This window comes from Mercurialis annua, linkage group LG5, assembly GCF_937616625.2.
Source record: "Mercurialis annua linkage group LG5, ddMerAnnu1.2, whole genome shotgun sequence".
Taxonomy (NCBI): domain Eukaryota; kingdom Viridiplantae; phylum Streptophyta; class Magnoliopsida; order Malpighiales; family Euphorbiaceae; genus Mercurialis; species Mercurialis annua.
The window spans coordinates 44440859-44512947 of NC_065574.1; the positions used below are offsets into that span (position 1 = coordinate 44440859).

Here is a 72089-nt window from a genome sequence, read left to right on the forward strand (position 1 = left end):
ACTAAACAAGTAAAACCCAAACTGAAACAACAACCAATGACAAACTAGAAACAAAATACCCGCAAAAAACAACATCCCATAAAAAATCAACCCCAAAATTCAAAATAATCAAAAAAAAAATAACAGAGACCAGAAAAATCATACCTTTTCGTTTCTTCCCTTCTCTTTCTTCTTTTCCCAATTTCGTCGTTTTTTGGACCCCATTTTTTGAAAATTAACAGAGACAGACAAGACACAAATTTAAAACACTTCGGTAAATGACAAACAATGTTGAACAATGGAGGAAGAATGAGGAACAATGCAAGGAAAATGAGAAAGAATGAACGAAAAATGGGAAAGGAGCAAACCCTAGGTCAGTGTCAGCGAAGAAAATGAACGAAGAAGACGAAAAGTGGAGAAAATATTTGCAACGAAAATAAAATGAAACAAAAGTGAGGGGAAGTGAGGGGGGGGGGGAGCGAGTGGGGAAAAGGAAAAGTAGGAGAGAGAAAATAAAAATTTACCGCGGTCACTTTTCATTTAATTTTTTGGAAAAAGTCAACTGACACATTCTTACACAAGCAGCAGATGTCAGACATGCATGCAGGGGGGACAGGCGCGGCCAGTTGGTGTCCGGACGAGAAATTGGATGCCACGTCGACAAAAAACGAAAAAAAACGACGATTTTTGGTCTTAGGGGGTTTTGTAAGCGCCGCCTCAAAGATCAGGGGGTTTAGCGCCTGTTTTTAAACATCAGGGGTTTTAGCGCCCATACCCCCCAAAGTTGAGGTGCCATGGGTGATTATTAGCCCAAATAAGCTCGCTTGACTCTTTTGGACCACCTCTATTTTTTGGCCAGTGTAAACAATGCCCCCAATAAGCTAATATGATAATTTTAGGCTTGTTCCCTTCAGCCTTAATAATTTGGGCTTTTTTCAGGAATAACCAGCATTCTATTTTGGATTACTTTTAGATAAAATTACACCAAATCACTCAAAAATTGAAAAGTTTATATTAATGACTCAGGATTTTTTTTATTGCAACAATCTCTCATTTTTTTCAAATCTGTTTAGATGGTGTACCTCAATATAATTTTAAGTCTAATTTACCCTTCATTTAAAAGTTAACATATAGGAATTAGATTTTGGAAGGTGATGGTTCAGCAGATGATGTTCCAGCCTTCAGCTGACGGTGGCCCGATCAATGGTGGCCGTCGATACCAACATCGGCGGTGGTCGGGCAGAAAAATCGGAGAGAGACATTAAAAAAACAAATTAGATAGAAGATGAAGATAAAGTAGATCGATAGATCCGTCGATACCAACAGCGGCGGTAGTCGGGCAGAAAAATCGGAGAAAGACATTAAAAAAAATAGATAAAAGATGAAGATAAAGTAGATCGATAGATGGTGGTTGTCAATATCAACGGCGGCGATGCTTCCGGCGGTGGTCACGCCTTTCTTGGTTAGTATCACTGCTTGATTGTCTAATAAGTACCAATTAATTCGTTCTCAATTTTAAGGTGACAATAGACTCCAATTGATTTTAATTTATAGAATTTTTGCGGTGCTATAAATTGAAAGACAGGAAGCTTCAATAGAAGATTATGAGATGTTGATAAGAGAAAGTCTTGTAGACGAGAAAGTGGGCAGTGTCTTGTTTGAGGACTTTTAGAGGTCTTGTTTGGTTCAGATGATGATGAAATTCTAGAATTAATTGGCAATATCGATTCTTACAGAGTTCCTATCAAAGTATGATACTAATAGACTGATAATTCTGAAGTTCAATCCACTACTTGAAATTCTTATAAGATTATTGAAAAGTAGCAATGTGTTTATTGAAGTTACTGCTCTGCTTTGTCAGCTGAAGCCAAAGGCCAAAAGGATGATATCAGTGAACTGGGTTGCGATAGCTCTTCGAGTTTTAGAATTTGAAGATCAGGTGCAAATCTTATTCAGTGTAAGATGCATGCCTCAAAATGCAACACTTTATTTTCTGAGTGAACTATTAACCGATTTTAGTGAAGGAAAGAACTGGAGAATGCTGGTCAAGTGGTGGCACTTTCCGGTTTGATATTTCTTGTTAAGATTATAGAAAAAGTAGATATTGATGAGAGGAATAACAGTGCGATGCTTATGTTCTGCTGCATTCTTGCCAATAGGAGTTGTAGCAACTACTTGGCTGGAAATGTTAACAATACTTGTTTTCTTGATCTTATTGCTCTTGCAATGCTAAAAAAGCCTAATGTATCTACTTTCACATTACTTGTAATTTGACATGAATGTATGGTGCTTTTTTTGTAAATGAAAAGAAACATGAGCAAGTTTTACAGCTGATGGAACAAGTTTGCAAGATATTTCATATATCTATTATCTCAAGATTTGTTTGTTTACCAAGATATTGTAACACCTTATATACCCTACTAATGACACTAAAATGGAATTGAATTTATTGATGATTATATGGTAATTAGTTTCAGGTGGAAGTGGAAGATCATCTACACTTTAAAAAAATTAAAGAGTGTAACATTGCTTTCATCTTTCAAGATTTAATAAAATGAATCAAAAGTTAAAGAAATTTCAAATAACTTATTTTAATTAAGTTAAATATTTATGTAATTTTTTTTTATTGGTGTCTCAAAAATATGTTACTTATTATTAGTATTCTTATTTGTCCATAATGCAGTTAGAATCCTTGGTAGACATTTTATGAAGAAAATGATGTTTATTTGGTTATAATATTAAAAATAAATTTATACAACTGAAAATACAAATTGAATATCTTTTTTAAGTGAAATGTATTTGATAGCTTTTAAAACCGAAAATCAACCTGATATTAACCGGATATGAACCTATATCAACTGAAATACCGTAATTCAATTTTTAATAAAATTTGTCTTGCTGCTCTTAACAATCTTAATATGATATTTTATATGGAGGGAATTTTTGAGATTTAGTGTAATATACAAATTGAATATCTCTTTTAAGTGAAATATATTTGATTGTCTATAAAACCAAAAATTAACCTGATGTTAACCGGATGTGAACCTCTATATCAACTGAACTATTTTAATTTAATTTTTAATTAAATTAATCTTGCTGCTCTTTACAATCATAAATGCCATTTTATATAGAGAGAATTTTGAGATTTAGTGTAATCATAAATTAAATATGTCTTTTAACTGAAATATATTTAACAGTCTATAAAACCACAAATTAACCTGATGTGAACCGAATGTGAACCTATATCAATTGAACTATCTTAAATCAATTTTAAATAAATTTTTTTTTTGGTAAATGATCAATAAATTAGCACATCCATAAGAGTGCGCAAAAGAGAGTCAAAAACAAGGCAAGAAACTAAAAAAAGTTACAAAAGAACTCAACGCATCTAAAAACATTGTTGCCCGAATATGAAAATCCTTGATCCTTAATCTTGTGAAATTCAACTGCTTTGCAGACAGTCAGAAAAAGCAAAGAAATAGCATCAGAAGACTCCCCTTCAAAGACCCGTCTGTTTCTAGCCTTCCAAAGGTGCCAAACTCCATAGAACCAAAAAAGCTTCCATAGCTTGCGATGTCTACCGGATGAGATGGAAACCCATTGATTAAAGAAATCATCAAGAGTACCCGGCGCGACCCAGCTTACATTGCATCTAGATAAAAGAATAGACAAAAAACGCCAAGCAAAAGGACAATGAAGGACGATATGAATACCCGTTTCTTCCTCCGAGCAAGCCCCACAAGAAATCAAGTCAGGATGGAGAACTCGTCTTCTAACCAAAGTAGCGTTAGAAGATACTCTATCCCTCGCTAATAACCAGACAAATAACTGAATCCGTGGCGGAAGAAATTCCTTCCAAATCTGCCGCAACATAAAAGATGAAGACCTGCTAATAATCTTCTGGTTCAGCAGTTCCGCCATAGACGCAGAGGAATACTGATCATGCTTGCCCCACGTTGGTCTGTCCGGCGTGTCACGAAGAAGTAAACTGTTGGGAAGCTGCTGCAGAAGATCGTCGAGGCGTTGCTGCTCTCCTAGTCGAAGACGGCGTGACCAAGTGAAGCTCGAAAACTGCTGCAACTCCGAGTCAAAAAAATCTGAAACTGAGGCATCTTTGTTGCGTGAAAGAAGAAACAAGTCTGGGAAAGAAGAACTCAGCAAAACCGAAGCCCAGTTATCCTTCCAGAATCGAGTAGAATGCCCATCACCCATAACCATAGCTGCTGAATTTTTAAAACAGGTCCATAATTCACTATTTTTAACACAAGCATTGAAGATACCTCTCCAAATTGGAGATAAATGTAAGACATTTGCTGTTTCAATGTCAAACCAAGAGAAAATGGAGGAGCTACTAGAAATCACAGCAAACCAAATCGAAGTCCAATCCGAAATCATCAATTTCCAAATCCATTTCAGCAGTAAACAAAAATTCTTAATAATCAAAGGAACAATATTAAGACCACCTGCAGAATAAGGAACACAAACATCCGACCATGCCACTTTACTGAAACCTTTATTATTTGAATTCCCAGTCCACAAAAACCGCCTCATAATCCGCTCCAGAGCTAAAACCACAGATTGAGGAATACGAAAAGAACAAAGGAAATAAACAGGAAGACTAGACAGGACGGATTTAATCAAAGTTAACCGACCTGCAGGCGACAAAAGATTACCTCTCCAAGTAGACAGTCGACTTGAAAAATTAGAAACAACTGGATCCCACAACTTAGGACCAACTGCTCTATCCGAAAGTGGAAGCCCTAGGTAAGTGATCGGTAATTCCTCGATTTTGCACTTTAGAATTTCAGAAGCTTCAGAAAGAGTTACTGAATCAATATTAATCCCAATAATAGAAGACTTCTGGTAATTAATTTTGAGACCAGAAATCAATTCAAAGCAGCGCAAGATACAAAGCAAATTCTTAATCAAAGTCAAATCTCCAGGAACAAATAAAAGAGTATCATCCGCGAATTGCAGAATAGAAAGGTCCTCCACCAAGCCATCAACCCGAATGCCAGAAAGCAGCCCCAACGCGCAAGCTTTTGCAAAAATAGCTCTCAAACTTTCTACCCCAAGACAAAAAGCATAGGGGAAATAGGGTCCCCTTGACGAACTCCTCTTTCCATGAAAAAATTATCAGTAGGGCAGCCATTTAAGAGCACAGATAGCTGAGCAGAATCAAAGCACGAAGAAATCCAACTGATCCATTTTTTTTATCAAAGTTCATCTTCTGAAGCACCTGTAAAATAAATTGCCAAGAGATAGAATCAAAAGCCTTTCTGAAGTCAAGCTTTATAAGAAAAACTTTTTCTTTCCGCCGTTTAACCAGATGAATAATTTCCAAAGCAATCATATGACAATCGTGTATACTCCTTCCTTTAATAAACCCAAATTGATTATCAGAGATAACCAGAGGAAGAACCGGAGACAACCTATTGGCCAGAACCTTGGAGAGAAGCTTGAATACTCCATTGATCAAGCTAATCGGTCGAAAATCCTTTAAATCCGTAGCACCTTGAAATTTAGAAATCAACACAAGAAAAGCAGTATTAAGACCTATTGGAAAGGCTGCCGATTTGAAGAATTCGCCAAAAAGGGAGATAAAATCATTCTTGAACGTCTTCCTGGCTTTCCTGTAGAAAAAATAGTTGAAGCCATCCGGTCCCGGCGCTTTATTTTCATCACAGCTCATGAGAGTTGAAAAAATCTCCTCCTCCGAAAAAGGGGCCGAAATAGCTGCAGCTTGCGAGTCAGAGAGAGACTTGATAGGAAGATCATCCAAGGAGAAGTGAACACTAGCAGGCTTTTTAAACAAATTCTTATAAAAAGAATGAACTCTTTGTTTAATATCAGCAGGAGAAGAATAGCAGACACCATCAATAATAACTTCAGAAATCAAATTGCTCTTTGAGTGAATAGAAGCCATAGCATGAAAATACTTAGTATTTCTGTCTCCATTTAAATTCCAGTTCAGCCTAGATTTTTGATGCCATAGAGACTCAATATGCTTGGATAGTTGATTGAACTCGGAATGCAGGGATGAGAGCCTAGAACCATCGGCTTCAGTAAGAGTAAGAAAATCCGAGCTTGCTTCCAAATCTGAAATGGAGGATTGCACTGCAGCTAACCGGTTGTTTAAATTGCCAAAGATTTCCCTGTTCCAAGCTTTGATCAAAAACCTTAGCTCTTTCAATCTAACGACCATATTTGCATTCGGAAGCCTAAGAGCAATAGAAGACCAAGAATCCGCAACAAACGAACTAAAATCATTGTGACTCCACCAGGCATTGATAGACTTAAAAGGCTTAGGACCCCAATCTGTAATCACCTCTGAACTGAAAAGAATGGGGACGTGATCCGAGTAAGATCTAGGCAAAGCTTTCAAAAAAAAATTCGGCCAAGAAGCACACACAATAGGAGATAGAAAACATCTGTCAATTTTCGATCTAGCAATACTGTTCTTCCAAGTAAAGAATCTGCCTTGTAAGGAGGCTTCAACTAAATTAGAACTAGAGATAAAGGCCGAAAACTCTAGCATAGAAGAAGAGAACCCATTAATCTCTCTGAAGGGTCTAGAATCTCATTAAAATCTCCCACAAGAATACAAATAAAATCCGGACTAAGCTCAGGAAGAATATCAATCCACATAGAAGCTCTTTCCCTCGGACAATTACTAGCATACACCAAAATGAATCTCACATTTAATCCACCCCAGACAAAATCCAAACTAATCCATCTATTAGTTTTATAAATTCTAGAAGGATTTATAAGTTTAGAATTCCAAACACACAATAAGCCTCCCGAAGCACTAGTGGATGGAACAAAGCAATAATCAAAGTCCAAACGAGGCCACAAAAAACGAACACTGAAATCATCAAACACTTCTTTTTTCGTCTCAATCAAACCCAAAAGAGAAAGGTTATGAGAAGACACCAAAAAACGAATAAAGCGATGCTTACGAGTAAAAGACAAACCCCCACGGCAATTCCAAGAAACAAAATTGAAGTTGTAAGACATATAAAATGCTATAACCTGGACAAAAGAAGCTGCAACCAGAAAACTAAGTCTCTGAAGCGATCCTCTGCGAAAGAAGTTGGACAATACCTTCTTCTTTATCCGGCGCAAATAGACCCAGCTCTAACCCAATGCTCCATGTTTGTTTAGCTTCAGATTCCTTCTTCTGATTATCATCATTCGCAGAATTAAGGACGTTCATATTCCTGATGTTGCCATCTGAGAGGGAGTTTCCATGGCTTCCAGAATTTGATACCGTTGAGCAAACACGACCAGCGATGTCAACATGTTTGAATTTACGCCTGTGTTCGATAAATCCTTTAAATGAAATTGGAGTCTTGCCCGAGGATGCTGCAATCTCTGCATTAGAACTAACAAAAACTGGACCTGCTGTGCTGTCAAAATTCTGCTGCAATTGTGGACTAAGAAGGAAGACCAGAGATGTAACTGCAGTCGGTGAAACTGTAGGGTGAGCATAAGCCTCACTAGACAAAGCTGTTTTGACATCAAACTGCACCTTACTGCAATCTTTAACTGAAAAGGAACCTTCTTGCTACTCTTTACAATTTCCAATGACATTTTATAAATAGAGAATTTTAAGGTTTACTGTAATCACAAATTGTAGATCTTTTTTAAGCAAAATATATTTGACATTTTATAAAACCGAAAATCAACCTGATGTGAACTGGATGTGAACCTATATCAACTAAACTATCTTAAATCAATTTTAAATAAAATTTATATTGTTGCTCTCTACAATCTCAAATGACATTTTATATAGAGAGAATTTTGAGATTAAGTATAATATACAAATTGAATATCTCTTTTAAGTGAAATATATTTGGCAGTCTATAAAACCAAAAATCAACCTGATATGAATCGGATGTGAACCTATATCAACTGAACTACTTTAATTCAGTTTTTAATAAAATGTAAAACGAATTGTTTATAGTATATACAAGCCAGAAATAGTGTTAAAAATTGTATCATAAAATCACAGATAACGACATGAAAATACTTTCAAGTATATAATTTCAAATATGTTATAGTTACAACAGAAACAATATTTTCATGGATAAAAAATAAAACAAAATCACATTTATAAACTCAAATAAATAGAAAGCACTCAAATCAGAAACACCCATCAAAAAACACCGTCAAGTATACAACGGAAAATTCATCCAAGGATCGAAGACATGCCCGTTCTCACAAATAAAAGCACAAACAACAGGCTACGCATCGTCATGATATCCAAAAACTCTCCTCAAATATAATGCAGAGCACATCCATGTCTATTTTTGAATCACAGTGCTTCAAGACCAATTAACAAGTTTATTCAACAACCACTTCCAATCAAATTCCTTGCAACAAATAGGGCTTCACTATATCGTTTTGAATTGAAAAACATATAAATCAAAATACAAGAAGGTTTAATTGAATTTAAAACAATTTTCAATCTATTTTTTATTTTCATTTACAAAATATTTGTTTATTTTCTCACTTCACCACTACAGTCATTGTTTCCATGGCTACCATCTTCGATTTAAATCAGTCAAATTTTAGAATCCGATCAGCACTCCGTTTCATCCGAGCCGCTGCCGACAAATCCTTCTCCTCCGCTGTACCAACAACCTTCTTTGCTGGAGCAACGACCAATTCCTCTTCCTCCGATGAGAAGTTTCAGCGATTGTACTCAATTTAATGGTCATCTTCATTATACTTCGTCGTTGTTTTTGAAGATCAGAGTTAGGAGATTAAGAACTAAGGGTTTTTTTTTCTCTGTAATATCGTACATGTGTTTTGAAATAGAAAGGGGTAGAACTGTCCTATTTTATAACAAACTCAACTTATTTTGGGGTATGAGTGATTTACTTAAACTTTTTTATCTTTTTGAGTGATTTCTATAAATTTTTATTTTGTGAGGTAAAAATAGTAGAGAGTTGCTCTTTTGAGGGATTTGTGTAAAAAACCCTTACTTTTATACGATATCCACTTTTAGTTTTCTAAACTACTGTACGCGCGTCCAATTATTTCTTTTATACCATCTTTTTGAGATGCATATGTGAATTGTTATTTACTATTCTATTACTGACTCTGGAAATATCATTCTCCTCTACCGCTTTCTCTTCCCGCTGTCCTATTTCCACCGCCGTTCACCTCATCGTTGCCACTATTATAAAATTTGTTTCTTCATAGTCAAAATCTGATCTCTAATTTCAACATCGCTATCTGCACTGGAGGTGTTTTCGACCCAATCGCTCCCCTATCTATCAAATCCAAGCATAAACCCATCCGCCGGAACTCCTCCGCAAGAAGCGGGAGATAAGGTGAAGATTGTACAGTGGCGGTGAGTCGGAAGACAGATGAGAGGGTTTTGGATTTTTGCGGCAGCTATGGTGATGGTGATGGTTCTTTTGGCGGTGGCAGTGGTGGAAATTGGAATGGCGGTTGTAGAAGATGGAAGTTTGATAAATTTGAAGGGCAAAATTAGGATAATTATGAGATGGTGTTATTTCTTCAAAACTTTCTTGTGTTGGGTTCTTGATAATGATTTTGATCCGATTTACTAACTTGGATCTTGCCCATTTGTTGATTATTCTTTCAACTGAGAGGTTCATTCTCGAGAAATCGAACGAGCTTATGAAGAAACATAGAAGTACAAAGAAGGAAAATTCATTCTCGAGAAATCGAAAATCGTCAAAGAGAACTGTAACATGATTCTGCCTTTTTATTGTTGCTTTGGTGTTATAGATGCCGCTGCTGTTATATGTTCATCTTGCATTTTTGTAGTGTAACTTGTGGGTATTGTATTTCAGATCGTTCAGTTCGTCAGTAAATTGTGAATAATTCACTTTGTCGTATAAAAAAACTATTTATCTTTTGATTTAATACATTTTTTTTGTTAAATCTAGATTGATATTTGGTTGATATTATATTGATATTTTGTTAATTTTAGTATTGGTGAAAAATACAAATAATGATATTGAATGATTGAAATGTTACAGTGTTGATTTTTGATTGATTTTAGTACTGGTGAATAACATAATAATAATGCTAAATTATTGTAATATTACAGTGTTGATATTGTATTGACATTTGGTTGATATTGTGTTGATATACGATTAATATTTAGGTGATTTTAACATTAGTAAAAAGAACGTTATTGTACGTGAAATAAATAAATAAAATAAAAATTAAATTAAAAAATGCTGAAAAAATAAAAATTAGTATAAAAAAGATTTAAAAATTTAGATTAACTCATTTATTACATGTTGGTATTGGTTGATTTTGTGTTGATATTATGTTGATAAATATAAAAAATTAAATATGTGATAAATAACAAATACTAATTAAAAATGAGCAAAAAATAAAAAATAAAAAATAAAAAATATTTAAAAGTAAAAATCATTATAAAAAAAATTTAAAATTTAATATTAATCAATTTATTAAATGTTGTTGATATTGTGTTTATATTATTTTGATAAAAATTGACGAAAAATGTTAACAGTAAAAAAAAGTCAAAAAAGTCAAAAAAGTCAAAAAAATAAAAAAATCTAAAAATTAAATATATTATAAATATTAAGTGCAGAAATACAATTGTGAAAAAAAAATAATGAAAGAAAAGAGATTATTTTCCAAATACCTATTTTGGGTAAAATATTTACACCATTTTAACTCATCTTTTCCTCTTATGCTACATTACCTAATAAGCTAATTTATTTACCAAAAATACCCACTATATAAAGAAGTTTTATCTCTTTTTAAATTTTTACATAACCACCTTTTTTTTCTCTCTTCTCTCTTCTTCTCTCTTCTTTTCTTCTCCTTTTCTTCTTTTTTTTCATTTGATTTTCAGTTTATCTCCTCCGATTACTTTTCTGTTCGTCTTTTCCGTTTGTCTTTCTGGTCGCGCTTCCGTTCGTCTACTTCCGATGGATTTTTTGTCGTTTCTGGTCGTTTTTTCGTTCGTCTTTTCTGTTCGCGTTATGGATTTCTCGACTCGTTTTTAGATTTGTGTAATTTTTTAGGTTTTTTAATGATTTAATTATTTTGTAAATAAATTATTGTAGATCTATAATTTTTTGTTTATAAAATTGTTCTATTATTCATATAATTATTTATTTTGTCTTCTCTTATTAATAGATTTGTTTATTACTACTGATTTTGTAAAGAAAATATTGATTTATGGTGCATTTGTAATAATTTTATAATATCTTTACGTTTTAGTGTATTTTTGGTGTATTAATGGTGTATTTATGCCGTTTTTTAGTATACTAGTTTCGCATTACGTGCTATGCACGTGGCCAGTAACGTAATTCGTCAATGAACATATTAGTAAATTTATTATAATTATATCAATTTTTTATTTATAATTAATATTAAATTAGTAAAAAAATATTTGTATAAGTAAATATAATATATTCGGTTATTAAATTTTTTTCCATACTGAATTTATTCTTGTTTTGGTTTTATAATAACAATAATTAAATAAATAACTTAATTTTATTAATAATATCTTTAAAAATAATAAGATAGAAATTTAAATAATAATATATATTGACCAAATACAATATTTTAATTTTGTAGTTCAATCAAACTAAAAAATAGGTATTCTTACTAATTTGCAGACAATTTAGTTATTTTTTACATACTAAAAACTAAATTGGAGATAATTTAGTTACATATTCTAATTAGGATTTTAATTACAATAGTGATTAATTAAATAACTAATTAGTTAATGATTATAAAACTTTTATTTAGTAGTAAACTCAAAAGGATTATTCAGTGAATTTGCCTATCCCCCCCATCCGTGCTTTTATATATAGTATAGATTTATGGTGCATTTACAGTGTTTATGGTGCATTTACAGTGTTTATGGTGTATTTGCAGTGTTTATGGTGTATTTGCAGTGTTTTATGGTTAAACTACAAAAAACACTACAAAATGCCATAAATATACTACTTATACACTACTTATACACTATTTATACACTATTTATACACTACTTATACACTATATATACACTAATTTTACACTATATAAACACCATAAAAACACTATATATACACTACTGTTACACTTTAAAAAATAAAATAAAAAATTTCAGGAAAAAAATCTATAAAAAATAAAAATTAACACTATATATACACTAATCTTACACTATATAAAAAAACTGCTGGCCGGTTCGGTCGGTTCGGTCGGTTCGGTCGGTTCGCTCAGTTCGGTTGACCTAACCAAAAAAACCGAAAACTGAAAACCGAAATTGAAAACCGAAAAAGGTATTTATGAAATTAAAAAAAAAAGGTATATTTCGTAAATGAAAAAAGTCAAAAAAGAAAAGTCAAAACTTGCAATGTAAAGTTGTAAATAAAATGGCAAAACATGTATTTTGGGAAATTGCCACGAAAAAAAATGGTGGAAAACTGAAAGTTAGTATAGAAAGTAATTTTTTTTAAAAAAAAGTATAAAAGAAAAGAAAGTTGGTGTGAAATGTAAAGATTTAGAAAGGATGGTATAAAAGTAAACGTTGTAAAAAAAACATTATTTTGTATAAAAAGCCGTAATAATTTGGACTCATCAATTGAATCATGCCTGGTACCCACGCGCTTACTATCTCTTCGGTACTCCACATTGCCATGTCATCCAAGTATGAACTCTTCGGTTACCCAGTTTTACCTTATTAGGAAAGTTCAACACATTTTCTAATTATCCTAGTTTTTTTAATTTCAAAAAACCTTTCTCTTTCTTTAGCTTCCTGCAACTCCAACTTGTTTAGTACGTAATCACATTTTCTGTATCATCCTCTTTCTTCATATCATTTCGCCTAACGTGTAATTTTTCTTTTCTTGAAGCTATAATGGATGCTCAAAACGCTGACCTCGCCGCCCGAGTTATAACTAAGACTGATGAAAATCGCTCTGCTGCTCCATCTACCGAATTTCAGGTAATAACCGATGCCGGCAACAATTAAGTCTGTATTGGACTTATCCTAACTTCGTCCAGCCAAATATGCAAACAACCTCCCCTTTTCATGATGAAGCTCCACCACGTTTTACCACATCCCACCATTCGTCCATCTAGGTCTGACACTACTTTTAAAAATTAGATGATTGAACACACTGTATATCAAGACTGGGTAATCAGACTTCCGCCCCATTTTGGCAATATTTTATTATCCCGTACTTTTAAAAGTACTAAGTGTCGTGCCACGTGTCTTAATTTGGATAATTAAAGTGAGAAAGCGCAATTAAGTTAAATTAATAAGGACCTAGACCGAAATGAGTCTATTTTAGTGATCGCAAAATAATAATAATTATGGAGAATTATTATTTGTTAAAGAGAGTTTAAACGGGATTAAGGAAAGACCATAAATTTAAATAAAATAATTTGTAAGTCCCAAACTAATCAATTTTACGTCAAGGTACGTAAAATAATTTTATTAAGCTATGGTTAAAATTTCATAGAAATTGGACGTAGATAATTTTATCAAGTGGGAGTGAGCGGTGCCTCAATTATCAATAAGGAAATAAAATATAGGTCTCGCAGTGATAAATATTATGCAAAAGTGCATTAAATATTTATCGGAAATTATCGTCCAAATTTCGTAAATTTACGAAACTGTGTTAAAAATTGGTTTCGGACAATAATTAAAGAATTTGGATAAAGTACGTGATTGAGGCGCTTGAGTCAAAAGAGACTTTAGCCACCACTATATATACATGCATATGAATCAAAGTTAGGGTTTCAGAATCATTTTCTTATCAGCAGTTCATCATCGCCATTTCTTTCCTTCATTGCGCGACGCTTACGACAGCGTCAATATCTTCGTGTTCCAACGACCGATTTCAATGATTCAAGCTTGGTTCTCTAGCTAACTCACATAAGAACTAGGTGAGATGCTCCGTTTTGATTTCAGTTAAATATTTATTCCGTTATGTCAAGATTAAGTGCGGTTTATCGTTTTAAACGTTTTAAACGATAAAACCTATGGATTTAAATGTTTGATTTTGGATTAAACGTGAACATCTCGGAATAAGGACCGAGGAGCTTGGACAGCTCGGTTCTGCTCAAAAGAGCAGAACCAAAATCTGCTCAACGAGCAGAAATCAATTCTGCTCGAAGAGCAAAATCGCTCTGCTCAGAGAACAGAGTTGTTCTGCTCGGCAAGCAGAAGCATTATGCTCTAAGAGCAGAGTTGTCTATGCTCGGAGAGCAGAGACAAGGGCTGCAGAATGCACCCCAAATCAGCCTGGGGCTGATTCGTTTCAACTCAAACAGAACCTAACACGACGACGTGATTTTAACTCGGGCCTAATTAAAACAAATCGACGGAATTGATTTAGTTTGGTTTTAAGGGTTTAAAGGAATTAAAGTTTTAAACGTGATTAAATACGTATGAAACGTATTATGATTTATTAGATAATTGAACCGAGTAATGGTTTAGTCGTAAAACATTATTTATAGAAAGGTTTGAGTTAGAATAAAAGATTAAGTTAGTCATATTACGATATTAATATTTAGTTTAATGTTTAGTTTCAACGAGCTATAGAGCAACGAATTTGACCATCCAAAGAAGTTCGACGAGGATAGACGTTATATTTATTATTTATTATTACTGGATTATTTGCAATCCAGGTGAGTAACACGTTACTCTTGCGTGCTATTACACTATAGTTATTTTACAATATTATATCCATAAATATTAAAATGCATCGCATGATAAATTATTTTTCCAATGTATATATGTGTATTTTGTGTATCGAATTATCGATTATATTGATTTGTGAAAACTAGTATATGATCCGGAGAAACGAGCTACCTATTGGGCGTCAATAGGCTGTGTGATCACCAGTGTCCGGGTAAGTCATATACTTAGTCTCGATAGCCTTGTAGAGTACTCTCATCGTTTGTTTCGATACGAGGTCAGCTTGGTGGAACTATCCCTTGGCCTGTATCTAACGAGTCACCTCGGTTAAATTATGTCAGGGCTCATATCGATTGTTGGATTTGAGTGATGGTACGAGTCACCTTGGTTGAACTATCCCGGGACTGTACCAGATGGTAGTGGTTGACTTGGTTGAACTATCTCATAACCTACCATCAGGATTAAGAAATCGTATTTGCTCGTTCTGATTAGGAATTCTACCCTAGTCCAGGTTGGTTTGGGATTAGGGTTTCGATCAGATCATATGCTTGAATTATAATATATGTTCATATATACGTTTTGTTTTTAAATGCGATGTTATTTTTTAGTAGTACCATTAGTAATGTGTACTCACTCAGCATTGTCTGACACCGTTGATATTTTCCCCTTTTAGGTGGCTATTGTCGGATCAGACAGTCAATCTCCTTTGTGCCGGAAGTCTTTGACTTGCACAAAGTACGAGTTCCCTTAGCGTTGCAGTAGTATACGAATAACGAATTGTAGCCTAGTATAGTAAGGTTTATATGTTATGAGCATGTCTGGTTAGGCTACGCTATATGATCATGTGATGCTGTTTATGCTAATAACTTTTATATAGATCGATAGATGGGCTAGTACGTACAAGTTACGGAAGTGAAACGCCCGTATGAATTGTATAGATCGAAGGGTATACATATACATATACATTGATATGTTTGCTTCCGTATGTATGTAATAATATGTTTGATTATTTGCGAAAAATTTATAGTGACTTCTAGGCTTGCTACGGGTTTCAGAGCTACCACTCCCATTCCCTAGCGCCGGTCTCGGCTCAATAATTTGGATCGTGACAAATATTTGGACTGATACAAGCATTTTTGATTTAATCGCCCTTTATTAAGCAAGAAGACCCATCGCCAAACATTACATCATGGGCGAATCTCTATACTGGTCTTAGGCCATCAATTTCTTCTGCTTCAAGTTTGTTCCTTTGACGATTACATTACTCGATCTCGCTCTATTGCTCATCATTCCAATCAATGGCGACAGAATCTCCCCAAACATCGATGCCGATATACCCGTACTTACCTTGACTAAAGCACAACGAAGTTATGGCCCTTTTGTAAAGTTGTTCAAGGGTGAAGATGGAAGTACCCTTGATTACATGTCGCCTTTCTCACCTTCTTTGTGGCAAAATACATCTTGTTCACTGCTTCCTTTCCGGTGACCCAAGGCTGCTTTCTACTCGCCTCTATGTTAGCCGAAGGAAGTCGATGCAATCGAGGAGGATTCATGATGGCAAATATTTACAACACATTGAATGACATCGCCCATTTTGGCTCGCCTTCTACTTCCTGAAGTTATTTGAGCTCGACCCTCCCATCAAAGCTGAATACTATAGTTTTTCGCTCATTTCAAAAGAAAAAGCCCTTCCTTATATTCTATAAAAAAATCTTTGAGATCGCCTGAACTACTTTGTTAGGGGTTGAGAATGAAATTGTAATACCCTGCAATTTTAAAAAGTTAAGTTATGCAACATGTCCTAATTTGGAAAATTAAAGTCGAGAAAATTCAATAGTTGGTTAAAATATTAACAAATATGTTTAAAATGAGTTTGGACATGGTCAGTTTCATTCCGTCAAACTTCAATATTGGCCCATAAACTTCTAAGTTATTGCTATTAGTCCAATTTCTAGACTTTAGCTATAATTTATTTAGATTGTTTTATAGGCTATTTACGACTAATTACACTTTAACCCCTCAAGTTCGCAGCTATGCACTGATCGCGTGTCACGACCCAAAATATCGTGCCGAGACCGACGCTAGTGAATGGGAATGGTAGTTTCAAAACCCGCAAGCCTAAAAATAACACAATAATTTTTTCGCAATCGATCACTATATAAAAACGCTTTCGTAAACAAAACTATTTAAAGCGTTGTCATTACAAGCTTTTACTTGTTCTCTAAAAACAATTTACAAAAACTAGGGTCTTACGTCGCGATATCTCATATCTAGCATAGCCTTGTTTCGTAGAAAAAACAGTTTAAGCGCAGTTTTTATACGGAATAGGACTTTAAATAATTGCAGCACTACTGACAGGAACTTCATCTATACATACTTCCCAAAACAAGATCTTCCTCTTTATTTTGCTCGACCGTATTAGTGTGATCGGCCCCAACGTTCTCCTCAGAATGATTAATATCTGATGTCTCCTCACCGTCAACATACACCTCCTCATCCATGTTTTGGGAATCCTCCACACACGACATTGTTCCACCGAGAAGAAAAAACAACTAAATACAAATCACTCAAGCCAACTACACAAACCTAAATGCAAACAAAAATCCAAGAACACAAAGAACAAATGGAAAAAAGAAAACAAGAAAAAAGATCAAAACACAAGAAAAATAAGAACTTATTGATGAATCTTCGAATTAGAAAATGAAATCTCTCGAGGTAGCAAAGAAAAGAAGAGAGCAAAGAAAGAAAAAATTGAGCAAATGAAGAAAGGAAGGTTTATATAGAAACCGAAACGGGGCAACTGAAACGACTCCTCAATAAATGTGCTAGTGAGAAACAGGTGTCAAAAGGCGATAGTAAATAAGGGACACGTGTCATAAAACATATAAAGCAAACAAGCAATTCAAAAGCCACGAACATCAAAACCGATCAAGAAACACCGACGAAAAAACGATTAAACAAAAAACCGAACAAAAACAAGAAACCGAGCATGGACATAAATATCCGCAAAATTGGGGAGGAAGACTTGTGATAATAATATAGATGGAACAATATCAAAAATAACAGAATCAAGTATCCTCACCTTTAAAAACAATATTACCCAAGATGGTAAACAAGGCAAACATCAAGGAACTGATCGGCCAGCCGAGCAAGACTTACCCATGAACAAGATGCCACCTCGGCAGACCGAGCAAACCCCAGAAATGAAAGACTCGCTCGTTCAACCGAGCAGGATCTCTCAAAGGACAATGACCATCTCATTCAACCGAGCAGGACCCTTAAAAGCACAACGACCATCTCGTCCAACCGAGCAGGATTTGCCCTGATTACAAAGACATAGTCTAACAGAAGGTACTCTGACATCTTCAACATTCTCTGCACAAACAAAGAGAATTACATCAAACCTGTCGGCCCAGACAAAGAGGCAACAAAAGGCATAGTATAAAAGAATTAGGAAAAGTAGGTAAAAAAGGTTAATACTCTTTTTCTCTCAACTCTTAACTCCTTTCACTTCCCATTTTTTTCTCTCACAAAAACATCTATTGACTTGACAGTTAGAGAGGTGTGCCGAATCCCCTTCCGGCGCCCTTCTAAAGGTTGTGCTGTGGTTATCAAGTACTCTCCTGAAGGCATTTCCGGACCTGAGACAGCCATCCCTTCCGCAAGTTATCACATATTATTATTTATAAATCGGTTAACCGGTTAACCACGGTTTTAAAACTTCAAATCATAAACCTAAACCATTAACCATAAAAAATTAAAAATTAAAATCTAAACCTGAATTTTTGGGCTGATTAACCATATCTTGCAGCTCGACTGTCTAATTTGATCGGTTTATTTTACCAACTCTAGTAACGAGGGACATCAAAGTTGGTATGAATAAGTGGGTTTAAAAGCATTTCATTCCATTAAAGCATTTTAAATATTTATCTAATAAATTATTTTTTAAAAATAACGTTTAAAATAAAAACAAGCCTCTCTTTCCTGTGTAATTTACTAACAGGTAAATAAAATTTTAAAATCAGAGTTTTCTGATGAAAACAAAATGCGTTCTATAATCTAAAACGTTTAAAAGTAAAAAAAAGACTTATTGTTGATTTATGAGAAAATTACATGAAGCCCCCACATATACCATAAATTCACGATTTGCTATACCTCCTGTTTGAAAATCAAATGACTTGATACCTCATTTTTAATTTCGTTAACAGTTAGGGGCTTTTAAGTTTCGCTAACTATTTGGTACGTACTCACTTTCAAATGATTTAGTACCTCACATTAGTTATATTAACGATTTGCTACCTCATTTTCAAACAATTTGGTACCTAATTTTTAATTCCATTAACAATTTGGTACCTAAATTTGAAAGAAGGTTGTAATCGTTTGTATAATTAAAAGCGAGATACCTAATCGTTTAATTTTCAAACATGAGGTACCAAACTATGAGTTATGGCATATGTGGGGGGACCTTATAGTAATTTCTTTTTGATTTATTAATAGTAAAATCTAACTGATATAAAAGTATTAAATTTAATTGTATTTACTTATTCAAAAAAATTTGATAACAACAAAAGCTAGACATAATTACTTAACAAGGGAGCGTTTGGTTCAACTTTTCAGTAAATTTTTTAACTCATGCTTTAAAAAAAAATAAGTTACGGTTATTAAACAAAAAACAAAAACAATTGCTGGTCGCTTTTTAAACTTTCAACAGCTATTGTTGAAAACAATTTTTTTTATTTTTTTACCAATTAGTTGTTTTAATGTTATTAATTAGGATTAATCCAAGAAATACCAATCGTTTATTGGTTTTGTTAGTTATAACTAAAACTTTGAAAATCTGCTAGTTTATCCCATTTTATGATATTTGAAACCTTTTCTAGCCATTCATGAACCAAACCGAAAATTTTGTCATTTATGAATAGACTAAACTAATCGATTTTGATTGATTTCGCTAAAAAAAGTTTCAAATATAATTCAAAATCGGTTACTTTAACCCATCACGAATGGAAATTTTTTCCATTTGAACGAATGGCTAGAAAAGGTTTCAAATATCACAAAATGGGCTAAATTAGCCGATTTTGAAAGATTTGGTTATAACTGACAAAACCGGCAATTTTGGTATTTTATTGAAATTAACCCTATTAATTATTTAGACAAAATTACTCCTATTTAATTTTTTACAATAAATAAATTCATTTAAATTATTTATAAATTAGATAAAATTATCTTTTTTGAAAGAAAGATGATCTTATTTATATTATAATAGTAATAATTGAATAAATTTTTAAGTAAATTAGAAGTTTATGAAATTTTTATATAATTTTTTAAAATTAAATGTTATTTATTATAAGTATATTATTTTCATTTAAATATAATAATGATTAATGTAAAATAGAAAATAGAAAAAATAGAAATAAAATTATATGTTTTAAGATTATTTAACATATCAAAAACAACAATTAATCAAAAAATTTAAAATATATATTATCTATTAGCTATCAGTTACCCGGTTACCAGGAACATTTAAAATAAATAATTTTTTTTTAAAGCAGCATCAATTTTGTAGGTTTTAATGTTTGTGTAATGTGTAATGTGTAATGCCAGCTGCCTGGAGCCACCATAAATTCATGATAGTTGCATTTACATGCTCCATGCCGCTGTATATACTTCTAGCATTTATGGAGTTAAATTTTGTTACTTCTGCATTTTATTCTATTTTATTCTGCTTTTATGTTTTTTTTTTAATTATGAAATAAGGCTTGTGCAGTTTTTATTAATGATGACTAATTTTTAAATATTTATAATATAATGATATTGTATGTGTGTTGATTTTGTGTTAGGTTTCAATTGACATTTAATTGATTTTGTTAATTATTATTGAAATAGAATACTAATAAAGCAACTGTACATAAAAAAAAAATTAAACCATTTTTTATATTGAAACAAAATATTGATACATTAATATTTAAAAACGACAATGTACATGAATATTTAAAAAATAATTAAAATTTAATATTTGGTAAACAATTAAGTGCGGAAAAATTATGAACAAAATAATAATAAAAAAATAAGTGTTGAAAAAAAAAGCTAATATACTTTTTGGTTGATATTTGGTAATATTTGATTGATCTTAAAACTAACAAAGCAGGGGACACTGTATGTTAAAAATAAAAAAAAGGATAAATGTTTTTAAAAAAATTTAAAATTTGGTAAATAATAAGTGCAAGAAAATAATAAGCGAGAAAAATTAAAAAAAATTAAAATTAAATATAATTTTAATAAAATAAAAATTAATATGAAATTATTTATTTTAAAAATAGTCCAAAATAATATAAAAATGATAGTAAATTGCATAAAAGTTAATTCTATTTTCTAATTTTTATTTTGAAATCTAATAGTGTTTAACCTTACTAATTATATTCATAATCAAATATTATCTCTTCAATTACATGATCATTTAATTTATTTAATATACTGTATGATGGATACGCAGTTGACCCCAGTGCATATAGTCAAATGAGTATAGTAGACAGCAGATACCAAACAGCTGTCATTAGTCAGTAGACGCAGATCCTAGCTGATATGATCTTGGGAATCCGGAAAGATTGGGATTGACTTAAATCCCTATTTTCCAGCATGAGTCCGAATTAAACACAATCACAAGAAGATGACCTCGAGTCAATTACTGAGAAAGGATTCTATATAAGTAGACCGAAGACCAAAGGTAAACCCTAATTCATTCTCTTTAAACTACGTCATTTATCATTGAACCTTACAAGGTATCTGACTTAGGCATCGGAGTGTGGTCGGACACAACGTCCGACTCATTCTAACCTGTGTTCGTGATCTCAGGTTGATAAGAGAAGATCCTATCATTCGCAGAACCATCATTTGGCGCCGTCTGTGGGAACGATTTGTTCTTTCCTAAAAATCAACTAATTTTGGTTCTACGAGCTGAAACAAACTCATGGACAACCATGATGAACCACCACCACCTGGAGTCGGAGTCAGAGATAGAGAGATGGCCGGAGGCAGCAATCCAACTCTGTTAGCAAGAACAGACGGAATGGTCTTTCCCCTTCACCCACCTCCGACGGGAGCCGCGGGAACGACGGGTCCTTTGAGGACAAACACGGGAATCCCAGTGGGAATCGGAGCCGCAAGTGCGAGCATCACACCACCGGTTTCCATACCCGGGTCAACAGCAGGGCTGATGGGCAGAGGAGCGCAACTACCCGGAACTAGTCAGGTATTCCCTCCTTGGAATTATTATACACCGCAGAATATGTATTATCCATCACCCCTGTATAATCAAAACGCAGCAAGTTGGCCACAGACGTATACCCCATGGGGTAGCCAGTACCACCAGGGATATCAAAGACCCACCGCACCGATTCCTTTTCCGTCCCTAGACGCAGAAGGAACCGTCACAGCGGTAACAGCTGGATACATTCCACCATATGTACCACCAGGAGCCCAGCTACCACCGCTCTACCATGAGGCGGTGCTGAAGAGCTTTAACGACTTCCAAGATAGACTGATTGGAATCGCGAAAGAAAAAACGGTAGAAGCAGATAAAGCACCAGCTCAGAGGAAGCAACAATCGGAACCAATCCCAAGAAGGCGAGACAAAGACGCACGGAAAGATAAAGAAACGGCCCCCCGGCGTGTTCTTACTGCTCCACTCCCAGGAGACGTGGGAAAAGAAAAAGGGAGGAACGACGCACAGCAAGGCGAGAAAACAAGGGATGGAGAAGTTCCGAAGAAGCAGAGAGAATACGTAGACCTGGAGAAGGAAGAGGGAGAAGGCAGACGGAAGGAACGAGACGCAGAAAGCCACTCTTCAAATAGAAGAAGGGCAGTTGGGGAGAAGAACACTCTAGATGAGAAGATTAAGCATGCGATGAGGAAGTACCAGAAGGATAGCTACGAAGACGATGAAGGAGGAGATGATTTTTCACCACTGAAAAGGGAGGTATTAGACGTGAGATTCCCTTCTCGTTTCAAGCTGCCTGCGTTCGAGCCCTTCGATGTGACCGGAGACCCAAAAAGCCATATTTCAAAATTCAAGACGATAATGTTACTTCAGGATGTTTCAGATCCGATGCTGTGCAGAGTATTCCCCGCCACCCTCAAGGGATCAGCGCAGAAATGGTACCTCGGACTGAAGTCCAATACCATCGGAACGTTTGCAGAACTGGCAACGGCATTCAAAGGGCGTTTCCGCACAAACATCCCGCTGCAGAAGAACTCAAGTGATTTACGGAAGTGCAGACAAGGTGAAGGCGAGACGTTGAAAAACTTTGTAGAGAGATTCAATAAAGAAGCAGTCCAGATAGAGCACCTAAACCATGATACAGCCATAGAAGCCATGAAGATGGGAACTAGGTTCGAACGACTGAGAGACAAGATCTTAATGAAAAAGCCTTCCACTTTCCAAGAATTGATGGCAATAGCACATAAGTATGTGGAACTGGATGAAGCAAGAAGAACGCTGACAAAGCAGTACGAAGAGGATAAACCGGAGAGATACCGCAGTAGAGGAGGAGACGACAGGGCACAGAGATTTGGAAGAGGAAACAAGCCATTTGACTTCACGCCTTTGAATAGAGCACCAGTGGAAATATTCAGTTGGATGAAGAACAATAGGGTCATGTACAATGCACCCAGGAAGTTACACCCAGACAAAGAGAGAGATAAGAGCAAGTATTGCAGATTCCATGAAGGATATGGCCACGACACAGATAGGTGCTGGGACTTGAAGCGGGAGATAGAACAGCTGATCCAGTCAGGAGTGTTGAAGAAGTTTGTACGTACAGAAGGAAGTACAGAAAAAAGGAAACCAGAACATATGGAAAAGGAAGAGGCAAACAAAAGATTCAAAGAACCTATGGGCGTAATCAACATGATAGAAGGAGGGGAGCCCTATTCGAAAGCACAGAAGAAGAAGATACGTAAAGGCGTGTACTCGATAAGCACCAGAGCATCCGCAGACGAGCTGCCGTTGGTCACCTTTGGACCGGAAGACGGAAGACATGTGCAGGAACCGCACAACGATGCGCTAGTAATCAGAGCATTGATTAACAATTTTAGAGTGATGAGGATCCTAGTGGACGAAGGAAGCGCGGTTAACCTCCTTACTTTGCAAGTCTTCAGGGGGATAAGGGGATCAGTAACGGATCTCAGACAGGTTTCTGTGCCGTTGGTTGGCTTAGGAGGAAAGCCTATCAGACCGGAAGGGATGGTAGAGCTGGAGATAATTCTGGGAGAAGCAGAAGAAGGACCACTGAAGACCATGACAGCAGTTTTCAACGTGGTAGATATCCCGTTGGCATACAACGCCATTTTGGGAAGACCTTTCCTATACCAGTGTGGTGCGGTAACCAGCATCAGATGGCTGACACTTAAAATTCCGGACGAAGAAGGGATAGTAACTGTGAAAGGAAGCCAGTTGGCCGCACGAGAATGCAACTTGATCACCGAAGAAAAAGGCGAAAGTCTGAACATCGAAGCGTTCCCTGAAGATCCAGAAGAAGAAGAAGGAGATAGGAACGCCCCAGTAGGCAACATAAGGGAATTCCAAATCACCCAGAAGAAAACAGTGATGATCGGAACAGAAATACCAGAGGCCGTGGCCGTAGAAATCAAAAGTGTATTACAGAAGAACGGGGACACCTTTGCCGCAGAGGCCTCTGAAGTGGTAGGAATAGACCCAGCGATAGCTTCTCATAAATTGACTGTTTACAAAGAAGCCAAACCGGTAGTACAGAAGAAGAGACGTTTCGCAGAAGATCGAAGGAAGGTCATAGAGGAAGAAGTCAGGAAGTTGGAGGCAGCCAAGTTTATAAGGGAGGTGATGTACCCGGAATGGGTTGCTAACGTCGTCCTGGTGAAAAAAGCAAATGGAGGATACCGCATGTGCGTAGATTTTACGGATTTAAACAAAGCATGCCCAAAGGACAGCTATCCGCTGCCGAATATTGACCAGCTGGTAGATTCAACATCTTGCTATCAGCTGTATAGTCTCGCAGACGCTAAACAGGGTTATCATCAGATACTAATGAACGAAGCAGATCAGGAGAAGACAACTTTTACTACCGACTTGGGAACGTATTGTTACAACGTCATGCCATTTGGGCTGAAGAACGCTGGAGCAACGTACCAACGACTGGTGAACTTCATGTTTAAGGATCAACTAGGAAGGAACATAGAGGTCTATGTGGACGACTTGATCATAAAGAGCAGCACACCCGAAGAGCACGCCAAGGACCTGGAAGAAACTTTTGCGGTACTAAACAAATTTAACATGAAGTTAAATCCGGAGAAGTGCGCGTTCGGCATTAAAGCCGGGAAGTTCCTGGGGTACTTAGTAAGTCAGAGAGGCATAGAGGCAAACCCAGAAAAGATTCAAGCCATCCTAGACATGGTAGCACCGCGGAGCATCAGAGAAGTCCAAAAACTAAACGGAAGGGTAACAGCGTTGGGGCGATTTGTCTCTTCGTCCGCAAAGAGATGTCTCCCCTTTTTCAAGCAACTGCGCAACATGAAGAAGTTCGAATGGAATGAGGAATGTCAGAAAGCTTTCGAGGAATTGAAAGTCTTTTTGACCAGCCCACCGTTACTCAGTCGCCCAAAAGCAGGAGAAATTCTGTACCTGTACCTATCAGCAGGTAAAGAAACAATCGCGCCAGTACTAGTAAGAGAGGAAGAAGAAGAGCAGCTGCCTATTTACTACTCCAGCAGAACGTTGAAAGGCGCAGAGATAAATTACCCGACAATTGACAAGTTGGCATTAATGGTGGTAGTAGCAGCGAAGAAGCTACGGCCATATTTTCAAGGGCATACGGTTATCATACGCACTAATCAACCTTTGAGGAAGGCATTGCAAAGACCAGAAACGTCGGGAAGGATGGTCAGCTGGTCCGTCCAGTTAGGAGAACATGATATACGATATGAGCCGAGGAAAACGTTGAAGGCGCAGGCACTTGCAGACTTTGTGGTAGAGATGACGGAGAAACCAGACACTGAAGAACCCAGAGAAGCAGTTACTTGGAACCTCTATGTAGATGGAGCATCCAATGACCTCGGAGCAGGAGCAGGAGTTGTCTTGGAGGGACCAATGGGAATAACAATCGAGTACGCAGTACATTTGACGTTCAAAGCTACCAATAACATGGCAGGTATGGTATCAATCTATCGTTTAAATATACATACCATTTATTGCAATAAACTAATAGTACTGCAGAATACGAAGCTCTCATAACAGGACTGTCAATTGCGAAAGCAATGAAAACCGAAGTCCTACGAGTCCATAGCGACTCCCAGTTAGTCACAGGACAAATAGGAGGACAGTTCCAAGCAAAGGAGGCCAAGATGGCGAAATATATGGAGAAAGCGAAAGAACTTTTGAATGACATAGAGAGATTTGGAGGAGAATGGGAAATCTGCCCCATACCCAGAGAAGAGAACACGGCCGCGGACGCAATCGCCAAAGCAGCAGCTGCAAAGAGCCAGCGTTTCATGGAGATGAAAATGACAGAGGAGCGTTCGACTTCTTCCGTAGACACGGAGGAGGAAGTATTACCCATAGAGGAGGTAGACACCTGGATGCAGAGACTATTGGCATACCTAACAGAAGGCATTCTACCAGAGCAAACCGCTGAAGCCGCAAAAGTAGTTCGACAGTCAGCGTCATACTCAGTCCTAGAAGGAGTACTCTACAGGGCATCAGCTACGCACCCATGGTCTCGATGCTTGACCAAGACAGAGGGTCTATACGTTCTGCAGGAAATCCATGAGGGGATCTGCGGAGCCCATGAGGCGTCCGCAGCCCTGGTTAGGAAAGCATCTTTACAAGGATTCTACTGGCTGTCAATGAAGAAGGACGCAGAGGACCTAGTACTTAAGTGTGATAAGTGCCAAAAGTTTGGCGCAGTAATACGAACACCCGCATCTGAGCAACACCCTATCGGTAGTCCATGGCCATTCATGACTTGGGGCGTGGATATACTGGGACCCTTCCCCCCAGCGCGGGGACAAGTAAAGTTCATCGTGGTAGCCGTAGATCATTTCACCAAATGGGTGGAGGTAGAGCCAATGAAGACAATCACTACGGAGAAAATCCAAACTTGGCTATCAAGAGAAGTCATGGGAAGGTAAAACGTGTTGTATTTTTTATCATATACTTGTACACATTCGCATGTTGCTAACATAAATAGACAGGTTTGGCATACCACATTCCTTAGTCACTGACAACGGAAAGCAATTCGATTGCCACAAGTTCAGAGCATACTGTGAAGGGTTGAACATAAAGCTGAAGTTCACCTCAGTAGCCCACCCGCAGACGAATGGACTTACAGAAGTAACCAACAGAACTATCCTCACAGGAATAAAGAAGAGACTTGATGATCTGAAGGGGAGATGGATTGATGAACTGTACAAAGTCATCTGGGCGTACCGCACCACACCCAGAAAAGCCACCGGAGAAACCCCCTTCAGTCTGGTGTATGGCGCAGAAGCTGTATTACCAGTAGAAATCGGCATGCCCACATTAAGAGTGCAAGTTTTTGATGAAGAAAAGAATGAAGAATCCATGCGGTTATGTCTGGATCTTTTGGAAGAAAGAAGACACCAGACAGCTGTGAAAGCTGAAGCATACCGGAGGCAGATGGCTAGATACCACAATGCCAAAGTAAAAGGAAGAAGCTTCGTGGTAGGAGATTTGATACTCCGGAAAGCTGAAATTGGTAAAGGAGCAGCAGGAGTTGGCAAATTAGGAGCCAATTGGGATGGGCCATTTCGAGTCGTAGAGGTAGTAGGAAAAGGGGCTTACAGAATCGCTCGCCTAGAAGGGCAGATTCTCCCCCGAACATGGAATATTAATGACATGAAGAAATATTTCCAGTAGATGTATTTGCTATCATTCTCAAATTTTAATAAAGCATGGCATCTGTTATTTTCCCTTTAAGTCTAAATTGCATCAATAACCACCACAAGTAACAGTTCTAAAAATAGTGGGCCAGTTCAAATAAAACATAAGTACCCCAAAAAGAAAGAACTAAGAAGTTTTTGTCCAAAAGGCAATTACAAAAGAAAGCTAGCTTAACAGAATAAGTATGTAAAAGAAGGGCTTCACTGCCTACACCACTTCCTCCGCAGAAGGTGCAGTCTCTGTGACAGAAGCATCTCCTTCTCCAGCAGACAGCATTTTCTCAGGAACATCATCCACGCCAAGGGCATCTTCAGGAATAACTTCAGAAGGACGCTCAACCAAAATAGAAGAGTCAGCTGTAGGGAGCTCTTCGGCAACCTCCTTTTCAACATCATCTGCGCTCTTAAGGGCCGCGGTCTCAGAAAGAGGAGGCTTGTCGAATACCAATCCTTCATCAGAAGTTGATGTGGCCCCAGACGTTGAACGCGGCGTTAGAGGCGCAGAAGCAACCCTCTTCTCCGTAGAAGCATCTACAGACAACTTCTTCTTAGCAGCTGTCTTCGCCATGACACGCTGACCCAAGGCACGGAGGTCAATGGCTAAGAACTTCCCAATGTCGTAGTCAGGATAGTCTTGACGAACCACCCCGACAGCAGTAGCACAGAAGTCGGTTAAACAGCCAGAAATGTAGGCATTCACATCTTTTCTATTCTCTTTTTGCTCAGACAGCAACCTATCACGGACCCGTTGCACCTCCAACAGAGAAGCGTCACGATCAGCAACTTTTCGCTCCAGGATTTTGCCTTTGTCAACAGCCACCTGGAGAGAGTTTTTCAGCTTCTGCGTTTCCGCCTGCGCAGATTGTCGCAGAGACGCAAGCTCTCGTTCATACTTTTCCGTCAGGTGATCCTTCTGCTGACGCAGAAAAGAGACGCCTTGAACCACCTAAATAAATAGTATATAAGTCACGATAGCAGAACAAACAAAGTAAAAAGAAGAGTAAGAGATTAACGAAAGAGAAACTTACATGCAGCAAGGAAGCATCAAATTTATCAAAAATGTCATCAACAGGCACCTGCCTCCACGCATCCATATCTCCACTCAACTGAAGAAACTGGGAGTACAGACCAGACACCTCCGCGTCATGAATGGACGCAGATCCGAAGTGCTCTTCAATCCAGGCACGGGGATCAGGACACAAATCCAAGTCAAGCTTCCGGCGTTTCGCAGACGCCTGTTTCAATCGGGTAGAGGGCTCAGGCACCTTTCTGGAGGAAGAATCCCCTTTCTTCATAGGAGGTTTGTTCAGCGCAGATCGCGACGCAGGCATTGTCTGAGAGCCCCCAGACGCAGTTGGAGTAGAGGAAGCAAGAGCAGACGCAGAAGGTGTCACACCAGGCAACTCCTCCACAACAATCTTGATGTCATCTAGGTAGTTCATTTCTGAAGACACAGCAAAAGCAGATCAATACACATAACAAAAATCACAACAAAGGAGAGATTAGCATACCCTTTTCAGAAGAACTTAGATCCATAAGTGACGCAGATTCGGTAGGTTCGTGAGAAAGAGATTGGCTACCCGCACTAGGATCTGGGGATCCACCAGAATCGTCCACAAGGGGAGCATACTCAGGAAACAAGCGGGCCAAGTAATTGTTAACAAGGTCAGGAGCACTGAAGCATTTGAGGCGCGCAGCACCAATAAGCTGTTCCAGAAGAAATAGATCTTTCTTCGGAGGTTTAGTAACAGAAATTGGCAAAGGTTTGTCCAACCAAATAAGGGGAAAGGAAGCAAAGGCATTTTGATGACCAACACAGAAGAACAAATTTTGCCAACCCTTATTGAGTTTAGGAAGACCAGCAAGCAGACGCTTGCCACGAACAAAAGGAAGATAAAGGTAAAATTCGTTGGCTCGCCGGGAAACATTGAACACTTCGGCCACTAAACCTAAGGTGGGAATTAGACCTTTCTGGTGAACCAGTTCAGCAAACGCACACAGCAACCGGATTGCATTTGGATGAATTTGTCCTAGAGGTATTTTGTGGGTAAGAACGAAACCGTGAAGGAAAGGAGTGAGGGGAAAACGAAGTCCACCTCGAAACTGTTCTTTGTAAACAACAATACGATCGGTTTCAGGACGATAGTTGGCACTAAAGGAGGGATCACAGGAATGCAAGGTGTAATCAAAAGGAATGTCGTATGTCTCGCGTATACCAGTAAGCATGCTATCATCAATTTTAGAGGTAAACTCAATTAAATCCCTACGGTAATCTACAGTGGTCCCAGAAGAAGGAGTGGCAACACTAGAACGGGTGCGAGTCATGATACGAAGAAAATAAAAATAAAAAGGAGAAAGAAAATACCTGGTAAAAATGGAGAGGACGATCGCCACAAAAAAGAAAGAAAGAAGAAAGTAGAAATTTGCAAGAAAAAAGAAAACAGAAACTCGTTAAAAGGAAAGAAGTAATGGGAGAGAGAAGGAAGAGAAGCAGTTATAAGGAAAGGTAAAAAAGGACACGTGGAGATGGGAGAAAGCATGAGGAACGGAACGGACGGATATTATTTTGATTTTCAAAATTTTGAAATTTCAAAAAGTGAGCCACGTGGCATGAGGAAAGAATGATTACTTCGTAACTAAGGTTACCTTGCATTTAAATTACCCGGGTAGTGCTTCAGAACAACCATAAATAGTTGCGCTACGGAATAAAGAGGGGAGGGGCTAATGATGGATACGCAGTTGACCCCAGTGCATATAGTCAAATGAGTATAGTAGACAGCAGATACCAAACAGCTGTCATTAGTCAGTAGACGCAGATCCTAGCTGATATGATCTTGGGAATCCGGAAAGATTGGGATTGACTTAAATCCCTATTTTCCAGCATGAGTCCGAATTAAACACAATCACAAGAAGATGACCTCGAGTCAATTACTGAGAAAGGATTCTATATAAGTAGACCGAAGACCAAAGGTAAACCCTAATTCATTCTCTTTAAACTACGTCATTTATCATTGAACCTTACAAGGTATCTGACTTAGGCATCGGAGTGTGGTCGGACACAACGTCCGACTCATTCTAACCTGTGTTCGTGATCTCAGGTTGATAAGAGAAGATCCTATCATTCGCAGAACCATCACTGTAGAGTCAATATAGTTTAGTTTGATTAAGTTTCGTTTTGGCTTAATAAAAGGCCAGATGTTAAAAAACATAATGAATAGTAATTTTTCAGAATTTTTGTCATAGCTAGTTCAATGCATGTTTTTTTAAAGAACTAATATATTTACTAGTCATAGCTAGTGTCTAACTATCCTATTTTCTTTTTCACCAATTATTTGTTAATTTCCATAAAGTCATATCAAAATAATTTACTTTTCGTAAAATCTATTTGATAAGTTATTACAATATATATTCAGTCAGTACATAAACTCTACACTACATAACAGTCACTACATAAACTCTACACTACATAACAGTTAGTTAAACAGTCATCTTCATGCCATGTTAGTCAGGCCATGGAAGTTTCTATAAATACTTGTACTCACCGCCTAGCAAACCATGTCATATTTGTTCTGCTGCATCCTGAAACCACACATCATATTTCCCCACAACTCACAATGACAGTCACTGCACAACTTCCGATCGTTGACCTCTCTTCACCGGACCACTTATCACTCGCCAACTCGATCCGCCGGGTTTGTTTGTTATAACTATAGTTATCGATAACGTAGCTTTGCTGCCTTTATGTCACTAGCTACGTTATCACTTATAAAAAAAAATGAAAACATTAAATATTGAATGGTTTTATGAATTTCACGAAATATTTACCCGATAATTTGCATACATTTTCAGGCATGTGAGGAATATGGATTTTTCTACCTTATCAATCATGGAATAGAGAAAGGTTTCATCGCTGAAGTTTTTGAAGAAAGCAAGAAACTTTTCTCACTTCCTTTGAATGAGAAAATGAAATTGTTTCGCCAGAATTACAGAGGCTACGTTCCATTATACTCTCAGAATTTTGATTTTGCTTCTCGTAATTCTAAAGGTAGTGCAAATGAAAGTTTTTCTATTGGTCCTTTGGAAAATAGTGAAAATCGGTGGCCATCGGAAGGTACGTAGTTTATGTCTCTTTTTCATTTTGGATAATTCAATTTGTTTGTATAAGCATGTGCATGAGATTATATTCTTTTGGCTATGAAATTTCAGAAGTTCCCCCATCATGGAAACCAACGATGGAAGCTTATCACACAAACCTTCTGTAAGTTTGTGATTTTGTGACAATCACTGCATTAATTTTGATTAGTATTATGTTCTTCAATTCTTTAATCTTTTAACTTCAGGTCCACGGGAAAACGAGTACTGTCATTGATGGCTTTGGCTCTGAAGTTGGATAAAGATTACTTTGACAAAATAGGAGCACCGCAAGGCACTCTTCGCCTCTTACATTATCCAGGTGAAGTGGAGCGTTCTGAGGAAGAGATATTGAGCGTTGCGGCACATTCAGACTTCGGAATGATCACTCTTCTGATGACCGAGGGTGTGCCAGGGCTTCAGGCATGTGTTTAGTTCTTAATTTCACTTGCTAATTTATGTTCACGGTATCTGATTTTTCGTTGATAACAGGTTTGTAGAGACAAATTCAAGGAAACACCGACCTGGGAGAATGTTTTACATATGGATGGGTAAGTAGTTTTTTCAGTCCAATTTGTTCTCTGGCATTCTGATTCTCCTGGGTTGAATTGTTCTGTTGCTTCATTATTCGAACCTCGCGGTTTTGTAAATTTGAGCTTGCAGGGCCTTCATTGTCAACATTGGAGACTTGATGGAGAGATGGACTAATTGTTCTTTTCGGTAATTAACATTACATTTATTTTCGTTTCGGATACTCATCATCAAAGCTATATCTTTAATATATGCTTTTCATATTATTGGTAAATGTTTTGTCATCGTTTAGTTTCTGAAATTGAAGTCTCAATTACTTATAGGTCCACATTGCACAGAGTGATCCCGGCAGGACAAAAACGCTACTCCGTAATTATTTATTACTTGACATGCAAGTGATCATGATCAGTTTAACCTATTATATTGTAATGGTTGATATATTGGAGCTATATATTTGCAGATGGCATACTTTGTGAATCCGAACCCTGATTGCATTGTCCAATGTTTGGAAAGTTGTTACAGTGAATCGTGTCCCCGAAGGTATCTCTCTTAATCTGGTTCTTCTGATAAAAACCTTTGATCTATTTGGTATCAGTTTCTTCAATTTCGCTAGGAAATCATCTGGTAAATCGTTAAAAAGGTGAAACATTTGGATGGTTTGTAGGTTTCCTCCAATTCGCAGTGGAGACTATATAAAGGAGCTGCTGAGGTTAACATATGACTCATAGAGTGAAGCCTTAGGAGCGAAATTGGTTGCTGAAATATCGAGTTCCATTGAAGTTATAACAGTTACATATTTGGTGTACTATGGAGTACTTTATCATTATCCAGTGTGTGAATGTCGTACTTTATTAAATAATTTGGTATTTAATGCTTAATTAAGTAAAGTTTGGTACTTATGTTCATATTGTATTTGGCCTAAGTGCAAAATTATATTTATATGACTCAGTTTGTTACTTATGGCAACATTATAATATTGCCATTATTTTAATGATATGTTAAATGTGATTGGATTAGTTTAAGAATGACGTGTTATACTGAGTCTATATGATACTTTCTCCAGTTATTATTGGTATATCTTAAAATTTCACATTGGTGTAAAATGACCTCCACCTCAGAGAATTACACCAATGGAGCCATGACACTTCACCACCGTGCATGAATTTGAGAAAAAGGGGTAGTTAGTGTATGAAAATGAGAAAATTTAAACTGCGTGAAAAAATGAGAAAACGTGTAAAGTTTGTGAATTTTTATTACATTAACCCTTATTATTATTCAGTAACCATAATTATTTTTATTGACTTTATCATCGGAGTGGACTCTAGAGGATAACAGACACCAGATGTAATCAAACCTTCTGTAAGTTTGTCATTTTTTACCACCAGTGCTGCATTAATTTTGATTAGTATTATGTTCTTCAATTCTTCAATCTCATAACCTCAGGTCCACGGAAAAAGCAGTACTCTCATTGATGGCTTTGGCTCTGAAGTTGGATAAAGATTACTTTGACAAAATAGGAGCACCGCAAGGCATTATGTAATATTCCGTAAATTTGACGTTGCTAAAATAGGCAACGTGTCTCGTTTTGAACAACCGGAGCGACAAGAATATAATAATCGAGATCGATAGATAAAAGATTATCGGTGAGAAATAATATATTATAGAGTCGTATTATTTATTTGGTTATAAGTAATACGTAAATCTCGGAGTTAAAGTTATAAAATTGAATAAAAGAAAAGTTAAAAGGAAAAGTGTTAAAGTAAAAGAAGTAGAGAATTGAAGTGATAATTAATTAAATTACATATGGATAATAAAAACAAAAATAAGAAGGATAAATAAATTAAGAGGTAAAGGTGTAAAAGATTTGGTTATACTTTTATAGGTTATGATATAAAAAATATTTTTATAATTTAATTTATGTTTTTTATGGCTACAAAATTTGAAGTTTTTTAATGTGTATCAATAACACTTATAGTTATTAAATATGAATTTTTTTAAAAGTCTAATCACCAAATTTAGCAATATTATAGTGTCACAAAATATCAAATGAGTCATTCTCGGAACTTTTGGTACAAACAGAATAAAAACTTGCGTTGATGGTGGCGACTTCTAGGTTCATCCTGAACGCATCGAATTATTCCTATTTGGGATGAACATTGTTGTTGATGGTGGCAGAGTGTTTAGCGGAGTAGGTTGTGATTGGTCGGAATGCAAGAGGGAAAAGAGGCCTTCACCTCCCGGAACTTCTGCACCACTCAGCATAGGCCTGGTACTATTTGCACCATGAACTGTAACTGGTAGGTTTGGTACTGGAGGCGTCGGTGTCCTATATCCTGGACAATATTGTTATAATATTGCCAACTGTATTTATTGGGCCTGCTGCATATGCCGGTTCATGTAATCCATATATTCTTGCATTTGCAACACTGTCGGGTGTATCTCAACCGAATGCCTTGTCCCGGTTCCGGTAGCCACCATGGTAGCGTCTATTGGAAAAGAGAGATGCGCGGGAGTCAGGTTGTTGTGTAGGAAACTCTGAGGAGCCACCACTCCTGGTGTCGACAACACCTGATGACTCAAATCTGGGTTCTGTGGGTTGGGTCGGGGATACCTATCCAAACCGTACAAAGGGATAAAACCAGTACCGCTGCTCGATGCTAGCAAGCTTCCAAACTGAGTGTTGCTGGAGGTGTTAACCTTGTTACCACAGAAGTACGACCTCATATAGGTCCACCTTCCACTACTCCAGTCTCGTTTCTTGTGGAGCCTGGAGGCTCCACCCCCTCCAACACAATATCTTCTGCCATTGTTTGGTGTTATCAAGCAAGAATACAAACCAAAATAGAGAAAAAAATAGGGCATATTACAAAAGTTTTCCACAGATGGCGCCAAGTGATAAATCGTTGCCGACTGCTCCCAGCTACTAGACTTGAAGAACAAGAGACAGTAAATGTCAGATCGAATACCGATGAGGGACACCGGCAATTCGCTCCGACGATCAAAAGAGAAAAGAAGAAGAAGTTGAATGGTGAAAAAGAATTATCTTAGGGTTTGCACGCAAGGTGCTTTTTATAATTTCACCCTGTGCAAACCTATCGCAGCTGATCATTTCTCTTTTTTGGTCCCTACAATTTGGTTAGCTGATGTGGAAACTTCTCGTTGTGCCTCAAATGTTGAGTCAGATACGCGATGCAAGGAACATTCTCTATGTATCAGATCTTGTATGTGGTCCCAAGAAGTAATTGTTAGGAGAGTTTATTATCTCGGTTTGTAAGAAATTATGAGCTTTGTCATTATCCAGGCTCATTATTGGGCCGAGTTGTTTATTAGATCGCATTTGTCGTATCGGTTCTAATAATATATCGAGATACTATAGTTCGTTTGGTTCCTTTCGATTCTTGTTCGATTATGATAGTTATCCTGTCACGATGGTATCTCGGTCCAGGTCTCCTAATCGCTTGACTCGGTGATATCCTATCTCGATGAGGCTTCTTCGCTCCCTTCATGTGTTACCTACTATGTTATCATTGATGATTATCTATTAAATTGTATTTAACGTTATAGACATTAATTTTAGAAAAGGAGAAATAGATTAAAGTGGAAATTCCATATAAAATAGTACAACTATAAGCAAGATATAGACTTCTTAGATGGGACATGCAAAATAAAATATATTTTCTTTAAACGGGACATAAAATGTAAAAAGATGCACACTATTTAGAGATATTGAATTTGAGTCACTTAGTTTATTCGACATTACTGAAAAGAAATTGTGTTTTAAATTGTTAAAAAAGGTCACTCAGTTATGATTTTATAACAACGGGAGGTCGCCATTGTTAGAAAAGATCATTGAGTTTATCGCGAAGGAAAATTCTACGGCTCAATACATCTGTACATCCCTACACTTTTATTAATTTTTACTTTAAGTCCCTCCGCTTTGAATTGTCTATACTGCGTCCTTGCACTATGATATCTTTTTATCATAGGTCCTTTTTCTTTTAATCAGATTTTCAAACTTTTCAATTATTTCAGTTTTAGTCCTTCAACTTTTATTTTTTCAAAACAGTCCAGAAATGTTCAGAAATCTACTAGGCTCTGATACCATCAATTGTGAGCCTACTCCTTCAAAGGCGGAACTAAAGAGTTACTCAAAGATCCTTAAAATTTGTGTCTGTTATTTCTAGACTCCTTGAACTTCTCATACTCATGAAAGTATCGAGAGCTTGTAACAAAACCTAATTGTTCTCTATCTTTAAGAAAATAATTTTCAAATTCACTCTGTTTAAGAGTCAACTCTTCTAAATGTTTAGAAAAACTTTATACAGATTTATTTAAAGCTTCTAAAGTCACACTTAGAGAATTAAGACGATCAACAACATAATTTAATAATCCTATTATTGGTTCCTTGCCTACTCCGTGATCTAAATGGAAACAATCAGGATGAGGGCAATTATCATTCATCAAACTTTCAAGCTAAAACTTCAATCCTAAATTTTATCAATTAAGGAATAATAAAATTTCAAGTTTCAACTTCAGATAAATAAAATAATTTATTCATCTAAAAATATATACCTTCAATGAACAGGATCCACTAAGCTTCCGCAAATAGCTTCCACTTCCTTTACGCTCGTCACCAGCAGCTAGAAGGTTCTTCCATGTTAAGAATGCCCGCTTTACTTCAATTGGTTATGGGACTTATGAAACACTCATTACTAAAACAGACTGTCGTAAAATAAACAAGGTATATAGTAGCAAATACTCTTTAGAAAATGATATAAAAGACACTATGATTTATTTCTGCTCCCTTCGTTCATAGAACTTCAGGGTATTTATAGGAAAATACACTAGTAGTTGGTGCCTCTAGTGATGTTTGCCAACTCAAAAGCAACAATAATTACAAGCACTAACAAAAAGTAGTGCGCAATAATAAAACAAGACAGCTGGTGTCTCTGGTACTGTTGTCCAGCTGGTGCACACAAATTATAATAATTAGATTCCCACACAGCACTAAAGTTGTCTCCGCTAACTAAAGTAGTAGGGGCCAATTCACATGTAGTGCTTTGGGAAGGGTGTCTGCCTCAATTATGTATTGAAGCATTCGTCACGCATGACGTTTTTGTCATGCCACCTGTGAGTGAGTGACAGGCAAGTCCCAATTCATTTCATCTAATTCTTTCCTAGCTTTCTCAAAGAGCTCCTCTCTATGTTCAGCTACTATCTTCCAAATCTCAAAGGTTTCTGATTTGAAATTCAAACAAGCATCCCTGTTAACTAGCTTCAAGAGCAATGTTTTTGCCTCTTCTCGTCCAATAATAAATCTTTCATTATCTATGACTTCAAGATCTTTGGTCCAGATGGTTATGAACATTCTTCCATCTCCGAGAATGATATAGTTAGAATTATTAACTATATTCTCCAGAACAGACTTGAGGAATTCAATATGAAGAGCTTTGTTTGCGAGCTTTGATTCTTCATACATTTTCCACCTTAACTTTTGATTTTGACTATTAACTTTCTGGGGTTCCACAAGCTCTCTATTGGTAATAGGACGAAGATCCCAAATTTGATAAGGATACCAGACCTTGCCATCGTCTTCATATTCCATCATTGTACTTACAATTTGAAATGTAACAAACCTAGATGTTTGTTTAACATAACTTAAAGCCGTTTGCACAATTCCTGGAAATAATGACCGGGGAGTTTCTAAATCCACTTCTAAAATTGAAGTTAGACCTGCTTCTATGAATTTTAGACTTTCCACCACCATATCTGCTTCAACTTGCAAACCAGGCCATCCATGTGACTGCCAATGGATATAAGGTTGTAACATAGAACAGTCTTTGAGAGAACGATCTATCGAATCAACTATTTTCTTCTTGATGGTGTATCTTACATTTGGGGGAAAATATTGATTCATTCTTTCAAGAAGTTTTTTCCTCTCAGAAATATGGTTAAGGAAATCTTCTTCTCCTGCTGAGCGGAGTCCAAGTTGTTTTTCTAATTTTAGGATGTACTGAACAACTTCATCTGCAAAGTGTGATATTAGCTGAAAATCTTTATTTCGGATTCCACCTATTAGACCTGCACACAAATTAGATCCATCTTTTGAAATACCAAGACTTTTGTCTTTATAATAATTCCAGGTTTGTTCAACCTCAGGATTTTCTAATGATGCAAGAAATCCTCCAAGATCAATATCTTCAGATTCGTTTTTTGAATCTCTTTCTTTCTGAGAATGTGATGGTTATTCAAATGAATATTTGACTTTGAAGTCATATTTTCCAGAGGGTTCACCCAACGTATCCCACTCAGGACCATCATCAAGAAGTTCATCACTGTCTGAATAGTCATCTTCAAAATCATTGAACACTGGTATCTGATGATACTTTCTGTTCAAATTTTTAACCTGCTTGCTGGTGTTTGCCTCATGACTTTTACCAGAGTTGTCTTTTGAAGAAGGTTGGTCGTAACAGTCTTCTCTCCTATGCATTTCTTCAATAATTTTTGCAGCCCGTTCTTTTGATAGGCCATGCTTGTCAGCTCCTTCAGCTAAATAGTCTCTTCCTGTTGTTTGAGACTCTTGCACCTTCTCTTTCTTTTGAACCAAGAATTTTTCTTTTCGTTCTTCTTGGGGAACCAAAGATTTTTCTTTAACCTTTTCATAAACCTTTTAATGGTTTATCAGTTCTTTTGAACTCGCAGCTTCATTTCCTATTGGGCATATGGAAGTAAAATGACCAAGTTGCTTGCACCGCCAACAAAGACTATATTTTGAAGCCTTTGTTTTCTTGTTCGTCCTTTTAGGACCAGAGCCAACGCTCTCTTTCTCTTCATTTCCTCGCTTCGTAGGACATTTCTTTCTTGTATGCCTTTCCTTCTTGCAAATCCAACATAACTTGTTTTTGGCAGCATGATCCATCTGCAATATCAGAAAGTTCACGAGAAAGAGAATCAACTATTACATTTTTATCAGATGCAATGTATTCAATATCAAAACTATAATAACTAAACCATTCTTGCAACCTCAAGAGTCTAGTTTGTCTAGCCTCTTTGAAGTTAAGATTTCTAAATCATTTAACATAAGTAGAATATGTTCTAAGAATAAACCTTTTTTGTGCTAAGAAGAGATAAAAAGCTTTCATACCGTTTTTTGCCGCTAATACTTCTTTTTCATGAATTGGATAATTTAATTCTGCACCTTTAAAGGTTCCAGACCAATACTTACAAATAGGTTCAGGTTTTCGTCCTTTGATTCTAAGGACTGCACCCCAACTCTTTTCTGAAGCATCTATTTCTAAGACTAACTCATTTGTATCAGAGGGTAAATTTAAACATGGCAAATTTTTCATTTTTTCTTTTACCTGTTGTACAGCTATAAAGTGTCTTCTTCATCCCAATAACAAGGAGTTTTATTAGAAGATTTCTTAGATATCCTTCCTAAGTATTTGAACAAATCTTTCACGAATTGTCTAGCATAGTTAGCAAGTCCACAGAATCTTTGTACTTGCTTCCTATCTTCCAATTCATCAGGAAAATTGATAAGTTTTTCAGAGATATGACTTTGTAGCCATATTTTTCCTTTTGCTATTTCTATCCCTAGAAATTTTATCTTTTCCTTAAACCATTCTATCTTTCTTTCAGATAGAATCATACATTCCTTTTGAAGGATATTAGTCACCTTTTTAAGGCGACTCATGTGTTCAGCTTCATTATTGCTAAAAACTAACACATCGTCTATGTAGACCACACAAAACTTCTTTAATGCTTTAAAAGCATTATCCATTTTGCATTGAAATATACCTGGGGCATTTTTCAAACCGAATGGCATTACTAACCATTCATACATTCCTTGAGGAGCATTAAAGGCTGTTAATGGTATAGAGTCTTCTTCTATTTTTACCTGCAATAACCGCTCTTTAAATCAAATTTAGAAAAAATAGATGGTTGTTTAAGACTTAACCTATCAATTACATCTCCAGCTGTAGGAATCTTATAGCCATCTCTTTAGTCATTTGATTTACCTGATGATAGTCTATAACCATTCGTGCTTTTCCACGAACCTGCTCTGCAGGATTAATTACCATTAAAGCTGGACTAGAATGTGGACTTTCACTATTTCTAATCAAACCTTTTTCGAGCAATTCAGGAATTTGTTTATCAAATTCTTCTATCATTTCTTCAGAATATGTTATATTTTTTTGATCTGATGATAATATCAGGATTTTGCAGTTTTAGTTTGGCTTTTATACCATTTAGAACCCATAACTTTAATGGATCTTCACTAAAGTTATCAACTAACTTGTTTAGAAACTTATCCCATTTGTTTCCTGCAAGTTGTATGCTTCTTGTAATAGGTTTTTCTATTACATCTTGTGTTTGACACAAATTTTCATACCAATTGGTTGTAATATCCCGTAAAATTTTACATTTTTTTTTACATTTGAATTCCGACATTTTTCCCGGTCGTTTTGAAGTAATTTCGATATTAGTGGCTTGGTTCGAGTTGTTTGGTTTGGGTGTGATTTTATTGGTTTAACCAATTATATTTTTAAATCAAAAATAAAAAAAAAATAGAATTCAGTCATTCCCGTTCGGGAATTGAAATTCCCGAACGGGAATCTCATTTTTTGGGCCTGGTCTCGTTCGAGACCAGGCATTCCCGAACGGGAATCATGGCCTGAAAGGCCATTCCCGTTCGGGAATCACACAGCCCATAGGACCCCTTCGTTTGGCCCTTTTCGACCTCGTTTACGGCCCGCTTCCACTCGTTATTTAAAAGCGACTTCTAAACAGAAAACCTAGATCACGCTGCAAGCTAGCCCTAGCCGTTTTTTCGTTTGTTCTTTCGCTGAGAAACGTAGCTGTAATCATCCTCCAAAGTTGCTGCTCGGGTAAGCTCCTTTGTTCATCAAATTTCCAGATTTTGCCTTAATCGACACCTCAGTGTTTTTGATCGTTCTCTCTCGTTTCTAGATCGAAACTGTTTCCGTTTGATCCCAGACGTTCTAGACTCCCGTACCTTCGATTCCCTATCTCGGTTTTGTTAAACGGTACGTAATCGATCTCGTTTCAATCGCCGTACGGTTTACGTTTTAAAGCTTTATAATTTCTGTTTTAGTTTTTTTGTTTCTGCCGTATGCCTTCTTCTTCTTGTGGCTTGATTTTGCTAAGATCATGATTGTGAATCATGGAATGCCAGTTAGTTGTATTTAGCTTTCGGTTGTGGATTGAATCCATAGTTTCGTAACCGTCATGTTCACAATTCTCGGTTTCGTTTATTATAAGTTACTGTGTTTCTTTGTTTAATTCTAAGTTCATAGGATCCATGGCTTTATTGCCATCCTTGGTGATTATAGTGATCCCTTATGATTGCTTATGTATTTTGGGTTGAGTTTGGTGTTGAAACATAGAGGGTTGGTAAGGTTCGGCAATGGCAGCATAGGTTTAGGCAAGGGTGGGAATTCCTTTTCTTTTGAAATGGAGAAGATGACTTAATAGCCATTTTGATTACTTGAGTTATTTTGACCAAATCAACTAAACCCTTAAAGTTAGAATTTAGCAATTGTCTAATATTAACTTTTGAATTTAGATTTGATTTATAGTTATTAAATTGAAAACGATTTCTATTTATAAATTTAGCTAATATAATTACTCGGGTAATTATAATTAAATCCAAATTTCAAATTGGTTTAAATTGGCTAAATTACAATTTGGTCCCTAAACGTTTTAAAACTTATTTAACTTAAGTTTTTAATTAGTAATTTTATGTTTTGTTTTAATTATAAACAAAAGCAATTAAATTGATTTCGGATATCAAATTGACTAAAGTACAATTTAGTCCCTAATTGGCAAAAGTACGATTTAGTCCCTAAACTTTTATTAACTTAATATGATTGAGTTTTGGGGTTGTAACTTGGGTTACTTGAAATTGAAGTTATTGAGTTCCGCTTTTAAAATGGATTATTATTTTGTTAATTTATTTTATAAATATAAACTTGGGTTTATATTGATAATTGTTTTGAGTCGGGTTAGACTTGGGTCACCCGACCAGTGAGGTTAGCTTGGTAATTATTGGTAACTCGGCTAGCCCACTATTTGGAAATTATTTATTATTTAAAGTTATTAAATAATATCTATAAATTGGATTTTAAGCGGGAACTCAATAGACTTGTTTTAATTAGGCTTTATTACCTATTGGTTATATTTGTGTGTGCTGTGGATTGTTTATTCCGACATGTTATATGTGCTAGTCCTATGTGGTGTCTAGTACTCTTTAGAGTTAGGGTCTGATTTTAATAATTATTTTATTTGTCTAGACTCGTCTGCTGTTCGTGCTTCAGAGGCGAACCAGAGTTAGTTGCTTGCCGGTATTTCACGTGGATTAGCAAGCAGTGAGTTTATATTTACTATTTACCGCTTTATTAAGTAAATTGTTATTTTAATATTAAATATATATACTGTACGTATATTTCGAACTGTTTTTATATTATGGCTCTTAGTTGGAACATGCTACCTAATGGGCATCATTAGGACTGCGTGCGCACCGGTATTGATCTGGGTAAGGTATATATGGAAATGTGGTAACTCGGTGTGAGCATAGCTCTCGGGACCAGGTAGAGTAACTCGGTGTAGCTCAGCTCTCGGGACTCTGGTATAAGTGTGGTCAGTGGTAACTCGGTGTAGCTCAGCTCTCGGGACCAGACCTATTGGATTACTATTATTATTTAGAATTGTGGATTAGGGTTCTAACTATTATCTGTAATATCGTTATTAAATGTTTTAAACGTTTTAAAGGTTTTCCACTTAATAAATGTAAATAGTGGTATGAACTCATCTCAGTATATCTGACCCCGTTGTTTTCCCAATTTTTCCCAGGGTTATGATCTGAGAGAGTCTGGTGATCTCCGCATTTACTTTTCCTCGGAGGTTCCATTTATTTTGATAAACTGTCAACTATTTTATTCTTAGACCGCAGTAGTTGACTAGACGTCTTTATTATTGTTACAGTTATTTGTCGGATTGGTCTGGCGGGTTATATTGCTCTGGCATGTTATGTATTTATTCTGGATTATTTATGTTATGCCTATTTAGACCCAAAATTGAATAAGCATGTTATATTAACTGTTGATTATTATAATTGCTAGTTTAGGCTGAAGTCTCGGTTGCCCCCGAGCATTGATTTTCTGCAGGTTTATGTGTTTATGAATTAAATGAAAGGCTAGCTATGGGTTTCGGTACTACATTACCCATACCCTAGCGCCGGTCGCGATTCATGAAAATGGGTCGTGACATTGGTATCATTTTTTTATTTCTGATCCAAATAAACAATCTATCCATGACTCACCACGCTGTGCTCGCACTCTGTATGCTGGTTCACAAGGTATAGATCCACACAACTCAGAAACTTTTACCGGATAAAAATCAAATTTTAACTTTAATTGCGGACATTTAAGAGTTGTGATTCTGACACCTGCAATTGAGATAAATACATCATCTTGCACAAAAGGACGGTTTTTTTGCCCTTTTAGGAAAGAATTTCCTAAAATAATATCTGCATCTAGTTCAGGAAAGGCTAAAATCTTATCAATAATGAATTGTTTTTCATTAATGATAACAGGAACCTTTTCAGCAAAATGTGTTACTAGATTTACCTCACCTCCTGCCATGCGTAAAACAATAGGGTTGGCCAATGGCTTCCAACATTCATCTGGTAATGCATTAGGTCTTGCACTACTGATTGTTGCTCCTGTGTCAATTAACGCATCTAAACAATAATCATAATAACCTGAAAATTTGAATGTTAGTGAAATATAAGTGCTCAAGTTGGTTTTTTCCAGGCTAAAGATCTTTTGTGAGGCCATTTGAATAGGTGATAACATATTCCAAATATCTTCAAAAGGCATTGAACGTTATTGCGAAATTGTTTGGATTTTTCGAACAACCTCAGGAAGTATTATTGTTTGTCTCACTAATCTTACACTTTCCTGACCTTCTTCTTTATCTGCATAGATAGGTAGACTTATTTCTTTGTAGCCTATAATTCTCCTATTATCAGATGACTGTCCATCTTCTTCTCTTATTGATGTTCTAGGAATTTCTATCCTATTTTCAGTTGTACTAGACACTGATCTTCTAGGTAGTTGGTCTACAATCGTAGAATTAAACATGTTTCTAGAGGATAATGATCTCCTGAGAATAGGATCAAAGATTCTAAAAGTTCTCATAGGCTCTTCGAGATTCAGAATAATGTCTTTTCCTCTTTGGGTTATTTGAGAAGATCCTATTTGTCTTGAAGATTCAGCTGGTTCTGTAAGTACCCAACTCTTGGGCCAGCTAAGTTCTACATGATTGATCTCTTTCCTATTGAATTGCTTATAGTTATCTGAACCTTCTTCGAACAATTCTGTTACTTTAGAAATGTTCCTCACTCCTGGATTTGTCGTGTTGATAAGTCTAAAGACAATCCTATTGTGATATGCCAGGTACTTGGTCTGAGAACTCATTCCATTCATCTTAGAGGATTTTATCCTAAGAGTTAATGAATTTCCCAAACATTTATCGCTTAAAGCCATCAAATAATTTGGAGAGGCTTGAAACCAGACTGGACCATTTGTTAGGTTAGTCTGAACTCCTGATATTAGCTGGTCTTTAAATTCTTTCCATCTTTTGTCTAAGACTGCTGCTATCACATGACTGTCCGCTGTGAGATTAAACAAAGGGACCAATCCTACTTGGACTAAACCAACATGGATGTATTTGTATTCACCTTTTGACTTGTTCATCATCTCTCTAATTTTGGCAAGTGTAATCAGAGATACATCAAACGTTTCTAATTCTGTGCTAGAAACATGAGCTGTGGATTCAAATTGGGAGACATCGTGTCACGACCCAAATTATTGAGCCGAGACCGGCGCTAGGGAATGGGAGTGGTAGCTCCGAAACCCGTAGCAAGCCTAAAACCACTCTAACTTTTTCGCGGAAACGCAAACACAACTATCCTATAAACATGTAATAAGAAGACACGTTTACAATCATAACGTACATCATATATATCACACCATCGATACAACCATAGTGGGTATCTCACTTCCGTAACTTGTACGTACTAGCCCGTCTATCGATCAATACAAAACTGACAACCAAAAGACATCACATCAAACAAACATTAAATACGTACACAACCTATAAGACCTAACTATACTAGGCTAAGACTCGTCACACGTATACTACTGCAGCACCAAGGGGTCTTGTACCCAGCACACCAAAAATGGTCTGTCTGATCTGACTCTAAACACCTGAAAAACATCAATGTGAGGGGTCAGTATTTGGGGAAATACTGAGTGAGATAACACATTACTAAGGTATTATAGAAAATAACATCGCATTTAAAACAAAACACATATATACAAACATATTATACTTCGAGCATTTGATCCGATCGAAACCCTAATACCTTAGTATGCATAATGAACATTATCACAACATCTAACGATCGATCGATATGAGTCCGGGATAGTTCAACCAGCCGACTCGCAGATACAGGCCCCGGGATAGTTCAACCAGATAGGCTCTGTATCGCATGCACAAACAAGTATGATATACGACCCATGAAATCTCTATCTATGACTTACCCGGACGCTGGTGATCACACAGCCTATTGACACCCAATAGGTAGCTTGTTTCCCCCGGATCATATACTAGTTTTCACAATCTATATATATTCGATAATACGATGTACAGATTCATTTCTATCGATAAAATACTATAGCATGCGATGTAGTTTAATATTATATTTATAATATAAAAACTATCTATTGCGTAATAATACTCAAAGTAAAGTTTAACTCACAACGATCGCTATTCCTTATATCCAAACGTAAGCTCCACACGTCATTCACTCTTTTAACTATTCCAGCTCGTCAATCTCGTACCTCGTCGATGTATCCACTTCCAATTCAAATCATACGTACGTTTAATTCATAAACGTAGGCTTAATATCAAAACTCTAAGTTATAAACTTAGGTTAATATAATCATAGTTCAAATACGACTTTTAACTTTAGTAATCTCTTAATCATATTTCTCTTTTAAACGTCCTAGTTTACGTTTTGATATTCAATCGAATCACGATTGATTACACGACTTGAAATTGTCTGAAATCGAGTTTCTGCGTCGCGTCAGGGCTCTGGAAGCCAAAATCGTCGATTCCCGCTAACGAGGGACTGCACGTTCGTGCAGCAGTGTACTGCACGATCGTGCAGTTGCTGTGCTGCACGATCGTGTAGCACTAGCTACACGTTCGTGCAGCAGTCTGCACGAACGTGCAGTCTGCTGCACGTTCGTGCAGCCTTTAGCTGCACGATGTGCAGCCCCGGGGTTCATTCCCCGGGCCATTTCCGACATGCTACGACATGCTAAATCGTTCCGTAACGCTTAATAACATCTAAAACTCAAGATTCAAGCTTAAAACGTCGAATTCAAACTCAAAATCATTAAAACGGTAAAACCGCTCGAAATCCTAAACCAAAACGTCAAGCTTACCTCGTTTTGAAGCTTAAAGATGATAGGGAATCGAATTCTGAACGAATCGATATAAAGAACTCGTGATTTGGGCGAGAAACGGCGAAACGGCGGCGGATCGACGATAATCGTCGTTTTCCTTTTCTCTGGATCATCTGATCCTTCTCCCCTTTCCTTATTCTTAAGGAAACATATATAGTTTGGAAAATTTTCCACTTTAATCCTTCATTTCTTTAACTTAAATCATTTCTCTTTTAAACTTTCAATTTTAACCGAACGATTAATTATTCACTTAAACTCGAATATCTACGTATTATTTATATCCAGATAAATAATACTACTCCAAATATAACTATTCTCGTCGATAATCTTCCGATTGCTATTCTCGAGGCTAAATTGGCTAATTTGCACTTTGGTCCTTGAACTCTTCAAAATTGACAATTTAGCCCAAAATGAATCCGCGTCCAAATTTTAAAAGGTCTCCGATTGACCTGAAACTTTTACCACCAATACTATAAAACATTTCGCGGATCTTGGCGAAATAATTCTATTTTCGGACTTAACTGGTTAAATTACCACTTTAGTCCCTGAACTCTAGTTTGTAACTTTTCTTGATATTTTTCCTTATTTTCTTATTCTAATCTTCAAACATATACGTCTTACTCCATATTATCCTTTTCTTTAATATCCCATATCTTTATCTTTGCAACTCCGGTCCTTTTCTGCCGGACACGTTGCACTAAACGGCACCTGAACTTACGGGGTATTACATACTTTCCCCCTTATAAAAATTCGTCCTCGAATTTTCATACAACCTTTTTACTTATCTTAAACCCTTGACCCTTTTCATTTGTTCCTTGTTTAACATTCAATACTATGTACTTTGTATTCCATCACACGCTTTCTTGACTCGTCGCTCCTATCCTTGTACATCTATCGCCGATATCCTTATTAAATCCGACGTCTTTCTAATATCACACAATATCCACCTCATCTTATCATAAGGGCAATCTTCTATCTTCAAAGCATAAACTATAAATCGATTCCTATACTCAACTATCCTCTTTTCATACTCCTATCATACAATATGAACGTCCTAGTTCACCATCCAATCATTTTCATTCCGCTATTCACGTACATCTATCATTTACTTCTCTTATACAAACTTCATCCTTCATATCCACTTCTTCTCTTATATCCTTGTTTAAGATCTTTGACATCCCGTCAAAGAAATACTTACTTTCTAACACATCACTAATCAGGTACATATCACTGTCCAACGTATTCACGATCTTAACTATATACTAGCTCGTTAACTCGAAACTAAGTTCATATCCTAGAAGCATAACGTCTATATTTTCGCAACGATACGTATTCATTCGCTTCTTGGTCTTGATCGCAGCTGGCTCGCGAGCACTTCACTTCCGTCACAGAGTTCTGGTCTAGGTATACTTACATGAAAACAAAACTCTTTCAAAACTCTTTCGATAAAACGATTCATTTTGAACTTTAAATCAAATTTCATTTTCATTTTAACAAAATTGTGCACTAGGGTGATGACGTCTCTCATCCCCAAAGAGTTGCCACATCTCACCTTTTCGTCCGAACATAATGCATATGATGCATGTCCTATTGATGTATGTACAGATATATGTAGTGATGCACTTCTATCAATGTCGTGGCACTTATCGATGACTATCGCGGGTCTAGGCACAACTATGTTTTCAAAATCGTTTACACAAACAACTTTCAAAAAGTTTTAAACTTCGAGTTTTGTAAATTCTCTAGACATTTAAACTCTGTACACGGTAGGTTCTTCCACTTCTGTAACTTCATACTTCTTCTTCATGCACATCTCGACATTTCGATAATTCGATTTCGATACCATCTATACATCGTATACGTATTCGCAAAGAAACAAACAAAGGTTTCACAATCCATCGATCATACTTGTCATAATGAAACAAACAAGAATTCTCAATCAATCAAAAATTCACAATCAATCAGCTCGATCTTAAAACAAATAATACAAACAACTTGGATCAGACATGGCTCAATTCTATAGCTGCAGTAGTTCCTAGCTTAGTCTAATGACCTAATACCTAGGAACAAACAAACATCAATCACAGACTTGCAGTGGTATCATGGACCAACTGCACTCAAATCACATATTAGCAGAGGTAACTGGACCAACTGCTCTGATACCAACTTTGTCACGACCCAAATTATTGAGCCGAGACCGGCGCTAGGGAATGGGAGTGGTAGCTCCGAAACCCGTAGCAAGCCTAAAACCACTCTAACTTTTTCGCGGAAACGCAAACACAACTATCCTATAAACATGTAATAAGAAGACACGTTTACAATCATAACGTACATCATATATATCACACCATCGATACAACCATAGTGGGTATCTCACTTCCGTAACTTGTACGTACTAGCCCGTCTATCGATCAATACAAAACTGACAACCAAAAGACATCACATCAAACAAACATTAAATACGTACACAACCTATAAGACCTAACTATACTAGGCTAAGACTCGTCACACGTATACTACTGCAGCACCAAGGGGTCTTGTACCCAGCACACCAAAAATGGTCTGTCTGATCTGACTCTAAACACCTGAAAAACATCAATGTGAGGGGTCAGTATTTGGGGAAATACTGAGTGAGATAACACATTACTAAGGTATTATAGAAAATAACATCGCATTTAAAACAAAACACATATATACAAACATATTATACTTCGAGCATTTGATCCGATCGAAACCCTAATACCTTAGTATGCATAATGAACATTATCACAACATCTAACGATCGATCGATATGAGTCCGGGATAGTTCAACCAGCCGACTCGCAGATACAGGCCCCGGGATAGTTCAACCAGATAGGCTCTGTATCGCATGCACAAACAAGTATGATATACGACCCATGAAATCTCTATCTATGACTTACCCGGACGCTGGTGATCACACAGCCTATTGACACCCAATAGGTAGCTTGTTTCCCCCGGATCATATACTAGTTTTCACAATCTATATATATTCGATAATACGATGTACAGATTCATTTCTATCGATAAAATACTATAGCATGCGATGTAGTTTAATATTATATTTATAATATAAAAACTATCTATTGCGTAATAATACTCAAAGTAAAGTTTAACTCACAACGATCGCTATTCCTTATATCCAAACGTAAGCTCCACACGTCATTCACTCTTTTAACTATTCCAGCTCGTCAATCTCGTACCTCGTCGATGTATCCACTTCCTATTCAAATCATACGTACGTTTAATTCATAAACGTAGGCTTAATATCAAAACTCTAAGTTATAAACTTAGGTTAATATAATCGTAGTTCAAATACGACTTTTAACTTTAGTAATCTCTTAATCATATTTCTCTTTTAAACGTCCTAGTTTACGTTTTGATATTCAATCGAATCACGATTGATTACACGACTTGAAATTGTCTGAAATCGAGTTTCTGCGTCGCGTCAGGGCTCTGGAAGACAAAATCGTCGATTCCCGCTAACGAGGGACTGCACGTTCGTGCAGCAGTGTACTGCACGTTCGTGCAAACGTGCAGTACGCTGCACGATCGTGCAGTTGCTGTGCTGCACGATCGTGCAGTCTGCTGCACGTTCGTGCAGCCTTTAGCTGCACGATGTGCAGCCCCGGGGTTCATTCCCCGGGCCATTTCCGACATGCTACGACATGCTAAATCGTTCCGTAACGCTTAATAACATCTAAAACTCAAGATTCAAACTTAAAACGTCGAATTCAAACTCAAAATCATTAAAACGGTAAAACCGCTCGAAATCCTAAACCAAAACGTCAAGCTTACCTCGTTTTGAAGCTTAAAGATGATAGGGAATCGAATTCTGAACGAATCGATATAAAGAACTCGTGATTTGGGCGAGAAACGGCGAAACGGCGACGGATCGACGATAATCGTCGTTTTCCTTTTCTCTGGATCATCTGATCCTTCTCCCCTTTCCTTATTCTTAAGGAAACATATATAGTTTGGAAAATTTGCCACTTTAATCCTTCATTTCTTTAACTTAAATCATTTCTCTTTTAAACTTTCAATTTTAACCGAACGATTAATTATTCACTTAAACTCGAATATCTACGTATTATTTATATCCAGATAAATAATATTACTCCAAATATAACTATTCTCGTCGATAATCTTCCGATTGCTATTCTCGAGGCTAAATTGGCTAATTTGCACTTTGGTCCTTGAACTCTTCAAAATTGACAATTTAGCCCAAAATGAATCCGCGTCCAAATTTTAAAAGGTCTCCGATTGACCTGAAACTTTTACCACCAATACTATAAAACATTTCGCGGACCTTGGCGAAATAATTCTATTTTCGGACTTAACTGGTTAAATTACCACTTTAGTCCCTGAACTCTAGTTTGTAACTTTTCTTGATATTTTTCCTTATTTTCTTATTCTAATCTTCAAACATATACGTCTTACTCCATATTATCCTTTTCTTTAATATCCCATATCTTTATCTTTGCAACTCCGGTCCTTTTCTGCCGGACACGTTGCACTAAACGGCACCTGAACTTACGGGGTATTACACATCGACTATTGATTTGAAGCTAAATCTAGACTTACTATTAATAGAATTGATGTCTACCTTAGGTAGTCTCCATTCTAGACAGTTTCTAGATGGATCCTCGTACTGAAAGGACTCTTCATGTACCAGAGTAGTATCCAATGGTACTAACTCGTCATCCATGTCAGCTCCCGAAGTGTTCATTATGAATAATTGAGCTGTCCATAAACCAGATTCATCATTATCAGTTTCATATTCAGAAACTACTTCATAAATTGAATCTACTTCAGAGTCTATATCAGAAAACTCTTCTTCATCTATTGGTTCATATGCTAGACTCTCGTTTTCGAAAAATACTCTCCTAAGATTTTCTCTCCGCTTATTCTTTTGAGGACATGTATCGACTTTATGACTCTTAGATCCACACACCCAACAACTAGAATAGTTGCTCAAAGGTTTTCCCTTAGGACATTTTGGTTCTCTACCATATTTTTTCTTGAACGCATTTATCCTATCTTTGTCTCTAAGGTTACTTCTTTTTCTAATAAACCTACCTGGCCTATCAGACTTTCTCTTGTCCTCTCTATCCTTTCTCGATATTCTTCTCTTCCTATATCCTCTGAAACTTTACTTCTTTGAAGAATATCCTGTTCTGGTTTTTTCTTCTGTTCCAGAAGAACATCCATACCTTCCTAGAACATACTCAATCTGAGAACAACAACTCTTGTTTAAATAAGGAAGACGTTTTGTGTCTTGCCTTACTTGGAGTTTTGTGCATGCTTTTCTCATAGTATATCTCACTGCTTGTATCCTTCCTCTTAAACCATTGACCACTTTGTCTTCATTTAGGAGAAGTTGAAATGCAGTCTTTGCTACTTCCGGCCAAGGATCCGGGAGTTTAGCAAAAAATAATTCTGACATGTAATTTTGGGCTGCCAAGTCTAAATTATAATAATATTTTTAAAATTCACAGGCAAAGTATCAAAATAGCACATGCCACAGATTTTAGTTTCAATAAAGCCATTAAAGATTGTTCTTTTTCTAATGACTCTGTGGACAACGAGAAACCACAAAATTCTCTTTTCAAGGCATCTACCACTAAAGTTAGAACTCCATCAGCAAACACTTCTCTATCAATTTCTTCTTTTATTGGAGTGTGAACTATTAATGATTCCCAGTATTTTTTAGCATTGCCAACCATGGTGGCTTTGCACAACTCGTAGGCACCTCCAGAAGTGCAACCACCTGATTTGACTGTAAATCTAATAATAGTAATCCACTCATCTATTTTTTCAGACGCATGTTTTTCACAATCTAAGTTAAGATATGCCGCTGGGCTAATTACCGGTCTCAAAGGGTTATCCCTAGGTACAAATTCTTCTTTTGTCCTATGAGGATAGTTGGGTTTGTACATTGTTCTTTTCGTAGAGACTAGCTCATTAAAAGTTCTATAATCTATATGCATAGGAGCTTCTTCTACCAATCCTAAAGATTTTATAAGGTCTTGTGCCAAATTATTATTATTCATGTTGGCTACTTTAGTTGTCGGATCTGCAGTAAAAGGAACAATTTTTTTTTCTTACTTGAAGAAGTTCTTTTTCAGTTATTGGTCCTTTTACCTCCCTTTCAATTGCATCTAACCTTTCATTTACCAGTTTTCCTACTTCATTTGCTAAAGTAGATCTTTCTTCTGGTGAATTACCTAAAATTCCTTTTGCATGAAAATGTTCAAGGAGTTGGTGCACTTCGCTTTGCACGTTGTGTAGCGAAGTCAATTCTGATGGATTACTAGAGTCTGAACTCTCGGTTGGATTTCCCATTAAACTGGCTTAATTAAGCCTAATTTAATTAATTATTCAAATAGTATTATGTGTACTATTTCAGAAGTTTATTTTCTTATTTAAAAATTATAAAAATATGTGGACTTATTTGAAACTATTTTTTTTGTACTTGTCAGTACTGCTGCCTAAAAAGTCTAGGAACCAAATTTGCCATTTTTTTATAGTTAAAATTCTGATATGTTTTCGCGGGGACCTATGCTAAACGCACTATGCAAGTGCAGGGACCTGTAGTGCAATATTCAAAGTGCAGGTATTTAAAATTAAAAATGATAAAAGTGCAGGGACTTGGAGATGGGTTATCTCAAATGCTATTTAATCCAACTTTTTTAATCCACTTTATCGTACCGCCTTACTTGGTATATTTCTATTTGCTCAATTCCTATTCAAAAGGGTATGCTTTACTTTCCCACTTTAAATTGATTGACGTGGTACAATTAGGTGGGTTAAATTTGTTGGTTAAATAGCATTACACTATCGCGAACTGCAAAAAGCGAATTGTATTATACCTTTTATTAAAAAAGGATTTCAAGTTATATTTTTTTTGTAATTCCGACAATGCCACATAAGAAAAAATGCTACGTTTTTCACGTTTTTCGATGACAGTGACTGTCGCTTTAATAAAACTATAACTGAGATACCTTTTTTTAACTATTCGAAACATTGTACCCTTTCTGTAATTTCTGATAAAATGAGTGACCCAGAAGCAAGAAGACTACCAACGACATTCAAGACGCCTACACATAATCCAAAATAAAATTAAATATCTGCAAAAATGTGATCTATTAGCTTTAATTCTGTATTTTCTAACTTTTTAAAAAAGTTTATGTAAACCAATTTCCATTAATACAAATCAAATGTTTAAATATTCAAATTGTGAACGAACCGTTTATCATCCGAGTATTGAAGATTAATCCTGCATAATTTTGATAGTAGCAATAATATAACATTGATCTGAAACAATAAAGTACAGAGTCGGCTAACAGCAACATAGCAAGCAGAACGTGGATGAAACAGTTACAATAAGAAAGAGACAACAGATTTATAAAAAAAAAACACAGCACTGGGATATTAATCACTCTCAGTCTCTTGCAGGCTTCTAAACTGAGGTTGTTCAAAGTGGAAGCTGAAATAATTGACACCAGTATAAACACCATCGTTATTATTACTAAAACGAAAACTCCCATCAACAGAATCCTGATCTCGCTGAGTGTAGGAGAAAGGAATATCGCACTTTCCTTCCGTTGCCACATAATTTACTATTACCGTGCTCATTGGCGGCACAGGTGTTGTATATGAAGTCTCTGTGGTGACTGATCTCGACACTTCTTCTCCTACCTCCACTGAAACAGTTTGCTCAGACGATATTTGGATGCCTACCTCCATCGACACGATGCTTCCAAAACCAGCAGTAACAGAGGTAGTAACACCTGTTGACAAGGACGAGATGAGTGAGTTATATTAAGTGGTAGGAGCGCTCAACGTAAGACCAATACGTCTTTGAGTTGGAGGCTAATTTTTTTAAAATAGAAGAGAAAAGAAAAAATAATACCTGTTGATAACGAGTTGCTATTTGAAAAAGTGTAAGAGCTAGTATCCGTAAACGAAATGCTAATAGTTTGAGTAGCTTCTTCTGTTCCGCTGTTAGTAGATCGGCCAGATCCTGTTACGACAGCTCTGTGACCGTAGATCCGAGCATTGTCCATGTGATAAACAACATCATAGATTCGCCTCCCCATAACTAGTTCACTCACTGTGAGTCTACTTTGTGAAATGAGTCCGGTAGCCTGAGCAGTGAGGCAATCTGTCATATTCCCCTGTGTAAGGCTTCTACATATTCTGTCGTTGCCTGCGCTGCGAAGAGCAATTATGCGACCACCAACCTTGACCGGCCAAAACAAAGTTTCACGGGTACGATCCGGTATGGATAGCCCAATCCAATCATCACGATTGCGTCTCAAGACCTGATCTGTTTCTAATGCTAAAGGCCTTATGCGGACATGTCCATCTCCAATCTCAATGACCTCGTAGGCCGTTTCACGGTCATTGCTTTCGTCCGATGAGAATGAATGGTAGACGACTCCTTGCCGCGTGAAAGGCTTGAGGAACTTGTTATTATGTCCTCTGAATGTTATATACTTGGGCAGTTTTATGAATGTATCCCACTCGGTCAAATTGAAACGAAAGAACTGATCCACACCTCCTGGGCCTAGATTATCTGTAATGACTCTGCGGTTGCCGTTCGTTACTCGCACAAACCTTCCATTGTGAACGAATCTGATGGAATATGTTGCTGTCTGTGCATCAAAAACTGGCTCAAACAATGTACATGTCTGCTGGGATGTATCTTCATTTTTTTGGTCGGACACTGCAACAATTGACGATGAGGTTGGACTGGGGAGTGACCAGTACCTGTTGCTATAACAAAATCGAAAGTGAATAAAGTTGGGATTGACTGTTGCTCTCTCAAATTCCATCTTCACCGTCGGAGCAAAAACATCTGTTGCCGAAATTTCTACAAAGCCACGATTTGGCTCTGGTTCAGACTGTCCAAAGCGTCCTTCAAATCTTGTTAGGACTGATGTTATGACGCCAAATGTTGGAATGTTATGTGCCATAATAACGATCACAAACTGAAGTGGTTTGCTAGTTTACTGAAAACAGAGATCTTATCTAATATATATATATATATATATATATATATATATATATATATATATATATATATATATATATATATATATATATATATATCTTCTATACTATATATATAAAAGACGGATGGGGGGGACAGGCAAATTTACTGAATAATCCTTTTCAGTTTACTACCAAATAAAGGTTTTATAGTCATTAACTAATTAGTTATTTAATTAATCACTATTGTAATTAAAATCCTAATTAGAATAGGTAGCTAAATTATCTCCAATTTAATTTTTAATATGTAAACAATAACTAAATTGTCTCCAAATTAGTAGGAATACCTATCTTTTAGTTTGATTCAACTACAAAATTAAAATACTGTATTTGGTCAATATATTATTATTTAAATTTCTATCTTATTATTTTTAATAATATTATTAATAAAATTAAGTTAATTATTTAATTATGATTATTATAAAACCAAAAAAAGAATAAATTTAGTATGGAAAAAATTTTAATAACCGAATATATTTACATTTACAAAAAATCTTAACTAATTTAATATTAATTATAAATAAAAAATTGATATAATTATAATAAATTTATTAATATGTTCATTGAGGAGTTACGTTACGAGCCACGTGCATAGCACGTAATGCGAAACTAGTAGCATATAAAAGTATCATAGGAAACAATCACTTTTTCTTAATATTCTTAATATTAGTCGAATTGTTAATTTAATTAATCAATAAAAATAATAATTCCTTACCCAAAAAAAATTTAATAATTATGGTCCAACTCATCAGATATTTTCTAAGTGAGCAGTCCAAATGAGTCCATTTAAAGACTTTACGGGTATATATTTGCATCTTTCGAAAACATGAGGGCATAAATGATCCTGAGCCAAATGTTAGAGGTATAATTGACTTTTTTCCCAATTGCAAATGGGTATGGTGATTGAATATAAAATAATCTCTAAATAAATTGAAAACAAAATTACCGAATGATTAGTCTATAGATTAGCGACGGAAAAAAAATTTAGTGACGTAATTTAAAAAATTTAGGGACCCTGGTTTGCGGAAAATCATGGGATAATGATGGTGGATGACCTAATGCGGTGGTGGATGACAGTGGGTGATAGATTAAATAATATAATTCATTTTACAATTTAATTAAAAAAATTATTTTTTTTAATTTAAAAAATTTAGTGACGGATTTAAAAAAATTCAGGGTTTGTCTAAAAACCACTCCTTTATTTTCTTTCCCTCACTTCCTTCTCCACTCAAAACCCTTATTTCCCCTATCCACCATTAAAACACCTCCCCCAAGCTATTTATTTAAATTCTTAGAGTCATATTGAACTTTAAATCGTGAAACCTGTTGAATTTTTTCACATATGTCATGTATTTTTGGGTTAGTTGAAGTCGTGGATGTTTGTATCAATTCCATTGCTGAAGCTTAAAGCTTTTTAAGTGTTTTCTCTCTACCTTTGTGTTCTTGTCATGACCCAATTTTAGAAATCGTGACCGGTGCTAGAATATGAATATGGTTGTACCGAAAACCGTAGCTAACCTCACAGATAACCACACAAACATATAAACCTACAAAAAAACCACTGCTCGGGCAACCGAAATTGCAACCTAAACTAGCAGTTTATATAACAGTTAAATAATTAAATGCTCGGCTCAAATCCGAGAATCCAACAACATTGCCTTATATATAAATAAGAGAATTCAAGGTATAACATGCCAACAACATGAACAAATAGTCGGACCAATCCGACAAACCAAAGTATGAATTATAATAAAAGACTAACTAGTCCTATTGCGGTCTAAGAGTATAAAACAGTTGACTAGTTATATTAAAACAAAAGAACCTCCGAAGAATCAAAGAAGTCGGAGATCAACCAAAGCTCTCAAAATCATAAATCTTGAAAAATGGAAAAAACAACAGGGTCAAGTATACTGAGATGAGTTCATAATAATATTTACATTTATTAAGTTAAAAACCTTTTAAAACCTGACATCCTTTCATACTAATATACATAAGATTATGGAATAACAGTATTGAAATGAATCCCAAAGGATAGCCCAAAGTAAACGAAACAAATCCTCGTCAATTCCAAAGTAAGCCAGACATCATGTCAGCCAATCCCAAAGTACTTACCGGTGCACACAGTCTCGATAATGCCTATCGAGTAGCTCGTTCCAATCCAGATCCATAACCATTCAAAATAGTTCGAAAATATTTATAAAACTAAAATATATTGCATTACTTAATAAAACAGTAAATAACACTACAAACTCACTCCTTGCGAAACCACGTGATAATCCTGACAAGCAAACTAACCATGCGCAGACTCCGAAGCACGAGCAGACGACGAGTCTAAAAACAAGACATAAGTTAAAATCCATACAACCCCTAACTTTAAGAATACTAGACACCACATAGGACTAGCATCTCAAATCACAACCAACGTACAAGTTAAAGTAAAACATACATCTATACAAATTAAACAACAAATTAAGCTTAGATGAGTTCTTGCTTTAAAAACCAAAATTCGGAGTTCTTACATAACTTAGATAATTCCTTTAAAAACAATTGAAATTCCCAAAGTAGTATGTTAGCCATAAACTGCATTTTAAGCTCAACACAACATGTCGGGTGACACAAGTCTAACCCGACCCAACAAAGGCTAAAGTATAATCCAAACTAAAATCAAATCCTTTAATTAAAATCAAAGTTATTCGAAAACAAGAACTCATTTATAAGCTTAATCAAACCAAAATTCACTAGCAACAATATGCCAACACTTGGCAAATTTCACCCAAAGTATTTACAACTTAAATAAGTCATCTTAAATGAAATCAAAATGATTTTAAACACTTTTAAATACTCAATCTCAGATCTGAAATATCCATCTAATCAACTAATAAAACAATGGCAAAACCTTACATAGCTCATATACAATTCCTAAAATCAATAAGCAAACATCCTTAAACAAAATCAACATATTTAATTTACCAAAACAGTCCCAAAACACCCATGGGCAGCCATTGAAATTCTCAACACAAAACTATTTAAACAACCTAAATAATGGCATAACGATTACATAAACCACTTAATTAATCATTAAACAATTGAATAACCCAAAACTCAATTCTAACATACCAAAACAATCCTAGGTAGTGCATTTCCAGCGACTTACTCAATTGATCTAGTAACCCAAGTAAACAATACAAACTTAAGCAAAACAAACCCTAAATCTAAACAATTAGATCACCAACCATTGAGCACCCAAAGTGATACTTTTAACACATTAAAACATCCCTAGGTATAAGATTTACAACCCTTTAAATACCCAAAAACAGAATTACAAATCAAGAAAAATAACAAATTGATATACCCTTAACTCAAAACAAGTAATCCAAGTCACCCAAGGTATGAACAACATCTCTAAGACAAATTAAATACACAAAGTATATTTATAGATTTATAACCATGGAAAACAAAAAATAAACACCACAACAGCCAAAGGTATTAATCAATTTCAACAACCTACGAATCTCTAAGCAACGAACAATGAAATTTGGATCACATACCTCTTGATTAGTCCAAGTAAAATAAAAATCAGAAATGAATCAATCAAATCAGCCTACAACATGTTAAAACAATGGAAAATTGAGAAAGAAGTCGAAAGAAACAAGAACCAATGATTTGTATAATAAAAACTAGATTAATACACTTACCAATGATCAAAATTGAGAGGAAAGGATGAGGAAATGATTTAAGATAAGGGTTCCAGCGGTTCTAGTGTTTTAGAAAAGTTTAGAAATGTTTAAAAATGAAATTAGGTCGAAATAAGGTGAGTTTAAATAGAAAATAGCGATATGCACAGTGTCGCGTCGCACCGCGATACAGGTCGCTCCCGCGAGAAACCTTTGCCTACGCAAAATTTCGATTTTTGAATTTAATCTCGGGATCACTCTAAAAACCCGAGCCGCACACAAAACATCTTAAAACAACTTATAAAAGGTAATGAACCCCTAAACCATTATTTTGAGGAACCAAACCAACCAAACCGAACCCAAGGTACATCGGAAAGTTCATCGGAACGAGCCGGAAAAAACGGGGTATTACATTCTCCCAAACTTAAAAACAAAATCGTCCTCAATTTTAACACAACGCAATCCAAGAACAAAACAACACATAAGCATGCAAAAACAACCAAATGTAAACACATAAGCATAAACCTAATATACAGCCATAGAAACATAACACATGAAACAACATCAAACCTAACGTACCTCAAGGAAAGAGGAAAGGATAACGATTCCGCATACTGGACTTCTCAACAGAATGATTTCGCCATAGGACCTTGACTATCATAATCTCCTTGTTCCGCAACTTACGCACCGGCGTATCAACAACCTCAACAGGTTGTTCCTCATACGATAACTCTTGGTCAATCTCAACACTTTGTGGTACAATCACGTGAGAAGGATAAGAAATGCACTTCCGCAACATTGAAACATGAAACACGGGATGCACCAACGACAAATCCAGCGGTAAAGCCAAATAATAAGCAATTGCTCCAACTCTCTCTGCAATCTCATACGGCCCAACTTGTTGGCAAAAAACCAACTCGTAGTACTCGACAAGTCGAGGTCGAACCCACAAGGACTAGAGGTTTAAAGTGAGTGGAATCGATTGTGAAATTCAATTCGGAAAGCACAATTAAAGATTGGTTTTAGGTGACAAATTCTAACAATTAACAATTAACTAACAAAGAACTTGCAATTAACAACTAATTACCAACTACAAAAGACTTAAGCAATTAACAATTAACGGGAATTCAAATGATAAACGGGGTTTGGAGGTCAACAATCCACCTAGGTCATGCATTCACGGGTTTCGGGTTTAAAGTTATAAAACGGGGGCCGAGCGTTTCTAAGTCCAACTCCCGCTCTCTCGAGCCTCAAAGAGTTACAAAACCACACCTAATCAAGCTTAACCTACTCTCGTAGCACTAAACACAATTAGAGCAATTACAACAAATCACAACCCAAAGGCCACTTAATTACTAACCCACTCTCATGGTGTCACTAATTAAGCATCTAATCAATTCTTTCCGATTAACAAACCCTCTCTCAAGGTGAGTCTTAATCTAACAAACAATACTTAGGTAGCTAATCTAAGCAAGCCTTAAGAGCATCAATTAGAACATTCACACAAACCCTAATCCTAACCCAATCATGCATTAACTAGGATTCTATTAACCCCCAAACAAGGGGGTTTAGCCACTCATGCTTAAGTTCTCAATACAAGCACTAATCAAACAACTAAACATTAAAAAGTAGAGAAAGGTTACCTTAAGTAAAATGGAAGAACAATAACTCATACAAGATAATGAAGATTCCACAATAAATAAACTTGCATTAATTAATAAGAGATCTTGTTCAATCAAACATTAAAAGCTTCAACTTCACCAACGATGGTGGAAAAGATGGAGCACACAACTCTAAAGAGATTCTAAGCTATTTTTCGGAGGCAACACAAAAGGAATAAAAGTAATGAATGTTGCATACCCTAATTTTGAATCATAAAGTAGTACTTATAGTAGTCTCAAAAAGGAAATAAAAACATCCTACAAATGAGTGTTGGGCCAAAAGAGGAAATGTGCAAAAGCCTTAGTCCTTTTCTTCAGATTTTAGAATTCCTTCTTTTTGTCATTGCACGATTCGTGCAACTCTACTTATCCGAGCTTGCATGATCCGTGAAAGAGTCCTCAGAACCTACTGCCTAGGTCTCTTGTGGTGCACGATCCGTGCAAGGAGGTGCACGATCCGTGCAAGGCTCTAGCTTCTAGGAAATCTTTAATTCTTTTGCTTCCGGCTTTGCTCTTCGCTTCCTTTCCTTGAATCTCCCTCTTTTTACACCAAAGATGCATCCTAACGCTCCATAATCCTGAAACGCTTAAGCACACAAATAAGATATTAAAACACCTCAAAGTGCATAGTAAGAGACATTAAAATGCATCAAAAACACTCTAAATTATAGGAGTATTTTACTCCTATCAGCGCTAACTTCCCTTTAACACCAAAATGAACAACACCCTTCATAGGTGAAACCCGAAGAAACACAAAGTCGCCACCTGAAATTCAAAATCCTTCCGCTTAAGGTCAACATAACTCTTGTGCCGACTAAAAGCAGTCTTCAATCTACGCTTGATCAAAGGTATCTTCTTAGAGGTAATCTGGATGATTTCCGCTCCAGAAAGCTTACGCTCGCCGACCTCTTCCCAACAAATAAGAGATCAACACTTGCGCCCTTACAAAGCCTCGTAAGGTGCCATCTCGATACTAGCGTTGTAATTGTTGCTATACGAAAACTCAATCAAAGGCAAACGAGTATCCCAACTAGCCTGAAAATCCAACACGCACATCCTGAGCATATCCTCCAAAGTCTGAATCGTCCTCTAAGACTGACTGTCAGTCTGAGGATGAAAAGCAGTACTGAAATCAAACCTCTAACCCAAAGATTCCTGCAAGGATTTCCAAAACCTAAAGGTGAAAACGAGACCTCTATCTGAAACGATCGACACTGGTACACCATGAAGACTAACAATCCGGTCAATGTACAACTGTGCCAATCTCAAAGCTGAATACGTAACCTTGATCGATAAGAAGTGAGCTTAAAATTATGTGCACACAGTCTCGACGATACCCATCGAGTAGCTCGTTTTAATCCAGATCCATAATGATTCGAAAACCAGTTTGAAAACATGTAAATAATAAAATACACAATTTACTTAATAAAGTTGTAAATAGCAATATAAACTCATTGTTTGCGAAATCCCCAACGGAGATCAGATATACTGAGATGAGTTCATACGATAATTTACATTTATTAAGTGAAAAACCTTTAAAATTATAACACGTTTTCATACATATACATATATACATACATACATATACATATCTACATATATACATACATACATAGATATACATTTAACATTATGGAATAAGTTTTGAATTAATCCCAAAGTAGGCGAGACGTCTCTATGCTGAACGCGAAGTAATTATTGGTGCACAAAGTCTCGGTGATACCCATCGAGTAGCTCGTTTCAATCCAGATCCATTATGATTCGAAAACCAGTTCGAAAACATTTAAATAATAAAAGACACAATTTACTTAATAAAGAGGTAAATAGCAATATAAACTCACTGCTTGCGAAATCCCAAACATTTCCTGGCAAACAACTAAACCTGGTTCGACTTCGAAACACGAGCAGTCGACGGGTCTAAGAAAACATAAACAGGTATTAAAATCAATCCTAACTCTAAGGAGGACTAGACACCACATAGTACTACCACAACACAAGGCAAAGCATACCCGCATATAGAGTAATCACACAATTCAAACAATCGCCAAAATCAAACAATAGGTTCAGTCTAATTGAGTTCCCACTTTTAAAACATATTTCAGAAGCCATTTAAATAATTTAGTTCAAAACATGAAAATCAAGTTAAAATCCAAAAATAGTGAGTTAGCCGAGTTATCACCACTAACAAGTTTATCCTCACGTGTCGGGCGACTCATGTCTAACCCGACCCAAACATTTTACCAACGTATAAATCAAAGTTTAAAAGTCCAAAAAACGTTTTTACAAACTCAAATACTCATTTAAAAAAAATGGAACTCAATATGAAAATCGATTACACAGATACATGATATAGAATCAAATAATTCAGATTAAATGAATCAAACAAGTCAGATTAAATTAATCAAATAAAATTTCAAACACAAATGTAATATTGTTCTTATAATTGAAAGAGATTAAATCTGTTTTGGAGTAATACTACTTATGAAAGAATAAAAACAATTGTACCATGAAACAAGAAAAAGAAGGCTAACATCATTTTTGTCTTTCATGCAAAGTGTACAGATTATGTACTAACCTAATTAATGGGAAAAGAAAAGTTAACCAATTTGTTGTACCCTTATCCAAACTAATATAAACAAGAAATAGCATTCCCATAAGCAAGCAGAAAATGAAACCCTTGCTTGTTTATCCCAACGAAGAAAGAGTTCGGGAATTACTAAATATGGTCATGAAAAAAAATTAAGAATAAAAAAATTAAACATAGAATCAAATGACCCCAATAACAATTCTGCAATTCATTATCTGCCCAAAGAATATAATCCCAAAAGAACAAGTGGAAAAAATCTATACCTTTAGATGAAGAACCGATTTGAATAACACGGCCAAAATTTTATGTCTCTTTTTGGTCGTATTTGTTGTTTGTATAGAGAAAAAGATTAGTTAAGACTCCTTTATATACACTTAGCTAGATTAGAGTTCTATTTTTCATTAAAAAATAAAAAAATATTATTATTGTTTTACTTTATTTTTTCATATTATTATTATTATTATTATTATTATTATTATTATTATTATTATTATTATTATTATTATTATTGTTATTATTATCTTATTTTATTTTTTTGACATTATTATTATTTTGGGTACACACAACAAATGCTGAATTCTTATATAAAGCCCATAAGTGATGACGGACAAAACCTAGAGTTTATTCAACAAGTCAAACGAGACAACCGAAGCACAAAAACAATCAACCCAATGGCGGAACGTAAAACACAAATTAAAAAATACGAGGTATTACATTAATAAACGATATGACAACAACCACGCACAACTCCAGAATTCTAAACAACCAACACGTCAAGACAAACAACACATAAGGTAAACACTCGATAACACCACAAAACATTCAAACACGCAAATCGAGTGAAACCACAATTGCTAAACTTGAAGGATTCCCGAATTCCGACTACGCTCTGGTTGAAAACCATCTTTCTGAAATAAATCACAATTTTAAAACAAAACAAGTTTCCAAAACTTTAAAACATTTCACTGGGGCGTCGACACACTCATTTCGGCTCAAATCTCGTTTATAGGCCCAAAACCCAAATTTCTGTCATCACGGTACTTATATCTCAAAAACATAGTTAAACTCCAGTTCTTTCAAAAATGTATTATCTCACTTCCATTTCGAAAATGAGTTTCCATCTTATAACAATTTTGGCTTAAAAACACGAAATCTACATTTTCTTAAAAACGCCAAAATACTATTTAGGAGCGCGTCGAGACTCTAGGACATGGAACGGGCTACCTAATGGGCGTCATTAGGACTGCATGCGCATTGGTATGAATAAAACTTAGGAAATTTGATTATACATGTGCATTGAGGATGTAGTATGAGCTCTGGATTAGAATCTCGGGCCTTATGTTTAGCGATAGTACTTGGTGGATTATGTTCTCGGGCTATGAGCTAGTGATGTACTCGGTAGATTAAATTTTCGGGCTTCACAACTTGGGATTAAGTGAAGTCGGTTATGTATTCGGTTAATTAAATTATCGGGCTTCATGACTCCTCAGATTGAATTGTGGAATAAGGGTTTGATCGGCGAGACGTATCGGTGGATTAATTTGTTAGGAGCCGCGATCACCTGGATTTTCAATAGTATTATGAGATATCACGAAATTGAGGTTTAGGTTGCCATTGGTTTATGTACTGATTTATTTGTATATCTGATGTTTTGGTTTTCGACTTAATAATTAGATATAATATTATACAACTCACTAAGTTTCAATTGACCCTCGTTGTTATTCCCGGACGGTACTAATCTCAAGAACATAGTTAAACTCTAGTTCTTCTAGAAATGTACTATCAGACTTCCATTTTGAGAATGAGTTCTAACTTTAAAACAATTTCGGCTTAAAGCATAAAAATCTCATTTTTGTAAAACGCTAATAACACAAAACGGAGCGCGTCTAGACTCAAGGACAAATCCAAAAGAACATACGAAACTCTTTCCCATGAAAACCTTATGCTAAAACAGCCCTTAAGTCTCCAAAATCAATACTTGGGCAAAATGCCGAAAACTCCCCAATTATCGAAAACCGTCAAAATTGCTTTTCGAAGCAAAACCATTTAAATCGATTCCATATAACTCCATTAAATATTTTAATCAAAATATTTTATCAGATGAGCCCCTTGAGAAAAAACTTCAGATTTAGTCAAATTACAAATTAACCATTGAATCTGTAAAAATTACACTTAGCGCTATACTTTAAAATCGACCAAAACCACACAAATTAAACCAATACAAATTCAATTAACTAAACCACTCACTCAAACAATCATTCCAAACAGCCTCTAAGACATTTAAAACTCAGATTTAGCAAAATTACAGTTAACCCCTCAAATTATCAAAATTGTTAATTTGATCCCTAAACTTTCGAATTCGCCAAATCACATCAAAATCAAGCCAAACATGTAAAAAGTTATCCATCAACCCATAAACTAAGTCTAGCAACTTATACACACCCAAACATATCCAAACATGCAATTTAGGTCCCTAACTTTGCCAAAAAAAAGCAAAATAGCCCCTAAACTTATCAAACATGCCAAATTCACCCTTATCATCAAACTAACATGAAAAGACCATAAACACGTTGAATTTCAAGATTATAGAAAATCCACTTATCACCTTGCATGTCCATAAAATTGACCAAAATTCAACTTAAACATCAAATTGCAAAAATTAAAACATGTAATAATCCAAGATTCAATTACACTAACATGCAATACAAATCATGAAATTTTCAGAATATAATAGCCATGATAAACACCTTGCATCTTATAGATTCATGGTAAAAAATGCCAAGAAGTCAAGTTAACATGATCAACAAAAAATCCTTAAATAAAATTGCAACAAAAGCAAGAATAATCAATTCAAAATTGACATGCAACACATGGAATCAAAAGTAGAGGTCAACACTAATCTCTTGAAGCTCCAAACCAGAAAATCAAGAAGAGAATGAAAGAAAATGAAGCTTTTTTGAATACCTAAAAGATTAAACTCAAATGCATGTGGACATTTTAAAGTTAGAAATGATAAGGGTGTTTGATGGAAGTGTTTGGGTGAATAAAACCTAAAAAACAAGCTAAAATGGTGAAAAATGGGGTTGGGGATGAAGGTGAATAGTACTTGGGAGTAAAATGAGTTTTTGGAACGAAAAGAGGGTCTTTTTATAGACTTGACGCGACAGACGATCGTCCGTAATCATAGACGCCGTCTCTGATATGTAGAAAGTCGTCTGCTTGTTGGTGTAGAGCAGGTTGGGGAGCAAACTCTCGAAACTCAGGTTTTAGAAACTTAGGTTTTGGATGATCAGATAATTATTATTCGTCGCCCGGCTAAAAATATTGATTCGTAGCGCAATATTTTCTCGTGTTATACTAGCCAAGTAAAAGTGGACGATGAGTTATCTGATGTGGATATTGCGAATATTGGCCGTTTAAATGCTCTTATAAGGGACGATATTGTCACAACTACTCTAGAGGATGAGGTCGGGAAAATATGGCAGATTGGGCATGACTTGGGAATCTTCAAAAGGGAAACACATTCAGCTATGGTGAGGAGGTTAGCTAAAAACATTGATTCGAATGTCAGCATGAAACAAATTTAAGCTTTCATAGCTCGAGTGTTTTTTTGTTTCTATGTCTTTGCCCCTTATCTTTGTTTCTTGGAATTGTAGTGGCAGTCTTTTAAATATTAGGAAGTAGAAGTTTATTCGAAAGTTAGTCTCTGCTTATAATATTTTGTTTATTGGTTTGACTGAATTCAAAAAGGAAAATGTTAAAAAAATTCTTGTTAAAAATTTGTGACCTAATTTGGATTTTGAGTTTGATTAGATTCCTTCTAATTGTGCTTTGGGTGGTTTATTGCTTGTTTGGAACTCTATTTAATTGTGTAATGTTGTGATTACTAAAGGTTCTAGATGGATTGCCATGGATTTCATTTGCCGTAATATTCTTTATCATCATATTTTTATTTATGCAAGCAATGTTGCTTCAGAGAGGTTATTATTATGATAGGAATTAAGTTGTTTTTTGGCCTTTATGGGGACAATCTCTATTAAATGAAGATTTTCAATGAAACTTTGCTTCTAGAGGAGAGATTAAATGGATGTGGGGGTTACTCGTCTTCAATGTTGGCTTTCCGTAATGCGTTGTATGAATTTTTTGTGGAGTGGATTGAATAGATGTCTTGTTGTTTGTCTTTGGCATCCATTGATGTCCTTGTTAATGGTAGTCCTGTAGAGCCGATTGGGTTACAGAGAGGTATTCGTTAGGGGGACCTAATTTCACCTTATCTGTTTGTTATTGCGATAGAGGGGCTGAAACAGATTCTAGACAAATTGGATGGATTGGGGTTCACACAAGATATTTGTTTTGCAGCTGGCCATGAGCCTATTTTTGCTGCAATTTGCAGTCGACACTATTTTATATATTCCCTATAATATTTAGAAGTTCAAGAATTAGACCCGAATTTTTCGTTGTTTTGAGTTGATTTCTGACTGGACTATTAATTTTATTAAAAGCTCCATAATAGGAATCAATGTCAATGAGGTAGATTTATTGATAACGGCGCAATCAGTTGGCTGTAAAATTGATTTTTTTTCCGATCAAATATCTTGGATTTCCTTTGTCTAATAGGAAGCTTTCTACTGGGTCTTAGGACTATGTTGTCGAGCGATTCAAATTGCATTTTGGCGTTATGGGAAGGGTTCTCTACTTTTATTCTGCATGCAAGTTAGTTTTCATTAAATCAGTTATGTTCTATATTCCAGTTTATTTTATGTCCATGTTTAGTATGCATGCCTTTGGTTCGTAATCAGTTAGAATCGTATGTTGAAAGGGTAATGTTTCTTCTCATGTTCCGAGTAAGATTTCTTGGAAGATTGTATGCCAAGATTTTGTAAAAGGGGGTCTCGAAATTTCAAATCTACAGGCAAGGAATCAGAGTCTCCTTTTTAAATGGATATGGATATGGAAATTGAGAATTAACAATGATGGCTCACTTTTGTTCAATATAATTACTAGTTGTTGACTTGAATTTTTTGTTGAATGGTGATGCTAAAAAATGTCTTTCATTTGAAAATGCATTAGGAAATTATGTTGTTATGAAAAAAGAGCTTGGAGATTCTGTATTACCAATTTGCAATATAAGGTAGGTAGTGGAGATTCTATATCTTTTTGGAATTACAATATTGATGGATAATGGTCCGACTTGTAACTTGTTTCCTTGACTTTTTAATCTTTCAACCCAAAAACGAGCAACTATAAGTGTTTTTCTAGAGGGAGGGATGAAGATGAAGGCGTCGTTTGAGAGGTACATAGTTGAATTGCTTCGTGATTTTCTTTCTATCTTTAACTTACTATCTTCTCGTTTGTGTCACCTTGATATAGTTTGGTGGAACTCTAATTTTTCGGCCACGTTTTTCCGTCTTTTAATGGGGAATGATAGAGTGGCTGACGGAGGGTTTACAGCTCGGTATTATTCTATTCATGTTTCTAGTCATGCTGCTAGAATTCAGAGCGGGACAACCACTGTTACTGCTTCTGGTTTGGGATTGGTTACTGCTGCAGGAGTCGCCGATGGTAGGAGTGGAGGAGTTGTGGACGTCGGGATCAGGAGCAGGAAGGTTTTGTCTGTTGAGCGGGTCTTAGGAGCTTCGGCGGCCCAAGCAACTGTCATGACTCCATTTTTGCAACTTGAGAAATCAAATGCACCACCTCGAGTTAAGTGCTTTATTTGGCTAGCATCGTATAATAGAGTTCAGTCTCTATATTTTTGGCAATACGTTCGATTATCTCTGTTGAAAATTCTTTGTGTATGCTTTGTGGTGTTGTGAAAATACTAAATCATATTTTTATTCACTGTGATTTTATTAGAAATATTTGGTATAGTATTTTTCAGAGGTTATACTTGATTTGGAATTTTCCTTACTTTTTTTTATAGATTTTATGGTGTAATGGCAAAATATATGTATGTCAAAAAATTTAGTTTAATTAAGTACTGACAATATTTTTTATAATAGAAAATTTTAACACCTATAAATTTAAATGGCTTAAATGCACAGGAAATCACCAATTTTTGCGTGTTTTTGGTATTTAACGGCTAATAATCACCGACGGTCCTCGACTTTTACCCTAAACTTTCCTAAACCCCCTATTCTTTCAAAAGCTTTCTAAACCCCCCAGACTTTATGGCGGCGCTCATTCACAGTCCCTATGGACAAAAATACCCTTACAAAAAAAATTGGCGGCTGGCGGTGCCACGTCATCTGACATGTCAGAAAAAATCAAAAAAATTTAAATGCCCAAAATACCTCTAAAATAAGGCAGTCAAATCAAAACCTTACCAAACTAATCAAACCATACTCAATTAAATCCAACCATTCTCATTCAAACCAACCACACTTAATTAAACCCAACCCGGCCAACCGCCCGCCGCCTGCCGCCGGTCATCTTCCGAATCTGTTCTCAAGAACATACATCTGTTCTCAAGAACATATTTTAGGGAAGATGACCGGCGGGCGGCGGCAGGCGGCGGCTGGCGGCTGACCGGGTTGAACGTGGTTGGTTTGAATGATTAGATTTAATTGAGCGTGGTTTCATTAGTTTGGTTAGGTTTTGGTTTGATTGGCTTATTTTAGGGGTATTTTGGGCTTTTGAAAGTATAGGGGTTTTAGGGAAGTTTAGGGTAAAAGTCGAGGACCGTCGGTGATTATTAGCCGGTATTGGTATTTAACATAATTTTTTAATTTTGGCATATATAACATGAACTTTCCAATTTTTTGCAATTAAGACCACGTGTGCGTTTTCTTTGAAAAATAGTGTTATTTTACATCTAAAACGGTGCCGTTTTACGTCTAAGATGGCGTCGGTGTCTTTAATTGCAAAATTTTGAAAGTTCATGTATTTTTTTGCCAAAATTAAAAGATAATGTTAAATACTCAAACTATATAAAAGTTGGTGATTTTGGTGCATTTAAGCCAATTTAAATTGAATACTTATGAATTATAGTAGATGGACTTAATTTAAACATCACAATGATTACATATTCTCATATTCAATTGGAGGGGTCTACAAATTCATGACACGAAGAAATTATTGAAGTTAAGTGGTCCATTTTTACGTCTAGTTGCTATTGTTTTTAATTTTGTGGTCCTTTAAAACAAGGTTTTTTATTTCCTTACGTCACCAAAAATATTGACAAAAAACGTGATTGATTACAACATTAGGGGAAAAAAAGTAACTAAAATATCGAAAACAATGTGCATCTCTGTTATGGATAAATCCCTATGAAAAATGGGCAATTTTCGTGTAGGATCACTAATTTTACGCGATATTTGTTTTTTTGAAAATCTTTTAAATAGCACGTTTTTTTTTTAAAATACTCTTTAGCACCTAATGCGCCGACATCGTACTTGATGCTGACGCGTGTGTACCAGCAATACTGATGGCATTTTTTCACTTTACACTTGATGCTGCAACGAAATTCCTATTTCTAATTTTAAATGGAAAAATATCTTACCACTTATTAATCTTTGTGCTTCTACTTTTCTTTTCATTTTTTTTCAGATTTTCTTTTTGTTTCATTACTAAAACATATATTATATTCTCCCGTCCCATTTTTGCAAAGTCATTTTAATAAAACAAATAATTTATTATATATTTATGTATTTAAATTATATCGAACATTTATGTGTTATATATAAATTTTAAAAATATTTTTATTGATATTAATTTTAATTTTAAAAATATAAAAATACACTGATGATACAATTTTAAAAATATGTAATTTTATGAGTTACTTATCAAATATATTGTTAATACATACCGAATACGGATCTGATGCATATATATTATATATAAATTATGTATCAGATCTATGAAGCATATTTAAAAAATGTATATATCATATATAAATTATATGGTAAAAATTATAATTATCATATATAAATTATATATCTACAATGTACAACATAAATATTCAAAAAAAGGACCACTAATCTTACGCAGTACATTTTTTTTTTTGAAAATCTTTTAAACAACACGTTCTTTTAAAAAACAATTCTTTAGCACCTAATGTGCCGGCGTCACACTTGATGCTTACGTGTGTGCACCAGCTTACTGATGTCATTTTTTCACTTCACACTTAATGGTGTAACGAAATTCCTATTTCTAATTTTATTGGGAATTGTTTTTACCACTAATTAATCTTTGTGCTTCTACTTTTCCTTTCATTTTTTTTCAAACTTTTTTTTCGTTTCATTACTAAAACAAATATTATATTCTCCCGTCCCATTTGCAATGTCATTTTAATAAAACAAA

The 72089-nt window shown here is 35.8% G+C and overlaps 3 protein-coding genes across 3 annotated transcripts; 1 reads left to right on the plus strand and 2 right to left on the minus strand.

Annotated features, from left to right (window-relative positions):
* Positions 1 to 27776: 27776 nt before the first annotated feature.
* On the minus strand, positions 27777 to 30697 carry LOC126681915 (uncharacterized). The gene is made up of 3 exons (XM_050377472.2): positions 29080 to 30697; positions 28597 to 29012; positions 27777 to 28514 (listed from the first exon to the last, which is right to left on the minus strand). Exons 1-3 carry the CDS (start codon positions 29891 to 29893, stop codon positions 27777 to 27779), a joined length of 1968 nt encoding a protein of 655 aa, XP_050233429.1. The 5' UTR covers positions 29894 to 30697.
* Positions 30698 to 31029: 332 nt separating this feature from the next.
* On the plus strand, positions 31030 to 33163 carry LOC126681289 (2-oxoglutarate-Fe(II) type oxidoreductase hxnY-like). The gene is made up of 9 exons (XM_050376806.1): positions 31030 to 31260; positions 31418 to 31679; positions 31775 to 31826; positions 31909 to 32122; positions 32192 to 32250; positions 32363 to 32419; positions 32554 to 32599; positions 32691 to 32770; positions 32895 to 33163. Exons 1-9 carry the CDS (start codon positions 31081 to 31083, stop codon positions 32956 to 32958), a joined length of 1014 nt encoding a protein of 337 aa, XP_050232763.1. The 5' UTR covers positions 31030 to 31080; the 3' UTR covers positions 32959 to 33163.
* A 20933-nt stretch (positions 33164 to 54096) lies between these two features.
* Positions 54097 to 55839, minus strand: LOC126681288 (uncharacterized). The gene is made up of 2 exons (XM_050376805.1): positions 54725 to 55839; positions 54097 to 54602 (listed from the first exon to the last, which is right to left on the minus strand). The coding sequence occupies exons 1-2, from the start codon at positions 55788 to 55790 to the stop codon at positions 54244 to 54246; spliced, it is 1425 nt and encodes a 474-aa protein (XP_050232762.1). The 5' UTR covers positions 55791 to 55839; the 3' UTR covers positions 54097 to 54243.
* Positions 55840 to 72089: the final 16250 nt, after the last annotated feature.

Bases quoted from the DNA above. Each gene is read 5' to 3' on its own strand.
- LOC126681289 (XM_050376806.1), top strand. From the start codon at position 31,081: ATGGAAGTTTCTATAAATACTTGTACTCACCGCCTAGCAAACCATGTC. The intron at 31,827-31,908 runs GTAAGTTTGTGA...TTTTAACTTCAG, and splicing joins GCTTATCACACAAACCTTCT to GTCCACGGGAAAACGAGTAC. The intron at 32,251-32,362 runs GTAAGTAGTTTT...TTGAGCTTGCAG, and splicing joins AATGTTTTACATATGGATGG to GGCCTTCATTGTCAACATTG.
- LOC126681915 (XM_050377472.2), bottom strand. From the start codon at position 29,893: ATGACTCGCACCCGTTCTAGTGTTGCCACTCCTTCTTCTGGGACCACT. The intron at 29,013-29,079 runs GTATGCTAATCT...CTGTGTCTTCAG, and splicing joins TCTAAGTTCTTCTGAAAAGG to AAATGAACTACCTAGATGAC. The intron at 28,515-28,596 runs GTAAGTTTCTCT...CTATTTATTTAG, and splicing joins TTGATGCTTCCTTGCTGCAT to GTGGTTCAAGGCGTCTCTTT.
- LOC126681288 (XM_050376805.1), bottom strand. From the start codon at position 55,790: ATGGCACATAACATTCCAACATTTGGCGTCATAACATCAGTCCTAACA. The intron at 54,603-54,724 runs GTATTATTTTTT...CCTTGTCAACAG, and splicing joins TAGCAACTCGTTATCAACAG to GTGTTACTACCTCTGTTACT.